Genomic DNA, 72,089 nt, shown 5'->3' with positions numbered 1-72,089 from the left:
AAAAATTCTAAGACGGTCCATGTTACAGATCCCTCTTTCATTTCAAGGGGACACTGATCTCCCCGTGGCGTCACATGGGGATCCACTTTAGAAGGAAAATGTAGCAAAACCCCTTAACAGCAGCCGTCATCGTTGTTCTTTCCATGGATCAATATTAACAATTTTACGAATTGATCTTTGGAAACCTCTGATAACACACAATACAAAATTACAGAAGACTAAATACCAAATTTCAGATATTTCAGTGGTATGGTATGGTGGTAAGGCTAAAACCGTTTTATGAGTGCTACATTTCTGGTTAAATGTTTCTTACCACCATCGAAGACTAAATACCAAATTCTATGGGTGCAATATGAAGACATGGACCTATGCCGAAAAATTTCTGGTTGAATGTTTCTTACCACTAGCAAAGACAAAATATCATATTTCAGCTTTTTCGGTGGAATAATGAGGCCACAACCTTAAAAATACCGAAAATGGAAGGTACCGTTCTATAGGGGCTATATCAAACCGTGGACCTATCTTGATTTCAACAGACGGACGGACAGACGTATATGGTTATATCAACTTACAATTTTATGCTGATCAAGAATTTATGGCAAAAACCAAATTTCCTTTGCAATTCCATTTGAAAAAAATTAAAAAAATTTTTTGCGACCACATCTAAAATTTTTGGCATAGAGGTTAAGGAAAAAATTCTGGTTTCAAATCTGTTCGCGTTCACAAAATTGGCCGATGCCCGCAAAAGTTATAGTGCATAAATCGTTAACAGAACTCCATATCTAGTCGTAGATGTTTAAATACATACTAAATCTATATATATATAAAAGAGTAGTGAGGTGAGTGACTGACTGACTGATTCATCAACACCCAGACGAAACGGCTGAAGCTAGAAACTTGAAATTTTTAGTGTGGGTTGCTGTTGGTGTGTAGGGGTGAGATAAGGATGGGTTTTTGGAAATTCGACCTAGAAGTGTACGAAAAGTACTAAAAGGTACTAAATATGTTACCCTTTGGAGAGTTAGAAAGATGTACGAAAGGGTTTTTGGAAATTCAAACTATAAGTGTACGAAAAGTACAAAAATTTACAAAATTTAGTACCAATTGTATATTTTGAACGGATATAGCTAGAACCATGGAATTTGGTATGGAAATCAGGGTTGGGAAGTGGTGTTGATGTAATTAAATGGTTTTGGAAAATCGTACTAATGTGTACGAAAAGTACTAAATGGTACTAAATTAAGTACAACTTGGATTTGGGTGAACGGATAGAGCTGGAATCCTGAAATTTGTAATTAGGGTCATTGGTGGAGAGTAACAAAGAAAGGTTTTTGGAATTCGAACTATAAGTGTACGAAAAGTGCTAAATGATACAAAATATGGTACCTTTTGGTATTTTGTATATGGTATAGAATTTTGTACAATTTGTGAATTTGTAAAGCGAAGAACTGGAATTTTGAAATTCGGTATTAGATTGGTGTTTAGAGTGAAGGTAGGGAGGAGGTTTTGAAAAATCGTACTTATTTATACAAAAAGTACTAAATAGTCCTCAAATGGGTTTCAGAGGAACTGATAAAGCTGGAAAAGTGAATTGGGGTTAGGAAGATCACTCTAAAATTTGAGACAAAGTTCTGAGTTTGAAAAATTGTACTGAATATTGTTCCATTGATGTCAACGCCAATGAAGTGAAGTATTTTTTTTAAAAAAATATGTTTTTCGTTCTGACCGCTTTGGTATGTTAATTTGAAAACGTGGTCCAATGCGACAATTTTGTTAACTAAAAGGTATTTACCCCCTGATAATAAAAAAGCCTAAATTGAAATGCCTACAACAAATGTTCCGTTATATAAGGTTGACATACCCGTGCACATTCAGTAAAATTTTTTGTAAAAAAGTTTTTCTAACCTTTCATGCCACAAATTCCGAATTTCCGTTGGAAAATGTGCAGAAGATCTTCAAAATACTCTAAATCGTCAAAATATCTCTTCTAATAAACATGAATTGAAGTGGACATTTTTTAAATTAAACTTTTATATCCTCTGAGGTGCAAATTTAAAGAGAATTGGACAATATAGATTTGTTCTTCTTTTAAAATACACTAAGTCGAAAGGTACCGTTATATGGGGATATACGAAAACGTGGATTTTTATGGTCATTTTGAATGCCGAAACGTTAAATTTTCGGCATTCAAAATGACCATAAAAATTCGGGTTCTGGGCGAAACCGCTACAACTAGAACCTTGAATTTTGAATGTGCGTTTTTGTTGTTGTGAAGGGGTGAGATAAAGTTTAGTGTTTGGAAATTCGTACTGGAAGGGAATGCAGTGTTAGTGAAGCGGTAAAACCAGGAGTCAAATCTGAAATTGGGAATATGATACGTAGTTTTGGAAATAAAAAATATGGTAGCAGTGTAGGGATGCGATACGACAGATTTTTTTTTTTTAATTGTGACTACAATCGAAAAAATATTGGTCATAAAAATAGGTCTTGTTGTTACTTACTAGGAAAACTAATGAAAATGGTATTGGAAGGAATAGCTTTGTTCGTTATATATGTAGGTAGTTGCTTATAACCGTTGTTCGTTATATCCGAATTTATCTGTAGAACTTTTTGTTTTTTCTCACTATTACACTTAAATAATTTAAAAAGTTAAAAAATTCCTTAATTCTGTCGTTATTAATTTTTGTCCCAAAAACAGGACAAATTACCTATAGTGTAATATGAATGTAATATTGAAAAATTGATTTCTGGAATAGACAAATGAGTCGTCTTTGGAAATAAAAAGCTTCAATTTGAAATTCACAAATGCAAATTTGCAATCTTGGATGTATAAATAGGGGCTCCACATGGCGAAATTGTTTAGCAACAACAACATCTAATATGCCTGAGGATGTTAGCCTAACCAGCTAACGAAACGATCGTCGCATAGCGGTTGATGTGTGTGTAGGACTTCGCTAGATATCAATTTTTCAATGTAATCTCCTTAGGTCATAAAGCTCGATTATTTAAATTAATTAACATTTCACAAATAATGGTCTTCGCCCCTAAAAAGGCAAAAACTTAAAAAAAAATAAAAAAATGTAATACCCAGAGTCTGTCAACTGTAACGGTTTCTATGACATGTAATGGAAATAACCCTTATTTTATTTACTGGCTCATAAAGTTCCTTTTAAAACATTTCCCCAAAACTCTTATCTCATTGCGGCAATTAAATCTTCCATTAGCAACTCGTTATGAGCACAAATTAAAGAAAAAATAAAAAAGGTGATTGAACTTACGTGTGGATTTATGGGATGTACTTGAGATTTATGGCCCTCAGCGTCCAATGTGTAAAAGGCTTTGGGTATGAAATGGGCAGAATCTATTAAAAAGAAAGAAATAGAAAAAGTTACTTTTTTTCTCATTTTAGTTGTGGATTCCAGGAAGTTGTTAAGACTCCGTGACCAATGATTAGATGAACGTTGTGTTTATTTTTAGAATTCTTATTTATTCACAATTTTAACATTTTAATTGTTTATTGATTCTTGATTTTTTACTTCCCATATCTTTTTTTGTTAGTATTTTTTGTTGATACCTTAGAGATGAGGTAATTCTTTAGAATTTTTTACAAATTATATTTAATTAGTTATTTAAATCTTGAAGGTGATAATCAAAACACAACAACAACAATAGTAATAAACATGACAAAAAAACACACACAACAACAACTAATCAAAGGTGGTCTTTAAAGATGATTCATGCCATACCAGCATCAGCAGAAACAGCCAATAAAACGGCCAACAAGCACAAGGCACTCAAAATGAATTTCATGTTTACAACAAAAATAGGCTTCGCTATTAAAACCTATGGAAGATAACAAGAAAAAGAACAACAACAATAATGGTATTTGTATTTAACACGTCACAATGAAAACAACAAACAAAACAAAATTCTTAAGAATTTTCACGGCTTCCACTGAAGCAATCGACCACCAAACGAAAGACTTAAGAAATAAACTTTATTTTTACAGCTAGTATTGCACGCACGCCTAACCACAACACAAACTTACACTGACAACCGGCAAATAGTAACTAAACCTCATCAAAGGTGGCTAAGAATTTTTATACATTTTCAAGTTGAAGTTTATGGCCGGCCGTTGAGTAGAAAACAAATCAACGTCAAGAGAAACAAACAAAATAGCAAACGAAACCAAAAAGAATTAAAGAAGAATTAAAGTGGAGGTTCACAAAAAAATAACAGGAAAAAATAAACTCAAGATCTTGACTTATGTTCTGATAATTTGTTATACCACTGACGTGTGTGTATGTATGTTTGTTTTTCTACAAAATAGTGAATACAACAAACAAAAAACTCTATTGTTTGCAAAATTAAAAAACTACATTTTTACGGATATCTATTTAAGTCCCAAAAATACAACACAAAAATCGAAAACCGGTTTGGAGAAATTAAGCCATTTGTTATGTTTCTTCTTTCTTTCTAATGGAGCACCGATGTCGTTCACACTGAAGTTCCAAAAAAAAAAAAAATAATAATAATAATAAAGAAAGTTTAACATGACCTGCAATTGTAACAGATTGCCACTATCACTTCTGCAGGTAGGTAGTTCACGCTTTCAGAGCTCGTCTAGATTTTGGAAACAAATTTTTATTTAGTTTGATTAATATGCGAAACTTGTTCGACTTTTAATAAATGTTCTAATTAATTATTAAATAACCTTAGAGAATAAAAAACAAATATTTAAACAATCTTATGAAAATAAGACAATATTCTATTTGGGTTAAAACTAACAAGTGATTGATGATTTTAAATAGAAATGAGACTTCCAAATTCCCTGCTATTGGTCTAGCTCGCAATTATACAAAAATAAACAAGTAAACAAGCGTTAAGTTCGACCGGGCCCTCCACCATAAAATAGAATTATTATTTTCTAAAGAATTATTATTTTCTATCCTGTCCCAATTTATATAGAAATGTCTTCAATCGGCTGACAACCTTATATGGGGATAAATCAATGTGTGGACCTATGTTGATAATTGTTGGTGGAGAAGTTTTGTGACCACTGGGACCCTCAAATGTCGAATTGCAAATAGTTCGGTTAAACATTGTTGTTTAAATCCTCAAAACACCGAAAATCGGGCGGTGCCGTTATATGGGGGCTATAGCAAAACGTGGACCTATGTTGACAGTTTTCCGTGGAGATGTTTTTTGACCACTGGAACCTCGAACGTCAAATTACAGGTAGTTCGGTTAAAAATTGTAGCTAAAATCCCCAAAATACCGCCAAGCGGGAGGTACCGTTATATGGGGGCTGTACCAAAACATAAACCTACGTTGACGGTTTTTGGTGGAGATGTTTTGTAATCCCTGGAACCCAAAGCGTGAAATTAAAAGTAGTTTGGTCAAAAAATGTTGCTAAAACCACCAAAATGACGAAAATCGGGAGGTACCTTTATATGGGGGCTATACCAAAACATGGACCTATGTTGACGGTATTTTATGGATATGGTTTGTGACCACTGGAATCCCCGAACGTGAAATTATAAGTAGTTTGGTCAAAAGTGTAGCTAAAATCCCGCTATATGGGGGCTATACCAAAACATGGACCAATCTAGAAAATTTTTGTTGGAGATATTTTGTGACCACTAGGAACATCAACTGTCAAATTACAGGCAGTTCGGTTTAAAATTTTTCTAAAATCCTCAAAATACCGAAAATCGGGAGGTACCGCTATAAGGGGGCTATACCAAAACATGGACCTTTTTTGACAATTGTTGGTGGAGATATTTTGTGACCACTAGGAACCTTAACTGCCAAATTACAGGCAGTTCGGTCAAAAATGTAGCTAAAATACCGAATATGGAAAAAATATACTCGGGTGCAAAAATGTAGCGCTCTAGCTCAATTATTGCGAACGCTAGAGTGATTACAACAGACGAACAGACGGATATGGCTAGATCGTCTTAGAATTTTATTCTGATCAAGAATATATATTCTTTATATGATCGCAAATGATTAGTTCGATGTGTTACAATCAGAAAAACCAACTTAATATACCCTACATACTATGGTGGAGGGTATAAAAAGATAATGATGAACAAGTACCATGTTAGGGTAATTCCGGGTATATTGAGACAAGGTGTCTTAGCGTCCGGCTAACTACGTATGTCGCATTCCCCATTCCGTTGCACTCCCTGCAAGGCCGCAATATCCCTTTTACATTCTAGTGGTTAAACTGTACTTTGTTGATAAGCCTTAATAACATTATAAATGTACATTCGCAGATCATCGTCCTTAAAATGTTTTGGGTGGCCGCTACATACTAGAGTGGGGTAGAATTTCAAATACTTTATATATAAAAAAATTCTACATTTCATTAATAATTATTAATTAATTATTATTCCGATTATAATCGTACAAAGTGAAAATATGATGTGGTTTTTGTACCATTTTATCTAATTTGGGGGAATAACCGAATCGAATAATATTTGTTTATGTATAAAAATATTAATAGCAAGATTATTAGTAAATTTTGTTCTTTCCGAAAAATGTTTTAATAACCCAATAATTCCAAAAAACTTGTTTTGTTTTACATAATTTAAAAACAAAACGGTTGCTTTTTGTATAAAACAATCTTTAGATTTAGATTCGTGACCTCCTAATTTATTTAATATATTAATTTATGTACATATGTACATATGCAAAAAATTGTTGATTTGGTTTGTTGATTTTTCTGAAATAAAGTTCTTTTGAAAAACACGAACCGCAGAGCAATTTTAATAGTTTATTATTTTTTAGGCAACACTGTTAGGTTAGCTCGAAAAGCGGTGAGTCCCGACAACATTTCCAGCACAATTCAATACAAAATGTGTAACCAATAAGTAAAAAAAGTATCAATCGGCTCTGCCGACAAAGATATACCCTCAACTTTTGTGAATTGAAAGGTTAATCTATAGACAGATCGAACATCGGCTAAACAACAAAAATCCCTTTCACCAAAATTTTTTATTTAGGGGGTTTCCAGAATTTTGTAGCCCATTTTGGGCGTACGAACAAAAATATGGATTTGGATTAAAGCACAAAAGTGTTGCGGAGGAGGTACCTGAAGGAATGTACCGACGTAGTCCATTTTGGAAGTGGATCTTAATTTGGAAGACATTGCTTTCGATTTATATAGCACCCTCCAGCACGGACTTGCTCACGAAAAACATAATATCGCTGTAGTATATTCGGTACTCTAACAGACTTTAAACAGCACCACGGTGCACTTGAACCAATTTTAAAAGGAAGATGCTTACACCTGGGAAGTTTTTGCAAATTCTGAAACTACAATGTTCATAGATGAGAAAAATTAAGGAAAAAAATAATCAAATAATTCGCAGACAAAGTTCACATGTCCTGAATTTTTTAGGTTTTCACGATTTTGCTTGGAAACAGCAAGTCCTGCTGGAATGGAACAAAATATTGTAGCAGTGAAAATTCTCTACAAGATTGGTCTTTATAATATTTTGGTAGGTTTTACCATTTTTGAGATATAGAAGTTCAAAGTGGGACAATGCACTGACTGTATCGCCTCCATATGCACAGTGCGCCTTAACTAAATTGACAATGAAAACCGCTTAAACCTGGAAGGTTTTGCGGATTCTGTAACAGAAATGTTCATTAGCATTATGATATTTCTCAAAAATGATTTCCTGTAGTGAGAATGAATGAACTTTTGCCTAATTATACCTAAAATAACATTCTTTCCACTTTACTATAAAAAAGGTTCAGCACAAACCATTTTGAAAAAAAAATGAAAAAATTCTATGAAATGAAAAAAATTTGTTCTCAAAAAATTTTTTCCTGTTGCACGAATGGATGGTATTCTACCTACTAATGACTAAAATAACTTTTATTCCACTTAAATTTTAAAAAAGGTCCCGCACGAACCTATTTTAGTTTTTTATGATATATGAAATAAAGTTATCTATATATATAAAATTGAAATTGTTTGTACGTTTGTGCCTTATAGACTCGAAAACCGCTGAACAGATGTTACTGAAATTTTTAGGGTACATTGCTACATGGCCTGGAATGAAAATAGGCTATATAATTTTTTGAAATTTCGCATTGATCTGGAGATATAACATCAAAACCGGAGGTACCTCCAAAAAATTTAGATTTTGTATGCAAATATCTGTAGAACTGTTACAGATACAATCTCCAAATTTTGTTTGTGTGACGGAATTTGATGCAGAAATAAATTTACCAAATAATATTCAAATCGGTTCAGATTTGGATATACCCGCCACATAATATATTTTCGGCCGATTTCCTTATTTGATGCACCAAACACGCTATATATGTCGAATTTCGCTGAAATTTGGAATTTCTGACGGAATTTATTCCAGAAATAAATGTGCCAAATTATATGAAAATCGGTTCAGATTTGGATATAGTTCCCATACACATATATTTTCGGCCGACTTCCTAATTTTATGCACCAAACACTCTATATATGTCCAATATCGCTGAAATTTGGAGGGTCTGACGGAATTTGTTCTAGAAATAAATGTGCTGAGCTATATCGAGATCGGTTCAGATTTTAATATAGGTCCTATATATATTTTCGGCCGATTTCCTGTATTTTACGCACCAAGCAAGCTACATATGTCCAATTTCGCTGAAATTTGGAATGTGTTACAAAACTTGGTCTCGAAATAAATGTGCCAAATCGGTTCAGATTTGATATAGCTCCCATAAATATTTTCGGGCGATTTTCCGCATTTGATGCACCAAACACTGTATATATGTCCACTTTCGCTGAAATTTGGAATGTGTAACGGAATTTGGTCTAGACATAAATGTGCCGAATTATATCGAAATCTGTTCAGATTTGGATATAGCTCCAATATATATTTTCGGCCGATTTTCCACATCTGATGCACCAAACACGCTATATATGTCAAATTTCGCTGAAATTTGGATGGTCTGACGGAATTTGTTCTAGAAATAAATGTGCTAAATTATATAGTGATCGGTTCAGATTTGAATATAGCTCCCATATATATTTTCGGCCGATTTTCTGTATTTTATGCACCAAGCACGCTATATATGTCCAATTTCGGTGAAATTTGGAATGCGTAACGGGATTTGGTCTAGACATAAATGGGCCAAATCATATCGAAATCGGTTCAGATTTGGATATTGCTCCTACATGTATTTTCGGCCGATTTTCTATATTTGATGCTTCAAACACGCTATATGTGTCCAATGTCGCTGAAATTTGAGATGTCTGACGGAATTTGTTCCAAAAATAAATGTGCAAAATTATATCGAGGCCGGTTCAGATTTGGACACACTACATATGTCCAATTTCACTGAAATTTTTAAAGCGTGAGGGAATTCGCTCTAAAAATAAATGGGACAAATTATATCGAAATCGGTTCAGATTTGAATATATCTCCCATATATATTTTCGTCTGATTTTCTGTATTTTATGCACAAAACACGCTATGTATGTTCAATTTCAATGAAATATGGAATGTGAGACGGGATTTGGCTAAAAATAAATTTGACAAATTATATCGAGATAGGTTCATATAGGAATATAGGTTCCATATGTATTTTCGGTCGATTTTATGTTTTTGTTACGTATGTTCAATTTCAATGAAATTTTGAAGACTTAGCAGTAAGTAAAATTCATCATTATTTACAGAAGTACTTATAGTCAGGAAGGAATTGACCAAGGCTACATGTCTTTGAGAGACTTCTTAAGATTTATGGTTTATTATGATATACATATATTAGGAATACATATAGGCGGAAAGGCTTTCTGAGGAGTGTTACCTTCTGAAACATACAAAAATACCATAGTAGCTCCATAACAACCCTGAAGAGGTATATAACGCCTTCATATCTCCTATATTTATTCATTAAAATATTAAAAACGTTAATATAATTATGCATTCCATTATATTTTATCGTAGTCGGATCGAATCACTTTATAATTAAGATTTTATGTAATCTTTGGTAAAAACTCATCAAAATATCATACAGGGATATGAAGTTGTAAAAAAGTCATAACCCTAATGTTCATAAGTGAGAAAAATCCAAAAACAAGAAAATCGCGGGAGTGTTGTTTTAATAAATCGCGGTCAAAGTTTACATTTTTAGGGTTTTTAGGTTTTCAGGATTTTGCTTGGAAACAGCAAGTCCTATCGAAACGGGACTAAAGACAATGTTGCAGAGAATTGTCACTGCTTTTATTGAAAGTTAGTTCAGACGCACCGTGGCACTTAAAGAAAATTGGTGAACATTTGTGAGGAAGGCACCCCAATAAGTGGACTGATATGACCCATTTTCGAATTTAAACTAAATTTGGAAAAAATATAACCAGATCCAAAGTTTGGACAAAATCATCTGCTCTGTTTAAGAGATATCGCACGTAACGTCTTAGGAAAAAAATTGGCAGTATTATTACTTGGACCAACGCAGTATCCACTTCGAATGTCGTTCTGTGCCCCAGCCAATATACATGGTGGCCGTAGGGGGTTTTACAGCTGTAGTGCCATTTTCTCAAGATGTATGTATGTCTGGAGGAAATATTACGACGTGCATAGTTTGTACCCAATCGGTGACCCACTTTGAGAGTTACCGTGTGCACCATTATAGTGAAAAATGTTGAACATTTGTGGAGGAGGTAACCGAAGAAGTGGACCGAAATGACCAATCTTCGAATTTGATCTAAATTTGGACAAAATATTACGAGAACTAAATTTTGGACCAAATCTACTTTTAATTTGTCTGAAGCGGGTTTCATCCAAAAATATTATTTGGATAAGGCACATTTCGATAAAGTGCAGTATACATTCTCAGTTTTGAATGTCGATTTTTCGCAATTATCAATAACTGTCCAACCGTCCAGCAACCACACTAGCAAGCAACCGCAAAGCTGTCATTTAAAACTGACAATGTGTACCCAGCTTAAGGCACATTTTCATCCTATCAAAGTGTTTATTCCCTCTTAGCCTAAAGACTGACTGTATAAAGATGATAACTGTCCATCCGCAAACATTTGGTCTTCTCCAATTCTATAATCATTCCAATTATTGTATTGACCATAGGTTTTATTCACGCATATCTTATTAACATTGGGGAGCAGGCTATAATTTGAGCACACAGTCTTATCTTCATTCATATGAACGAGACATAGGATGCTCGAGTTTCAATCAGTCCAGATGGTGCTGTCGAACTAATGCATATACCTGGCTGATGGCTGCAGAGCACGATAATTCTCGGTTTGGTCCAAAGTTTAGTTAGTTTTGTCCAAACTTATATCACATTAAAAAATTGGCCATATCGGTCCACTACCTCGGGTACCTCTCCCACAAAAGTTTAAAATTGTTTGCTAAAATGGCGCGCACGATAACTCTCGAAGGGTGTAACCGATTGTATCCAAGCTTTGAATGTGGTAATATTTCCCTCAGACATAGATCAGCTTCGAATATGGGCTATATCAGACCACGCCTTAAGAACTTTTATATAAGGGACATAAAATCTCTGCAACAGGTTGTGCTTGGGGCCTCTATTACAATATCCTAAAGCCGAGATAATGTCTAAAAGCTCTAAATGATGCCCTGTCGGCGACTGATGAACACTAAAACATTTGAATTGAATATCCGATTAAGCCAAAACTTTCCACATCGTAAACTTTCTTCCAAACGTACATCAAGTTCTAAGAAGGGTTATATTGGAAGACGTCCTCACAAAAGCTCAAAATTGTGTACGAAATAGTTTGTACATTTTTACATTTTTGTGGTCTTTTTTACAACGGTTCAATTTTTTCGTGGGCAAGACAATGCATCCCGTCATGAAGGCCCAAAGGCTCTAAAAAAATTCAACATCTTCGTTGGGGGTATAAAACTTTCCACTTGAAATTTGTAGGTATATGTCCCCATAGAACGCTACCTGCAGATTTTCGATATTTTGAAGATTGTGGCCTCAATATCCAATAGAAATGGCCTAAATTTAGCATTTTGTCTTCGTTGCGGTATAAACTTCCACCAGAAATTTGTCGATATAGGTTCACGGTTTCATATAGCCCCCATAGAAGGGTACCTCTTGTTGATCGGTATTTTGAAGACAGAAATTTGTTATTTAGCCTTCGTTGGGGGTATAAATGTTTTCATCTGAAATTTGTCTGTATAGGTCCACGCATTCATATAGCCCCTATACCTCCCAATTCTCCCGATTTTGCGTATTTTGAAGATAGTGGTCTCAATATCCCACCGAAATGGCTGAAATTTGGTATTTAGTCTTCGTTGGAGTTACAAAATTTTCCTCTAGAAATTTCTCGGTATAGATCAGCGTTTTATTCGACCTCTTTAGAACCGTACTCCCGATTTTCGTTATTTTGAAAGTTTTATCCACATAATTAAACGAAATAACTGAAATTTTTTGGTACGTATTTAGTCTTCGCTAAGGCTATAAAACATTATTACAGGTACAAAATATCCCTTGCAAAAAATGAGACGGTATGGGTCAGCGTTCTCCGTTTTACTACAGCGACCGTATATGGGTAGCAAGTTTTACGTATTTGCTGTAATTTAATATTGAGAGTGGACAGAGGAAAGAAAAAAGTTCAGTTCGGAAAATCGTAAATATTGGTACATGTTTTCGACGCCCCATAAGAGCTCAGTATTATCAGTCAAGATATTCTGCTCCTACAAGGAATAAGAGGAAAAGCTTAGTACTTATCGGAGACCCTATAAATTCTAAGTCTATATAACCATGTCCGTCCGTCCGTCAGTCTGTTGAAATCAATCAAATCAATTTTAAAGAAAGAGCTTTATAATTTGGTATAGACGTTTCTATTACTCATAGGATTTTTGGTATTGCTGATTTTCGGTATTTTGAAGGGTTTAGCTTCATTATCACACCGAAATGGCTGAACTTCTGTACTTAGTCTTCGTTGGGCGTATAAAATTTTTCCCAGAATTTTGTCAGTATAGGCCCACGCCTTCTTCGTTTGGGGTATTAAACGTTCCATATGAAATTGGTCGGTATATGTCCACGCCTTCATATAGCCCCCATAGAACGGTACCTCCTGATTTTCGGTATTTTAAAGGTTATGACCTCAATATTCCTCCAAAATGGCTGACAATTTTTATTTATTCTTCGTTGGTGGTATAAAATTTCTCCCAGAAATGTATCGCTACAGGTCCATGCCTTAATATACACCCCATAGAACGGTAATAATCCATCGAAATGGCTGAAATTTGGTATTTAGTCATCATTGGGGGTATTCTACTTTCCCCTCTAAATTTGTCGGTATAGTACGCGCCTTCATATATAGAACGGTACATTTCAAATTTCTGTAATTTAAAGGTTGTGGCCTCACTATTCCACTGAAATGGCTGGAATTTGGTATTTAGTTTTCGTTGGGGGTGCAGAACTTTCACCCTGAAATTCACCCGTTCTTACTGGTTTTTTTCTCAACATTTGCATCCCGTATAACCTTTTCCAGCAAGATGTTTTGGTACTAAACTATTATATGAGCTCTGCGGGAATACCAAATTCAAACATGACTTCGAATGCCTTTGGAGTTATAGGGCATCCGAAGGCTGCTTTGTAATCAACAATAAGATCGTAACTGTCGACGTACATCTCTTAGGTCATATATGTGTAAATTATGGATATTCACGTTACAATTATTGGGTTTCTGGTTTTTTGATCTGATGACAGTCAGATATGATTGAATCTGATGCTGCTAACTACTAGTTTTATGCCACTACGAAGTCTATCAGCCTCATTCAATTGTCGGATGTTTTATTCTGGTAGAATCCTTTTTTTCACCCAGGTACGAACTCTGTTGAAAGTTCTGATCAGATTTTGATATGATTCCGATCGAGCTGTGACTTCATACATTCAGATACATCCAGATTTACATAGTTTGCTATAATCAAATATCATTCTTATATCCACTTACCACCATTCGTCATGTACATATAAGGTTTCTCATTGAAAAAAGTATACAAAATAATTTTTAATTTTATGGTACTTTTATTATTTTATCCATTCGTTTTAAGTAAAAAAACTCAAAACTAAAAATACAAATTCATGAAATACATTTTATTGTTTCTTTTGGTTTGTTGTTATTTAAGTTATTGATTATTTTACATTAGATGTACTGCGGTTTCTTACTAGTACTAGTATCTTCTTAGTTCGTCTAAGTCTAACAATGTTTTAAATATAAACGCAAAACGTAAAGGAACACTGCTTACTATTTGTATATAAAATATATAGTATATAAAAATAATAACTTTTTACAACTATAAGGTTTGAGGACACATAAGTGCAGATGACCATGCTTCAGTTCCTTCGGATAAATCCTTATTATTATTAAAGATTCCCTGTGCTTAATTATTTTCATTTTTCATAGAATATCTGTAAAGAAACCTTTTTAAACTAAATAAAAAATATTTGCCATTTCAAATTTTTATAGAACAATAATCCTGCACCAAGCAAGAATTTCGCCTGTATGGCTTTTAATTAAAAAATCCCGTTAAATCATTTCCGAAGTGAAGCATTTGACTTGCATTGCACCTCCACCTTAGTTCACATATTCACACATACATACAATATTTTCAAATAATTTGCCTTGTGAGAGAATAGAAAAGAAACCACCTTCCTAAACATAGATTTATATAAATAGTCAAACTACAAAATAATTGTTGTTGTTTTATTATTTTTTAAAAAAAATTTGGCATGATAAACGGGTAGGATATTTTAGTGTGTCTTCCTTTCTTTTGTTGTTCTCATTATTTATTATTCGGTAGTTAATCTTAAAATAATTATTTAATTTTGTGCATAATTTCTTTGGTAAAATCACAGAAATTATTTTTTAAAAAATATTCTATTGAGTTGATATTACAATAATAACAATATTATTATTACATACATATGTATTAGTTATTAGGCTGTGTTAATATGTATATATTTATTCATTTATTTTAATCATTCAATAGGATACGATAATTCGTTCTTCAATTTCTTAATTTTTCACAGTTATGATTAAAATTTTAGCTGGTCGTGTGCTTACTCTTCTCCTGTAATTTATCCATTCATTCAGGACTACCAGAAGTACCATCGGAAAAAAATTCAAATGATGTTACGTTGTCTTAATTTTGAACCAAACCATTTAATCAATTCGAAAGTTGTCATCCTTATCAGTCATTGCAGGTGGTGGCTGCAGGTAAGTAGTGGAATCTGAATTTTAGTATGTTCAACAACTAATCACCAGCGGCTCCACAGGATAACCACTGTTTTGTTTCCTATATGTTGAAATTAGTGATGCTCTAAAAGGTGATGTTCAGTATGTTCAACTAGTGATCACTACACGCACAGAAAAAATATTTTTCGCTTTTGTTGGAACAAAAATATATGTTTTGGTTCCAAAAATGTATTTGTTTTGTTCAAACATTGTAATCCAAATCCAAAAATACCATCTTTTGTTCCAAACATAGAAAACAAAAACAACTTTCGAATTTCCGCAATATTGTTACAATCGTTAACAATACCGATTGTAGGAACTATCATAATCTAATTTTGTTTACAAAAAGTATTGTCAATACAGAAAACCAGCCCAGAAATTTTTGATTTGAGTGCATACACTTCTCATATACACTTTTCGCATAACTTGGATATAAATGTCGCGTATAATATTGCAATCATTGATGAACACAATACATGGTTTGCTGCATTGGCTGACAACAAAGACAAACAAAAAGCCACAACAACAACCACAACATAAGGAATAATTAAACACCATAACAAACATGAAAAGGAAAGAAGAATGAAACAAAACAGAAACAAATAAAAACAAGAGTCCCACAAGTACATACACACAAAAACAAAGGTAAAGGCAGCATGTCATACAAACACACCACAACTCACCAAAATTGTTTTTTCAACACGGCATCGAATAGCGAGAGAAGAGAAACAAATTTTCGAAGAAAAGAGAGAAATATTGTTCAGTTGACACAAACTATTTTTGGATTTACAATACTACATGAGGAATCCAACAATATGTTAACAATACATATTTTGCTCTTGGAATATTGTTGGATCAAACATATTTTTTCTCTGCGTGTAGGTGATACGTAGTAGGATGGTGTTACCATTAGTTGTTGAACATACTAAAATTCGGATTCCATACATCGGTGGTTTGGAATCTGTTTTGCCCCCCTTTTGTTAACTACGCAGGGTGGATAATAAAAAAAAAACAAAGAAAAGAAGTACCTACAGCCAGGGTGAATTGAAATTTTTATCTATGAGAGATCGAATTCCGGCTATACAGTCAAATCCCTTTTCTATAAAAATTATGTTTTATGTAATTTTGTGGTGCCTGTTGGACGTATGAATCAGCCAACAAAAATATATATTTGGATTATAGTTCAAACGTGTTGGGGAGGAGGTACCTGAAGGAACGTATCGGCATAATCAATTTTGAAAATGGATGTTATTTGGATAGTCATTCCTTCAGTTGGTCACCGTATACTTTAGAGCTTTTGGACCATTATATCAGGAACCATGGACTTGCCCACGCTTTTATCGCATAAACTAGGACCACCAGGAATACATTCCAAGGAGGGGGGTAACTTCCCCACTTCCTTTGTTTTAATTGCTATATGTATAAGCCAAACTTATGATTATATCGGTTTCAGCATAAATTTTGGGAGTGGGGTTATGTGTGTCCTAGGTACCTATTTGGAACGAACCAGACCACGCCCACTTTTTTAAATATATTATATCCTGTAAACGGATGACCACGCCAACTCCTTTCAATACATTATGTTTCCAAAACTACTTAAGCTAATCTCATGCAATTTTCAGAAAATGTTCAGGAATGTCCCGAGGTCTAAAATTCTATATGTATGTTTGTAGACGGATTTCGGGAACCTATTATTTAATAAGAATAGAATTTGGACCATTATATTTGACCACAGTCCATAACCTACATGGTACTAATTTAAAGGTCTGCTGATGTTCTTAATTACCAGGTGACCCATCAACACCAACATATTTAAAGCTCAGGCCAGGTCTACATTCATTATCATGTTCTTCCCTTGGAATGAGTTTAACAGAATCACAGATATTCGCCAAAGGAATAAAATTCTACAAATTTGAAATGGGTATAGCTGAGCATCTTTTTCTACATCGCTAATATTTAACCACTTTTGGTAGCACAATTAGGAACAATTTCAAGAAAACAGTTTAAAACATTCGAAAATTTAAAATTTGATTATTGTTTTCGATTAAACATACATCCCCATTTCAACAGTGAAAACAATGTTCCAAGCTAAAATTTCAATCATTTCAGCTTATCTCTTACCTTTGAGCTTACTATTAGAGTACATTTACACAATAGCTTATTATTATGATAAACTGTCTATCTCGATTTATAAGAAAATTATAAAAAATAACAAGAAATTAAATTAATCAAGGTAGCACCATTATCATGTTAACAAGCACTAGTATATATCTGATCTTAATCTTTTTTTCCTATTGAGAGATTATATTTTGCGGTAGGATATTGTATGTGTATTTTTTACATTAAGGACCTTTAGTTTTTTATCTTTTTCTTGGGAGATATGTTTATATAACTATTGTAGATGTATATCATAAGGTAATATAAATGCTAAATATAAAGAATTCAGAAATAAATATAAATGGGAATTGTAGGTTGTCAACCGGCCGCTCCCTCTAAGATTCGAAACCAAATTCGTTCGAACTGGTAGAAAGCATCTGTTATTACGGATTATTAATGGATCTAAGAAAACCAAATATTAAAAAATATTTTTCAACATATTTTGTAGTTTTTTTCAACAAATTTGCTTTCGAATGGTCCTAGAAAAATTTGCCTCTAGTTTTTTTAATTCAATTTATTTCATTTGATTTAGCTTTTTAGGCACAAATCGAATGTTCTTCTTGCACACTTATTTAGCATGAATTGTATAGTTTTTGTTTGATTTGTTTTGTTGTTTTCTTTTATTTTAGGAAAAACTGTAGCTTAAGTACAAAAATATAATAGATCTTGGAAGAATAGTTTCTTGTTGGTTTGAAAGTATAGTAATCTAAGATACAAATCAGTTTTGGGTGCACAATAAACGGTTTTTGTTGCTTGAACTTAAAGTTAGTAGACCACACTTTTTATATTTTTATTACATTGGTAATGTGATGCGAACTACAGAAACCCATTTCGTAAAAACCTACTTTTTTAATTTATATTATTTAGTTCGAAACACATCTTGCTATCTTTGTCACCAAAAATCCAAAATAATTAATTTCTATGTTTTATTAAAAAAGTCTTTCATTCCTCATCGAAAAAGTCACCATCGTAGTAGTAATCTACACTTACAGCCTGTTTCACTATGTCAAACGAAAATGAAAACGAACGAAAAACAACTAAACTTGTGTATGATTTTTAAATTTTGTAGTTGTTTTAAAGCAAGCACAAAGTCAATATTGTCAGGAAAACCAAAGTTTATGTGTTTTTCGTTCGCAATCATTTTCTATCGACATAGTGAAACAGGCCCTTAAAATTATACAGAACTTAAACTAATAGTGAAATAACCTCATAGGAACCCCAGAGGGGTTAACTTAGAGAAGTTCAATTGCTTGTCTTCATTACCGCTAAGAGAATGTGAAGAACTTCATACAGCGAAGGATATCGAAAAGAAAGAGAGTAGTCTCTCTAATTCTCTACTACTCTACGCTAACTTCTCGAAGAACGTCTTGTCAATCCGACGAAGGCCCATACATCAATACGGGATTGATCATACAAAACCCTTGTTCCGACCAGCGGCTACCACCTCAGTGTACACATGTTTGTGTCGTTTTTTCTGTGTTGGGAGCAACATGTCCTTTGGTCAGAGCCGGAACGAAGAAAAACCCAGGACCAATATGTATGTACATGCTCAGTTTGCCACATCCGCATCCAAAACACTGAAACTTTTGTGAGATCCAATAAATGCCGGCAGTGGGTGAATTTCAGGGGTTGCTGTGGACTCAACAGGGACTATGTTGCTGCGTGAACATCGCCCACAGTGAAACGTCGTCGTCACCATCAGAACACGAGACTTTCCCGCAGCACCCCCAAAATCAGCCGCACAACCAGCATTTAACACCAGCCGTTGTTGTTCCAATCCCTGAAAATGTATCCTTTTTGGAATTTAATTGCAGTGGAGTCGGAAGAATATCAAGGTCGATGTGGTGCAGGAAACCAAGCTCAACAACAATTGCAGCTTGCAGCGTTGAGATGGTTACAACTTACTAAAAAAGGATCGCACCAGATGTGGAGGATTACCTTTTCTATTGCACCAGTCTGTTCAATACGGATCTATCTCGCTTGAGCCTGGCTCTAATCCGTACCTATACATGGGATGTTTGGGGGTTACAGGGTAACGTATACATCTTGCCGATAAATAGCTATACTTCAGGTTATAGCCCCAAACATTAGCCCCCTTTTTGAAAAACATAACCATCTGGTCTTGGGGCTGAGCAGATTGATAGCACGGTCAATGAGGACGCCCCAACCAGAATAAGCGGAGAGTGTAACAGTTCGCCAGATATAACCATGTCACCTGGCCAGATAAATGACGTCACCTGGCGACCCATCGTTTCTCTTGGGTTAGAATATCTCCCGTAATTGTCTCCATTAGCAGAACGCCCAAAACGCTTCAAAAAGATCTCTCCACCCTTCTGATGTTTGGCTAGCAGAAAGGACGTTCCGAGACATCATCATTACTGCCGCCAGTCGCTATATACATTCCTTCTGGTCAAATACCCGAGGTGAGACCAAATTTCCCAGCAGAGGTGATTTGATTAGCAAATGATCATGATGAGCTTTCCCTTGCCTCTGTGACACCAAATTCAGGGAGCTGACGCTTGTAGTCAACAGGTTGGTCGGTGAGCATAGCGGCTGAACAAGTGGTTAATCACCTGATGAGTTCCAGTTTTGGAGCAGGAATAAGTAACTCGTGGATAACGGTTAAGTCACTCTCGAACAAGCTAATGTTAATGGTATACAACGATTTCGCAAAGATTCTTAAGGCTTTACTCCTCCCCAACGTCAGCAATTACTATCCAGTTGCCGATCATCAGCATTGATTCCGTAGGCAGCACAGCACAACAACAGCGCTGCACGCCTTCTCCACACATATTTGCCGAGGACTCAACCAGAGAAAGTCGTATGATAAAACAGGGATGGTGGCGCATGACTTATTAAAAGTCTTTGATGCTGACAAGCACTCCACGATGTCTGAGGACATAAAGCAGACAACCCTCCGGCCAAGTTTGAAACGTTGGATGATCAATTATATGTGTGGTGCGTGTAATTCTGGAACAAGAAATCCAATACACGTAGAGAGAAACAGAGTGTTCCCCAAGATGGAGTGATATCTCCGGAACTGTTTAACCTCTACATCGAATGCAAAAGATTGGACGAAATTGACCCCAAAATTCTAGAGGTCGCATTCGATAGGATGTTCAAGTCGTCTGCGCATGCCATACCTATTGACGACAAGCTGAAATGTAGGAACAGGGTCCTCATGTCCCTAGTCGGCAGGACTTGGTGTGCATATAAAGAAACGCGATATGTCGGTATGTGGTAAGCTATGCGGCGACTGTTTGCTCCGCGAATATAAGTGCAACATGATGGAAAAATATTCAAACCTGTCAGAACGCCGATCTGAGAACTGCAACAGGATACCTTTTCATCTCTTCAGTGGACCATCTACATGGGGAGACAAAGATTCTAAAGCACACACAATGGTATCCTAATCACCATATGGTGGAGAGATCTTCATGATCTAGAAAGAGAGGTCCAACGTTGCAACAGAGAGCCCCTAGATCTGCAAGCCTATCAAGCAAATTTCAATAGCATTCACACAGATGCAGACGCAGATGACATATACAGCTATCCTGTGAATGCAGTCCTCGGAGAACATCCCGCTTCTTTCTCAGCTGAGGAGCGTCAGCTGCCACGACAAACCAGAGTACGCTCGGGATGGTGCAACCGTCTGAATACCTATAGGGCAAGAATTGATGACACCGCGCAAAACATCTGCCCAGCATGCTGCACAGGCCGCGAGGTTTACGAGGTTCCTATGAGAAGTTTTGCCCATTAATTTTGAATGGTAGGGAATCTATGCCAATTTGGAGGAACTAAGAACTAATCAATCTCAGAAAGGTTAACAGGAGAGCTTATAACGAGGTCAGTCGAATTGGAACTTTTAAAGACCTAGTTTCGTATAAAAGTCAGGACCGGAAGGCATAAACAAATTCTTGGATTAACTTCAGCAGTGGACTCTAGGTGACTTCATAGCTTGCGAAATTTCGTAGCCAGTTACTTTTGTGTAAATAAAATAATAGTTTCTTACATATACATACATATTCTATTTTTAATATTAATTGTTTATCAGTTTTTAATTTAATTCCATTTTTGTTCATCTGTTTCATTTCAAATTTGATTTATGACTTAATATTTGTTCTTTTTCATCTTTTTTGTTAATTATTTATTAATTAACTTATTATTTGATGGTTTTTTTATAAAAAATTATCAATTTATTTGGAATTACTTAATATTAAAAATCACACACACATTCATTATATTTTTATTTATTTCTTTCATTAGTTTTTTTTTTTTTTAACATTAGAATCGTTAAGAATTTCGATAAAAAAACTAAAACACGTTTTAAAAAAAAATCTATACGCTGACATTTACGCACATTCATATACATATACATACCTTTGGTTGTTTACCACATAGTATTGTGGTTGTTGTTTTTGGTATTTAGCAGAAGTAGAAGAAAATTAACAGTCAATCGCGGAGTTACGCTTAACTTTACCATACTGCACACTTTTTCTCAGGATTCATTTTTGAGCCCGGCTTACACTGAAAGACTTCAGCAAATTCGGGCATATTTGAGAGAGTCCCAATGACCCGCAGTCGTGACGGTGAATGTGTATCTTTTTCCAGTTGTAGCATTATTGTTTCTTCAGTGTCTGAGGAACACCATACCTGGAATAAGAAAAATAAAGGGAAGGAGTTAAAACGATACTATTTATGAAATTAGTGATAGCTAGATTTGAACTCATATTCAATTTAAAGTACACCAACAAAAAACCTGAGTCAACTAGCATCTGAAAAAATAGAACAGAACAACTAAAGCCAAACCAATGTTCAGGCCTGACCTTCCTGATGGAGCACAGCAAAAAGGATTATATTGATTTTTGATTCTTGAGATCACGAAAGAGCCCTACAGTTATCCGCGGATAAAATACTATGTTCCGCATTATTTATTATGTCACCATGAAGTATGACACTCCATCGTATGCAATGACCAGAGAGCCAAAGAGATGGCGAAGAAAATAAATATCTCTACGTTTTGCAAAGTGAACGAGGGCGCTTCTACCAGAATTTAAGGAATTGCACTGGCATGAGCGTTTATTTTTTTTTAAAAAATTTTTGAGAGTCTCGTTTTCAGGGTCTGGGCAAAGGTGGAATTTTTTATTAATAATTTTTTTGGGTCTCGACAAGCGTGGATTTATCTCGCGGTCTCGACAAGGTTGGGTTTTTTAAATATTTTTTGAGTATCTCGACAAGTCTGGATTTTTTTAAATATTTTTTGAGGGTCTCGTCGAGCGTGGATTTCTTTTAAAAATATTTTTGAGGGTCTCGTCGAGCGTGGATTTTTTTAAATATTTTTAAGGGTTTCGTCGAGCGTGGATTTTTTAAATAATATTTTTAAGGGTTTCGTCGAGCGTGGATTTTTTAAAAAATATTTTTTGAGGTTCTCGACAAACGTGGATTTTTTTAAAAAATATTTTTTGAGGTTCTCGACAAACGTGGATTTTTTAACATATTTTTTGAGAGTCTCGTCGAGCTTGAATTTTTTTAACAATATTTTTGAGGGTCTCGTCGAGCGTGGATTTTTTATAAATATTTTTGACGGTCTCGTATTGCGTGGATTTTTTAAAAATATTTTTGACGGTCTCGTATTGCGTGGATTTTTTAAAAATATTTTTGAAGTTCTCGACAAACGTGGGTTTATTTTTTAATATTTTTTGAGGGTCTCGGCAAGCGTGGATTTTTTAAAAATATTTTTGAGGGTCTCGACAAGCGTCGATTTCATTAAAAATATTTTTGAGGGTCTCGACAAGCGTCGATTTCATTAAAAATATTTCTTGATAATCCCGGCTAGTGTCGTTTCTTTTATTTGAATTTTTTTAAAAATAATTTTTGAGGTTCCCGTCGAGCGTGGATTTTTTTAAAAATATTTTTGAGGGTCTCGTTGAACTAAAAATATTTTTTGAAGGTCTCGAGAAGTGTGGATTTTTTTAAAATATTTTTTGAGGTTCTCGACAAACGTGGATTTTTGTAAATATTTTTGAGGGTCTCGTTGAACTAAAAATATTTTTTGAAGGTCTCGAGAAGTGTGGATTTTTTTTAAATATTTTTTGAGGTTCTCGACAAACGTTAATTTTTGTAAATATTTTTGAGGGTCTCGGCAAGCGTGGATTTTTTAAAACTATTTTTTGAAGTTCTCGACAAGCGTGGATTTTTTAAAACTATTTTTTGAAGTTCTCGACAAGCGTGGATTTTTTAAAACTATTTTTTGAAGTTCTCGACAAGCGTGGATTTTTTAAAACTATTTTTTGAAGTTCTCGACAAGCGTGGATTTTTTAAAACTATTTTTTGAAGTTCTCGACAAGCGTGGATTTTTTAAAACTATTTTTTGAAGTTCTCGACAAGCGTGGATTTTTTAAAACTATTTTTTGAAGTTCTCGACAAGCGTGGATTTTTTAAAACTATTTTTTGAAGTTCTCGACAAGCGTGGATTTTTTAAAACTATTTTTTGAAGTTCTCGACAAGCGTGGATTTTTTAAAACTATTTTTTGAAGTTCTCGACAAGCGTGGATTTTTTAAAACTATTTTTTGAAGTTCTCGACAAGCGTGGATTTTTTAAAACTATTTTTTGAAGTTCTCGACAAGCGTGGATTTTTTAAAACTATTTTTTGAAGTTCTCGACAAGCGTGGATTTTTTAAAACTATTTTTTGAAGTTCTCGACAAGCGTGGATTTTTTAAAACTATTTTTTGAAGTTCTCGACAAGCGTGGATTTTTTAAAACTATTTTTTGAAGTTCTCGACAAGCGTGGATTTTTTAAAACTATTTTTTGAAGTTCTCGACAAGCGTGGATTTTTTAAAACTATTTTTTGAAGTTCTCGACAAGCGTGGATTTTTTAAAACTATTTTTTGAAGTTCTCGACAAGCGTGGATTTTTTAAAACTATTTTTTGAAGTTCTCGACAAGCGTGGATTTTTTAAAACTATTTTTTGAAGTTCTCGACAAGCGTGGATTTTTTAAAACTATTTTTTGAAGTTCTCGACAAGCGTGGATTTTTTAAAACTATTTTTTGAAGTTCTCGACAAGCGTGGATTTTTTAAAACTATTTTTTGAAGTTCTCGACAAGCGTGGATTTTTTAAAACTATTTTTTGAAGTTCTCGACAAGCGTGGATTTTTTAAAACTATTTTTTGAAGTTCTCGACAAGCGTGGATTTTTTAAAACTATTTTTTGAAGTTCTCGACAAGCGTGGATTTTTTAAAACTATTTTTTGAAGTTCTCGACAAGCGTGGATTTTTTAAAACTATTTTTTGAAGTTCTCGACAAGCGTGGATTTTTTAAAACTATTTTTTGAAGTTCTCGACAAGCGTGGATTTTTTAAAACTATTTTTTGAAGTTCTCGACAAGCGTGGATTTTTTAAAACTATTTTTTGAAGTTCTCGACAAGCGTGGATTTTTTAAAACTATTTTTTGAAGTTCTCGACAAGCGTGGATTTTTTAAAACTATTTTTTGAAGTTCTCGACAAGCGTGGATTTTTTAAAACTATTTTTTGAAGTTCTCGACAAGCGTGGATTTTTTAAAACTATTTTTTGAAGTTCTCGACAAGCGTGGATTTTTTAAAACTATTTTTTGAAGTTCTCGACAAGCGTGGATTTTTTAAAACTATTTTTTGAAGTTCTCGACAAGCGTGGATTTTTTAAAACTATTTTTTGAAGTTCTCGACAAGCGTGGATTTTTTAAAACTATTTTTTGAAGTTCTCGACAAGCGTGGATTTTTTAAAACTATTTTTTGAAGTTCTCGACAAGCGTGGATTTTTTAAAACTATTTTTTGAAGTTCTCGACAAGCGTGGATTTTTTAAAACTATTTTTTGAAGTTCTCGACAAGCGTGGATTTTTTAAAACTATTTTTTGAAGTTCTCGACAAGCGTGGATTTTTTAAAACTATTTTTTGAAGTTCTCGACAAGCGTGGATTTTTTAAAACTATTTTTTGAAGTTCTCGACAAGCGTGGATTTTTTAAAACTATTTTTTGAAGTTCTCGACAAGCGTGGATTTTTTAAAACTATTTTTTGAAGTTCTCGACAAGCGTGGATTTTTTAAAACTATTTTTTGAAGTTCTCGACAAGCGTGGATTTTTTAAAACTATTTTTTGAAGTTCTCGACAAGCGTGGATTTTTTAAAACTATTTTTTGAAGTTCTCGACAAGCGTGGATTTTTTAAAACTATTTTTTGAAGTTCTCGACAAGCGTGGATTTTTTAAAACTATTTTTTGAAGTTCTCGACAAGCGTGGATTTTTTAAAACTATTTTTTGAAGTTCTCGACAAGCGTGGATTTTTTAAAACTATTTTTTGAAGTTCTCGACAAGCGTGGATTTTTTAAAACTATTTTTTGAAGTTCTCGACAAGCGTGGATTTTTTAAAACTATTTTTTGAAGTTCTCGACAAGCGTGGATTTTTTAAAACTATTTTTTGAAGTTCTCGACAAGCGTGGATTTTTTAAAACTATTTTTTGAAGTTCTCGACAAGCGTGGATTTTTTAAAACTATTTTTTGAAGTTCTCGACAAGCGTGGATTTTTTAAAACTATTTTTTGAAGTTCTCGACAAGCGTGGATTTTTTAAAACTATTTTTTGAAGTTCTCGACAAGCGTGGATTTTTTAAAACTATTTTTTGAAGTTCTCGACAAGCGTGGATTTTTTAAAACTATTTTTTGAAGTTCTCGACAAGCGTGGATTTTTTAAAACTATTTTTTGAAGTTCTCGACAAGCGTGGATTTTTTAAAACTATTTTTTGAAGTTCTCGACAAGCGTGGATTTTTTAAAACTATTTTTTGAAGTTCTCGACAAGCGTGGATTTTTTAAAACTATTTTTTGAAGTTCTCGACAAGCGTGGATTTTTTAAAACTATTTTTTGAAGTTCTCGACAAGCGTGGATTTTTTAAAACTATTTTTTGAAGTTCTCGACAAGCGTGGATTTTTTAAAACTATTTTTTGAAGTTCTCGACAAGCGTGGATTTTTTAAAACTATTTTTTGAAGTTCTCGACAAGCGTGGATTTTTTAAAACTATTTTTTGAAGTTCTCGACAAGCGTGGATTTTTTAAAACTATTTTTTGAAGTTCTCGACAAGCGTGGATTTTTTAAAACTATTTTTTGAAGTTCTCGACAAGCGTGGATTTTTTAAAACTATTTTTTGAAGTTCTCGACAAGCGTGGATTTTTTAAAACTATTTTTTGAAGTTCTCGACAAGCGTGGATTTTTTAAAACTATTTTTTGAAGTTCTCGACAAGCGTGGATTTTTTAAAACTATTTTTTGAAGTTCTCGACAAGCGTGGATTTTTTAAAACTATTTTTTGAAGTTCTCGACAAGCGTGGATTTTTTAAAACTATTTTTTGAAGTTCTCGACAAGCGTGGATTTTTTAAAACTATTTTTTGAAGTTCTCGACAAGCGTGGATTTTTTAAAACTATTTTTTGAAGTTCTCGACAAGCGTGGATTTTTTAAAACTATTTTTTGAAGTTCTCGACAAGCGTGGATTTTTTAAAACTATTTTTTGAAGTTCTCGACAAGCGTGGATTTTTTAAAACTATTTTTTGAAGTTCTCGACAAGCGTGGATTTTTTAAAACTATTTTTTGAAGTTCTCGACAAGCGTGGATTTTTTAAAACTATTTTTTGAAGTTCTCGACAAGCGTGGATTTTTTAAAACTATTTTTTGAAGTTCTCGACAAGCGTGGATTTTTTAAAACTATTTTTTGAAGTTCTCGACAAGCGTGGATTTTTTAAAACTATTTTTTGAAGTTCTCGACAAGCGTGGATTTTTTAAAACTATTTTTTGAAGTTCTCGACAAGCGTGGATTTTTTAAAACTATTTTTTGAAGTTCTCGACAAGCGTGGATTTTTTAAAACTATTTTTTGAAGTTCTCGACAAGCGTGGATTTTTTAAAACTATTTTTTGAAGTTCTCGACAAGCGTGGATTTTTTAAAACTATTTTTTGAAGTTCTCGACAAGCGTGGATTTTTTAAAACTATTTTTTGAAGTTCTCGACAAGCGTGGATTTTTTAAAACTATTTTTTGAAGTTCTCGACAAGCGTGGATTTTTTAAAACTATTTTTTGAAGTTCTCGACAAGCGTGGATTTTTTAAAACTATTTTTTGAAGTTCTCGACAAGCGTGGATTTTTTAAAACTATTTTTTGAAGTTCTCGACAAGCGTGGATTTTTTAAAACTATTTTTTGAAGTTCTCGACAAGCGTGGATTTTTTAAAACTATTTTTTGAAGTTCTCGACAAGCGTGGATTTTTTAAAACTATTTTTTGAAGTTCTCGACAAGCGTGGATTTTTTAAAACTATTTTTTGAAGTTCTCGACAAGCGTGGATTTTTTAAAACTATTTTTTGAAGTTCTCGACAAGCGTGGATTTTTTAAAACTATTTTTTGAAGTTCTCGACAAGCGTGGATTTTTTAAAACTATTTTTTGAAGTTCTCGACAAGCGTGGATTTTTTAAAACTATTTTTTGAAGTTCTCGACAAGCGTGGATTTTTTAAAACTATTTTTTGAAGTTCTCGACAAGCGTGGATTTTTTAAAACTATTTTTTGAAGTTCTCGACAAGCGTGGATTTTTTAAAACTATTTTTTGAAGTTCTCGACAAGCGTGGATTTTTTAAAACTATTTTTTGAAGTTCTCGACAAGCGTGGATTTTTTAAAACTATTTTTTGAAGTTCTCGACAAGCGTGGATTTTTTAAAACTATTTTTTGAAGTTCTCGACAAGCGTGGATTTTTTAAAACTATTTTTTGAAGTTCTCGACAAGCGTGGATTTTTTAAAACTATTTTTTGAAGTTCTCGACAAGCGTGGATTTTTTAAAACTATTTTTTGAAGTTCTCGACAAGCGTGGATTTTTTAAAACTATTTTTTGAAGTTCTCGACAAGCGTGGATTTTTTAAAACTATTTTTTGAAGTTCTCGACAAGCGTGGATTTTTTAAAACTATTTTTTGAAGTTCTCGACAAGCGTGGATTTTTTAAAACTATTTTTTGAAGTTCTCGACAAGCGTGGATTTTTTAAAACTATTTTTTGAAGTTCTCGACAAGCGTGGATTTTTTAAAACTATTTTTTGAAGTTCTCGACAAGCGTGGATTTTTTAAAACTATTTTTTGAAGTTCTCGACAAGCGTGGATTTTTTAAAACTATTTTTTGAAGTTCTCGACAAGCGTGGATTTTTTAAAACTATTTTTTGAAGTTCTCGACAAGCGTGGATTTTTTAAAACTATTTTTTGAAGTTCTCGACAAGCGTGGATTTTTTAAAACTATTTTTTGAAGTTCTCGACAAGCGTGGATTTTTTAAAACTATTTTTTGAAGTTCTCGACAAGCGTGGATTTTTTAAAACTATTTTTTGAAGTTCTCGACAAGCGTGGATTTTTTAAAACTATTTTTTGAAGTTCTCGACAAGCGTGGATTTTTTAAAACTATTTTTTGAAGTTCTCGACAAGCGTGGATTTTTTAAAACTATTTTTTGAAGTTCTCGACAAGCGTGGATTTTTTAAAACTATTTTTTGAAGTTCTCGACAAGCGTGGATTTTTTAAAACTATTTTTTGAAGTTCTCGACAAGCGTGGATTTTTTAAAACTATTTTTTGAAGTTCTCGACAAGCGTGGATTTTTTAAAACTATTTTTTGAAGTTCTCGACAAGCGTGGATTTTTTAAAACTATTTTTTGAAGTTCTCGACAAGCGTGGATTTTTTAAAACTATTTTTTGAAGTTCTCGACAAGCGTGGATTTTTTAAAACTATTTTTTGAAGTTCTCGACAAGCGTGGATTTTTTAAAACTATTTTTTGAAGTTCTCGACAAGCGTGGATTTTTTAAAACTATTTTTTGAAGTTCTCGACAAGCGTGGATTTTTTAAAACTATTTTTTGAAGTTCTCGACAAGCGTGGATTTTTTAAAACTATTTTTTGAAGTTCTCGACAAGCGTGGATTTTTTAAAACTATTTTTTGAAGTTCTCGACAAGCGTGGATTTTTTAAAACTATTTTTTGAAGTTCTCGACAAGCGTGGATTTTTTAAAACTATTTTTTGAAGTTCTCGACAAGCGTGGATTTTTTAAAACTATTTTTTGAAGTTCTCGACAAGCGTGGATTTTTTAAAACTATTTTTTGAAGTTCTCGACAAGCGTGGATTTTTTAAAACTATTTTTTGAAGTTCTCGACAAGCGTGGATTTTTTAAAACTATTTTTTGAAGTTCTCGACAAGCGTGGATTTTTTAAAACTATTTTTTGAAGTTCTCGACAAGCGTGGATTTTTTAAAACTATTTTTTGACGTTCTCGACAAGCGTGGATTTTTTAAAACTATTTTTTGAAGTTCTCGACAAGCGTGGATTTTTTAAAACTATTTTTTGAAGTTCTCGACAAGCGTGGATTTTTTAAAACTATTTTTTGAAGTTCTCGACAAGCGTGGATTTTTTAAAACTATTTTTTGAAGTTCTCGACAAGCGTGGATTTTTTAAAACTATTTTTTGAAGTTCTCGACAAGCGTGGATTTTTTAAAACTATTTTTTGAAGTTCTCGACAAGCGTGGATTTTTTAAAACTATTTTTTGAAGTTCTCGACAAGCGTGGATTTTTTAAAACTATTTTTTGAAGTTCTCGACAAGCGTGGATTTTTTAAAACTATTTTTTGAAGTTCTCGACAAGCGTGGATTTTTTAAAACTATTTTTTGAAGTTCTCGACAAGCGTGGATTTTTTAAAACTATTTTTTGAAGTTCTCGACAAGCGTGGATTTTTTAAAACTATTTTTTGAAGTTCTCGACAAGCGTGGATTTTTTAAAACTATTTTTTGAAGTTCTCGACAAGCGTGGATTTTTTAAAACTATTTTTTGAAGTTCTCGACAAGCGTGGATTTTTTAAAACTATTTTTTGAAGTTCTCGACAAGCGTGGATTTTTTAAAACTATTTTTTGAAGTTCTCGACAAGCGTGGATTTTTTAAAACTATTTTTTGAAGTTCTCGACAAGCGTGGATTTTTTAAAACTATTTTTTGAAGTTCTCGACAAGCGTGGATTTTTTAAAACTATTTTTTGAAGTTCTCGACAAGCGTGGATTTTTTAAAACTATTTTTTGAAGTTCTCGACAAGCGTGGATTTTTTAAAACTATTTTTTGAAGTTCTCGACAAGCGTGGATTTTTTAAAACTATTTTTTGAAGTTCTCGACAAGCGTGGATTTATCTCGTGGTCTCGAAAAGGTTGGATTTTTAAAATATTTTTTGATAGTCTCGACATGCCTGGATTTTTTTTAATTTTTTGAGGGTCTCGACACGCCTGGATTTTTTAAAATAGTTTTTGAGTGTCTTTGCAAGCGTGGATTTTTTAAATATATTTTTTGAGGATCTCGTCGAGCGTGGATTTTTTAAACATATTTTTTGAGGGTCTCGACTAACGTCGATTTCATTAAAGATATTTTTTGATGATCTCGACGGTGCCCGGACATAACTCCCACGGACATAACTCCCAAAATGATTTTGGGCGTTATGTCCGCTGCGCTTTGCGGACATAACTCCCAAAATTCTTTGGGAGTTATGTCCGTGAAGCAAACCGGACATAACACCCAAAAAATCGCGGACATAACTCCCAACGATTTTTTTTCTTAATTTATCAATTATTTTTTTGCTTAATTTTGAAATTTATAGTTATACATTCTTTTAAATTTTAGAGTAGGAGTTAGAATGTAAGCGGAATTATACATTTGAGAAGTCCTAAGTGCCAACCAATACCGAAGTATCCACAAAATCCTCCTGAATTCATAAAATTATTTAAAAACGAAATAATGCCCGAAATTATGTAAGTAGCAGTAAGGAGAAGTTTTAAATTGTAAAAATATTTGTTAAGAAAATCGCGCTATTTATTCAAAAATATTTTCGTTTTTCAGAAAGTATTTGAATATTTGTACAAACACTTTTTGTCTTCTTAAATTATGAACATATGTAAAAATTCGCCCGTTTTTTTTTTTTCAAAAATATCTTTAAATCTTTAAATTGTGAAAATATTTAAAATATTGTGAAAATATCGTTTTGGGAGTTATGTCCGTTGGGAGTTATGTAACGCCCCGATCTCGACAACGTCGATTTCATTTAAAATATTTATGATGGTCTCGACAAGCGGGGATTTTCTTAAAAAATATGTATGAGGGTCTCCACAAACGTCGATGTCATTAAAAATATTTCTTGAGGTTCTTAGAAAACGTCGATGTCATTAAAAATATTTCTTGAGGGTCTTAGAAAACGTCAATTTCTTTAAAAAAATTGTTTGATGATCTCGACTAGCGTGGATTTTTTTAAATATTTTTTGAGTGTGTCCACAAACGTGGACTTTTTTATTAATATTTTTGAAGGCTATGGACGTAACTTGGCAACCCGTAATTTTCTTGGGTCGGCCCATATCAGCGTGTGATATGTTAGTATGTTCGTTTTCCTGGTTAATCTGACTCTGGCTCTAGGTCTGTCCCCAGGTCTAGGAATGTGACTGCTTGGATAGGTTTATAACCAAAAAGTTACTGGAGTTAGTTAAGTAGATGAGGCAGGATGGTTGAAAAGATACAGTGTTTTGTTGGGGCTGTAAAGAATGCTGAGCACTGTTCTGGTTTGTCGTGGCAGCTTACGCTCCTCAGCTGCGATATATGGGGGATGTTCTCCGAGGACTCCTTATGCCATCTTCGACTGCTATTTAAACCTGCTTGATGGGTTGTTGATCTAGGGGTTCCCTCTGTAACGTTGGCCCTCTCTTTCTAAAGATCCCTCCTGACATGCTTCTGTGGTGGAGTCCTATCCATCATATGGTGATTAGGATGACTCACACGGTAACACCTGAGCAAGTACTGCAACGACAACATGTCATTGTGTTGCTGTACTGGAAGAATCTTTGTCTCCTTATGTCGATGGTGCACTGAACACATAAGGCACACTGTTGCAAATCTCAGGGCGGCATTCCGACAGGTTTGAATATTTTTCCATCACGTTGCACCATGCTGGCGCCGCATACCTTACCATACCTTGGGTAATGAAGTTTCTTTATCTTTATCTATCACACGCCTTGCTCTGGTTGAGCCTTCTACTAATATGTGTGGAGGTGGCGTGCAGCCTGTTGTCGTGCTGTGTTGTTTACGGAACCCACGCTGATGATCGGTAACTGGATAGCTATTTCTGACGCTAAAGCCTCAAGGGTCTTTGCAACGGGCGACAAAAGCGAAATCGGTCTGCACGATTGACCTTTGCTGGCATTCTTCCCTGGCTTCAGTAACGGGACCACCTGGCCCATTTTCCGGACTTCGGCTACGATGTGGGTTACTAGCGACAGGTTTAGAACTTTGGTGAAGATACTCGACTCCCGGCCGTCCTGCTGGTTCAGCATTCCCATGAAAATTCCATTAGGGCCCAAGGTTTTCAATGATTTAGCGTTCCTGATGAAATTCGTAACATCATCCATTGTAAATTGTGATGTCTACTCCTCGGCGGGAAGACATCTAATGCGACGTAGTACTCTTCTCTTCGCCCTGTCACTCTCGGGGTGCTCGACAAACTGTCGATTAAAATAACTTGCGCACCTCTTTGAATCAGTAAGCGTAACGTCGTCAAATGTGACTGAACTCCTATCTTCCCTTTTTCCAGGGTTCGGAAGTGACTTAACCGTTCCACAACATTTCGCTAATTCCAGCTCCAATGTTGCAACTCTTCAGATGATTTAACCACAGTTTGATCTCACTTCGGATATTCGACCAGCAGGTATATAGAGAGTGGCTGCTGCAGTGTTGATGAATCGTAACGTCCTTTCTAATAGAAGAACTTAAGAAGGGTTGGAGGTCTTGAAGTGGTGATTAGTGAACTCTCTGAAACCCGACCAATTAGCTTTCCCATGATTGATGAAATTGGACAGGCTGCTGAAGAAGACAATTATGGGGAGATTGTTCGACCCAAGAGAATCGAAGGGTTGCCATGTGACGTAATTTTTCAGACCAGGCGACACGATGGTTATGTCTGGCGAACTGTGACACTCTCCGCTCTTTCTTGACTGTGCAAAACGTAGTGCTATCAATGTAATCGGCCAGCTGGGGTATAGTTCGCTTCCGACGTTCGATTGCCACAACTTAGGCTTATTTTGGGCCCTATGTATACGTTTAGCAAATCTACCTCGCCAGTTTCAAATTTGTCTGCAACCCCCCATATATAACATGTACGGGTAATTAGAGCAAGACTCAAACGATATATGCCTGTATTGGACAGACTGCAGCTGTTGTTGAGCTTAGTTTCCTACTCCTTCGCCATAATACTCTTCCAAAAAGTAAGCATTTTTAGGGATTGTAACAGCAATGACTGTGTTATGTGCTGCGTGTGCGGATGTTGCGGGGGACTCTTGTTTTCCGATGACGATGACTCACTGGGTCCCTCATATGGACGAGTCCAGAGCAACCGCTGAGATGTACCCACTCCTGGCATCTAACTTGTGAACACTAGTGACCCTGGAGTCAGGGAACTGACAATTGAACCGAATAGAATAGTCGTTGAAAAAAAAGCGGTGAGCACACCGATAGCGACCCCGGATAGAAAAGAGTTTTGCGTCTTTTGAACACTAAAAGACAACAACATGGGTAGAGCAGACAACAAAAGATGGATAACAAATTAATTTAACTCAAGAAGACCTAAGTTTACCCGCCCAAAGCCAGGCTCTTGCAGTATCTTAACAGCTATGAAAAAGAGGAAAGAGTGAGAGAGAGATGCAATCTCAGGGGCACAAAACAGCCGGAGCAATTTATTTATCAAACTTGAACACCGGCAAAGAAGGTGCTCGAATATTTCAGTCACTTCCTCGTCTTGGTAGAGCCTGCAGTATTCAATGTTGTTGTCCTCACACCTGCTTGTCATAGGTCTTTTACAGCAGTGGCCAGTTATGACCCCCACAGCAGGTCCTGCCCACCTTCAGGAGTTAAGATGGTTTCCTATGCCGATGACTGCACCATTATGGTATCCTACTTTAACGTATAGGAAATATGTGCCAAAATTCCACCCTTCCTTATCATATTGACATTTTGGATGCGTGTATTAAGAACTGAATTAGAGACCAATGTCGAAGATCGTCGGTGTTTTGTTCTAAAGCCTTCTTAATTTCACGAGACTCGTCGCTTGCACCAAAGGGAAAACCCAGTCAACAAACAAGTTCCATATATCACTTGCGGTAAGGCAAGGAAACACTCATAGCCACATAAAATCAATCCGTGTTAAGCTAAGCAGCCCCAGGCTGGACATCCCTGTCAGTAACATAATGTGTTGCTTGGCAGACAGTTCATATTGACCTGCCACCTGCCTAGCCATTCCGAAAAGACACTTCGGCCCGCCCATCAAACACCAAAACTTCGACCTTAAAACCCCTGCAGTTTGTATGGGCGTCGGATGTTCAGTTCTTTCCGTTCCTTCTCTAACTTCGACACATCGGTGAAGGATGACTACGTCATCTATATCAAAATTCAGAGTTGGCGAAACCTATTGCTTTTCACCCCCTCCCTCAATGGACTGGATAAAATTCTGCTCCGCTTATAAATAAATCGGCCTAAGATAAGCGCTTTATCTTGACTTGAATTTTAAATTAAACATCAACTTACCCTTGCAAATGAAACGAAAAACAATTGCCTATGAGTCAAATTCAATCCCGGCAGTTTTAAGACATCCGCCTCCTTGTCCATCGATGTCTTGAGGAACGCATGATAGGCTGCCTTGAGGCCACCATTATCGGCAATATTCTCACCCAAAGTTTGTTTACCATTCAAATGGCGTCCGGATATGGCATACGAGCCATACTGTTTCTCAATACACTCCGTTTTCTCATTAAAGCGATCGATACTTTTATTATCCCACCAACGATTGATATTGCCATATTTATCAAATTCCCGTCCTTGATCGTCGAAGGCATGGGTCAGCTCATGACCCATTACAACACCCATAGCACCAAAATTTAAACTTTTCGGATGATGTCTATCGAAGAAAGGCGATTGCAGAATGCCGGCTGGAAAAACTATTTGATTTTTTGAAGGTGTATAGTAGGCATTGACCATGTGCGGAACCATGCCCCAATTTGTTTTATTTACCGGTTGATCTAACTTTTCAAGATTTTTCTTTAGATTGAAAATATTTGATTGTATGTTATTTTCGAAATAGGCATTTGCCGTCACGTTGAGGTCGGCATACTTCTTATCCAACTCGGCTTGATTTAGAATATAATCGGGGAATCCGATCATATCGGATATGGCATCTGCCTTTTCTATGGCCCGGGCCCGGGTTCGATTATCCATCCATGGCAGGTTTTGTATGCTGACTTTAAATGCTTCACGTATCTCGTTGATCATTTGTTCAGCTTCAGGTTTTGAATCGCCATGGAAAGCTTGCCGCACAAAAATGGCACCCACGGCAAAGCCCACAACATTGCCGGTGTCGGCAACACAAAAACGCCAAACCTCCTCACCACCATCAGAACCCATTAAAGCTTTGCGCACTCCCTTATAGGCATCGCGAAATGATCTTGATAGGCAAGGGGTAAGGACACGTACCGCCTGCCAAACCAAATAGTTATTGAGGGTGCTAAAAGAGAGAGAATCATAAAAACCATTATTTGCCTGAAATATATAAGACTTACTTTTTCCCCTCCACGGTTTTCTCCATTTCCGCAATGATCACCGAAAGTTTCTTTAGAAACTCCGGGGCATAAACAACAACCACCTCTCGCTGGGTAACACGTCTACCCACCAATTGCATGGCATGATCCAAATGTTCCGTCCAATTAATGAATGGTGCCAATTTATCCAACTCCGACAATTTCATGGGATGATACATGGCCTCTTCGTTACGCCTTTCCTCCAAGGGAATGGTAATATTGGCTATTTTTGTTTCAAAATCCATAACTTCTTGCATTTGGCGACGGGCATCTGTCTCATTGGCGCCCAATAGAACACAAACTTTGGTCATATATTCAATGTACTCCTTGAGAACTTTACGATGAATTTCTGTGCGGTTTTCATAATATTCTGGTGTCGGCAACGTAAGGCCACCCTGATCGATTTGTATAATGTGGCGGGTAGAATTTTTATCATCCTCACCTATGGCCCAGCCAAATAGGCAATTGATGTTATATCTAAAGATTGAAATTACATTAAAATGAACCATAACTGAGTCCGGAAATTCCAAGATGCCTTACCTATTTTGCAATATCTTCAAGGTGTTGGCCAATGTCCATTGACCCATATTGAAGCCCGTGTGTGAAACATTCCAACCACCAATTTTCCACAAAAATGAAACCATTGGTTTGGCGCCCAACTTCTCCAGCTCATCATTGCGATCCAAACAGGATTCATAATAGATTTTGGCCTTTTTCTCAGCCTCGGAGGTAAAGGATTTCATTGGTTTTTCCAAAATATTCTTAATAATCAACTGATTACGTTGTTCTATATTGCTAAAGGTACCCCAGGAACTTTTGCCATCCGGTATGGGATTATTTTTGACCCACTGATTGCTAGAATAAAATAAAAACTCACCATCAAACTCTTATTTAGATATCTAACGCTCTTTCCACCACCTACCATGCATAACCATAGAAATCATCACAGGGATTAACACTACGATCTATGGAATTTAGGATATCATTCGAGGCAAATATACAGTGTTCATTTAGACATGGCATTTCAGCATCTGCAATGAAAATTAATGTAGGTTTTTTGTACAATCGGAACATCTTCTTTCGCCTATACTACCTTTATGCGGTTCCACATGAAGAATTCTTGTTGTTTTCTCTGCTTCCCTTTGAAAGATCACTATTAGCAGGGTTACTATAATAAAGGATAGAACTATTGTCGTTGCCATTAGCCATTTTTCTACACGATTCCTTGAGCGCCAATTTAAAGTTGCCTGAAAAATAAGAAAACGGACAGAAGAATGATGAGAAATTTTATTTTTCTTAAAATAAGGCCCGTAGGTCTAACCATAATCCGGATTAGGAATTGTATATACGTATAAGAGTAAGATCAGGAAAGCTAATAAAAATTATTTAATAACCTCCAGTGAGGCAATAGAGGGAATTACCACGCAGCACTTAACACCATACGTTGCTGTTAAAATCCCAAAAAAATGCTTCTTTTTTGCAATTGAATTGCAAAGGACTGCGAGATAAGATTGAGGAAATATGGGATTTCATGTCGGTAGAATAAAATTGTCGCGGCGGTGCAGAAAAGCAAGCACAACAACAACTGCAGCTTACTGTGTTGTGATGGTTACAACGTACTGTGGAAGGATTGCACCAGAAGTGCCTAGCTTTAATGACGCGTACATATAATGAAAGGGGGTAGCAGTCAGGTGTGGAACTGCCGAGGTAGAGCTGCTGAACGTACACATCCCACCGATAAATAGAGGTACTCCAGGTTTATAACCCCAACATTATTCCGCTTTTGGAAGGTCTTGGGACACTTTAATAATCACCATGTATTGTTGCATTCAGTCTTCGGAAACGACCTGCTGGCTGAGCAGATTGATAGCTCTACGTTTTGCACGGTCAATGAGGATGCCCCTACCAGAATTAACGGAGAGTGTCATAGTTCAGACCAGACATAACCATCGTGTTACTTGATTTGATAAATGACGTCACCCGGTAACCCGTCTCCCCTTTAATTGTCTCCATTAGCAGATCAGCGCTTCAAAGCACTGCCCAGGCCTTTTGATGATCGGGACATCATCACAGCTGCAGCCGCTCGCCATATACTTGCTGGTCGAATACCCGAAGTGATACCAAATTTGCCTGCAGAGGCGATGGGATTGGCAAATGAGCGTGATGAACTTCGTCGTGCCAACCCCAGTGACCCCAGAGTCAGGGAGCTGACACTGGAAGTTATTAAATTGATCGGTGAGCATAAGCGGAAAAAGTGGCTAAATCATCCGAAGAGATGCAACATTGGAGCCGGAATAAGTGAATTGTGGGCAACTCTCGAAACCTGGAAAGAAGAAAGATGGGTATTTTAATCAACAGTTTGTCGAGCACCCGGGAGTAACAGGGCGACTAGAAGAGTACTGCATCACATTAGATCTCTTCCCAACGCTGAATCATTTAAAGCGTTGGGCTCTGATGGTATGCTGAAACACATGTATGTGCCGGGAGTCAAGTATATCAATAAAGTTCTCAACCTGTCGTTATCCAAACACACCGTTCCAGAACTTTGGAAAATGGGCAGGGTCTTCCCGCTACTGAACTCAGGAAAGGATGCCAGCAAAGGTGAATCATATAGATCGATTTCGATTTTTTCGCCCGTAGCAAAGACCTTTGAGGCTTTAATTCTCCCCAGCGTCAGGAATAGCTATCCAGTTGTCGATCATCAGCATGGGTTCCGCAAACACCATCGCAACAGCGCGACACACCATCTCCACATACATTAATCGAGGACTCAACCAGAGCAAGATAAGTGATAGAACTGTGATAGTGGTGCTTGACTTATTAAATGCCTTTAACACTGGCAAGAACTCAGCGCTATTTGAGGATATCGAGCAGACAAACCTCCAGCTGTGTTTGAAACATTGGATAATAAATTATATGTAAGTAGTCAAAGTCCCGTAAAGTAAAAGTGGGTGTTCCACAAAGTAGGGTGATATCTTCGGAACTTTTTAACCTCTATCTCTCCTGTATTCCATCCCCTCCAGGCTTTGAGATCGTAACGTATGCGGATGATTATACTATATTGGCATCATTTGTGAAAGGCTAAACTTCTATCTGAATGCAAATATCAGCCACTAAATCTACGGCTACTCTGTTCACCACATGGACGGCCGAGGTGAGTACTGCGTTGAATGTAATGGTCGATGGCTGTAGAATTTCGACATCCAACTACTCCAAGATTCTAGGAGTCACATTCGATAGCATGATTACGTCGTCCACGCATGCCACAGCTTTCTGTGGCAAGCAGAAATGTAGGAACATGGTCCTCAAGTCCCTAACCAGCAGTACTTGGGTTACAGATAAAGAAACATTGTTGGGCACATATAATGCGATAGGTCGGCTTGTCGAAATCCATGCGGAGCCAGTGTGGTTCCCGAATATATATGTAACGCGATGAACAAAATATTTAAGCGTGTCAAAATGCCGCGACAGTGTGCCTCCTCATGTCTTCAGTGGACCATCTACATGAGGACAAAGATTCTTCCAGTACAACAACATTATGGCATGCTTTCGTTGCAATACTTGCTCGGGTCTTACCATATGGTGGATAGGACCTTCCCACCCAGGCATGTCAGGAGGGATCTTTATGATCTAGAAACAGAGATGCAACGGTACAAGACCTAGATCACCAAGCTGGTTTAAATAGCATTCACACGGATGCAGTCGCAGATGGCATAAACAACTATCGTGTGAATGGGATCCTCGCACCTAAAAGGTGTCTGCTGCCACGACAAAACAGAGTAGTTTTGGCTCATGTAGGCTCAGGATGGTGCAGCCGTCGAAATTCCTATGGGGCAAGGATCGAAAACACGAAACAGGCCGTCACGACCCACTACACCTTTACTCAACTAACTCCAGTAGCTTTGTGGCTACAACCCATCGAAGCAGGCAAATTTCTGGAACTGGAGATATACCCAGAGCAATATTAAGCAAAAGAAACGAACCTAAAAACATTAAATATACTGTTACTACAACCACAAGTAACATGTGTCCCGATAAAACTTCGGTTGATGTATTGGACTAGTAACCAACCCTTGCGATGAAGATAATAACGATTAAACCCAAACTGAACACCGGGTAATGTACAAAAAAAGTGTTGATTGTATTTAATCCCTGAAAGAACCCTACAGGCTAAAGAATTGGTCTCAGACAACATGCAATACACTGGTGAGCAGTGGGCTGTCCAATCTTAACTTACAGACGTCTTGTCTGGTGGCATGCCATGAGCAATTATTGCAACCCGTACAAGCTATTTACCTTACTGCTAACTGTATCAGTTCTCATTACTGAAACAGTAAAAAGCAATACTCAGGCTGCCTTAAATGATGTACTGAATGTTCAAAGCCCGGTATATTCAGTTCAAGGGTATATTCAGTTTGAGGCTCAGAAATCTACATGTGTTGTGATGCTCACGGATTTGAAATGCTAGCATTCTGCAACTAGGTTTGTCTAAGCGAAAGATGAGTGGAAACAGACTACTTTTTGCCTACTCTGGACTTCGTACAGTCGACATTATCATTCCAATCACGGACATCTTAGCAATTTCCACCGATGAGTCGAAAATGGAGGAGGGTATGGGAGCCGATATGTACTGTGAGAAACTGGACTTCAGACGCCCTTACAAACTGTAGTGTCTTCAGGTAGAAGTTGTTGCAGTGCTGAAAGTCTAAAGGCCTCGGTACATAAGAGGCATGGCATTTTTGCTTAAGTCATTTTTGACAAAAAATAAAGAACGACCTCGCCAAATTCAAACTAAGTTGCCCTTTGCTTTTTAGTCTTTTACCAGAAATAACTTTCGAGTTGCTAGTGGAAATGACCGACTCCGTAGATTGGGTAGTTACAGTATATGTGAATATTCAAGCTGATCTAAACGCACTACTCGTAAAGTCCTTCTCTATTAAATCAAAACCTGTTCAAAATTGTAGATCTATCTCAAAAACTTGTGGAATGGTTGTTAAATTTGTTGCGTACCAGGGCATTGTAATGTTGATGAATTAGCAAGGAGGGGTTCCCAGTAACCAGTTTCTATCCACAGCTTTGCTTTTTCCTCGACAAACTGAATAAGTTCTGCTTTAAGAAAACTGTAAACATCTGGCAGGACAGGCCTGGGTGCAAGGTAGTGGAATCAATCTGTCCGGTAATATCCGGACGTAGAACTGCGTCCCTTCTCTCACTTCACAAGTCAGAGATCATTATTGCATAAGATCTATGACAAGTAAGTGGGAGGACAACAACATTTAGTAATGCAGGCTATATGAACATGTAGAACATGCACTCTGCCGGTGTTCTAGTCTGACATACAAAAGACACAGTCTGTTAAGATACTGCAGGAGCCTTAATTCCTTTATACATCCTTCCTCTGCTTATCCTTTTTCCTGCCACTTCGTTTTTATACCCTCCACCATACTAAGGGGATATATTAAGTTTGTCACTCCGTTTGTAACTACTAGAAATAATAATTTTAGACCCCACAAACTATATATATTCTTGATCAGCGTGCAATTCTATATCGATATAGCCATGTCCGTTCGTCTGTCCCTCTATGGAAATCACTCTATAAATCACATATAGTACGCGTCACTTTAAGATATTTTTAATGTATTAGTTCAATTTTACCACAGAATCTGTTGTAGTGTGGTATTTTGTGTTTCCAGAGGCTAAGAAACATTTCTAACCAAAAAGTGTTTTTATAGGTCCATGTTTCGCTATAGCCCCCATAGGACCATATCTCCCGATTTTCGGTATTTTGCTATATATAAGCTATATTATCCTACCAAAATGGCTGACATTTAATATTTAGTCCTCCTTTGGGACACAACATTTTCTCCCAGATGTTTTGATGTACACCCCATAGAACGGTACATCCCAATTTTCGCTATTTTGAAGGGTTTAGCCTCATTATAACACCGAAATGGCTGAAAATAGGTACTTAGTCTTCGTTGAGGATATTAAACTTTCCACCTGAAATTGGCCGGTATAGGTCAACGTCTTCATATAACCCCCATAGAACGGTACCGCCCAATTTTCGGTATTTTGAAGGTTTTAGCCTCATTATTCCACCGAAGTGGTTGAAATTTGGTATTTAGTTTTTTCCTGGGCTACAAAAATGTCCCTTAGAAATTCGTCGGTATTGGTCAACGTTTTCGGTATTTGGATGGTCGTAGCCTCATTATTTTACCGAAGTGGCTGAAATTTGGTATTTAGTCTTTTTCTGGGCTGCAAAAATTTCCCTCAGAAATTTGTCGGTATATGTCCACGTTTTGAGGTACCCCCCATAGAACGGTACATCCCAATTTACGGTTTATTGAAATTTTCAGCCTCATTATAACATCGAAATGGCCTCATTATAACATCGAAAGTTTGTACTTAGTCTTCGATGAGGTTATAAAACTTTCCTCCTGAAATTTGTCGGTAGAGGTTTACGTCTCCATATAGCCCCCATAGAACGATACCTCCCCTCCCGAAATTGTTAAAATTTGGTATTCAGTGTTAACTGAGGGTGAAAATTTTCCACCTGAAATTGTCGGTATAGGTCCATGTCTACATATGTATATCCCCCATAGAACGGTACCTCCCGATTTTCGGTATGTTGAAGGTTGTGTGCTCAATATCCCATCGAAATAACTAACATTTGATAGTTAGTCTTCGTTGGGGTATAAAACATTCCACTTTAAATTTGTCGGTATAGGACCACGCCTTCTGTATTTTGAATTCCCCACCGAAATAGCTGATATTTGGTATATTTTGATTTTCGGTATTTTAAAAGTTTTGGCGTCAATATACCACCGATATGACTGAAATTTAGCATTTAAACTGTCATAGGTGTATAACATCTTGCAGAAGAGAATTATCAGTATATATAGCCCCCATAGAAGCGTAATTCCCGATTTTCGGTATTTTGAAGGTTGTGCCATCAATATCCCATCGAAACGGATGAAATTTAATATTTAGTCTCCGTTGGTGTTATACAACTTTCAACCTGAATTTTTGCGGTATTGTTCCATGTTTTTATATAGCCCCCATAAAAGGTCCACATTATTCAACAAGAATAACTGAAATTTGGTATTTAGTCTTCGCTGGAGTTACGAAACTTTCCTCCAGAAATTTATCGGTACATCGGTACTGCTGATTAACTATCCAAATCCAGAATATCCAGGTTATGTATGTATTAAAATTTAGGTATTGCCCAATTTTAATACATACATAAAATTGTCAATTGTTAATTTGGAAAATTGTAAATATTGGTCCATGTTTTGGAAAAAACAACGATGTCGCCCCATATGACCTGTTTTGAAAAGAGTATTATTAGTTGGGATATATGTACTACTCCTGGAAGAGTTTAGTACTTTCATATACGAAATTAAACTTATTGTTCCTATCCACTTCAATACAGTTGGTGGTGAAGGGTATAAAACGTCGAGCCCGGCCGAACTTAACGCCGTCCTTACTTGTTCCCCCTCCCCTTTTCTCCAATTATTGGCATAAACCAAACCCGTTCGTGGGTATTGATTTGGTTACGAAGTTTTTCGGCAAATCACACACACGCGACCCGAACGCAAAGTAAGAGAGCAAATGTTTTGATTTTTTTACTTCAGTCTTGTACTGAATTTCATGCAAGCAGGTTGATGCCGCTTTATTTGTTTATTTTTGGGTACACAGAAAAGATTTTGCAGTTGTACAGCAAATATGTGGAGGGAAGAATTTGAAAATGATTTTTGTTTTGTATTAATATTTTTGCCTCGTCTGCAATGCAACAATAAAAAATGTATGTATGCTTAGAAAGTCTTAAAAAATCATTTTTATATACAATTTGTTTTTTCTCTCAAAAAAATTAACATATGAAGAAAAATACTTTTCAAATTATGAAGTTATTTATATTATTTTTAATTTAAGTCATACAAAGCGAACGCGCCAACAATATATTTTTCATTTCACACTCAATATGAAAATCATCACCCTGTTCTGTCAGTGTAATTTTACCCACACATAAACAATTTAAGCGCTCGCTCTTCTTGGTCGGCTATGATATAAATGTACGTACATATGGTGTCCTAATAAATTATTGAGATTGAATTATTGCAACAATAAACTAATTACTAAACACAACATTGGCATTACACTGAATGGTAAATGCAAGCAATAGAATAATTAAATTTATACAAACAACAAAAACACAAACAAAGCCATAAACATATAAAGATGGGACATTGTATTGTTATGAGGAAAATATTAATGAGAGCGTAGAGAGATTTAGAGTTTCGAAGTCGAGGAATAAACTACAGTCAAAATCGCGTATAACGGCGGTTAATGGACCGACGGAATTGGTCGGTATAGCCGATATGTCGTTATAAGCGATATTTGCTTTGTGTGGGCAATTATAGGTCACAGAAATTTGGCACTTTTGGATTTGAAAATTCTCTACAAGATTGACCTTTATGATATTTTCGTAGGTTTTACCGTTTTTGAGAAATAGAAGTTCAAATTGGGACAACTCACTGACAGTATCGCCTCTTTATAAAACAATGTCATGTACGGTGCGCCTCAACTAACTTTATATGAAAATCGCTTACACCTGGGAAGTTTTTGTGGATTCTGAAACAGCAATGTTCATAGATGAGAAAAATCCAAAAATAAAAAAAAAACGCTGGAGGGATCTTTAAATAAATCGCGGTCAATGTTCACATTTTTAGGTTTACTTTAGATTATTGCGATTTTACTTGGAAACCGCAAGTTCTGTGAAAATGGGGCTAAAGAAAATGTTGTAGCTGTAAAAATTCTCTATAAAATTGACCTTTATGATATTTTCCATTTTTGAGATATAGAAGTTCAGGTCACAGTTTGGGTTTTTTTTTGTTAGAGTTTCACGATTTTCTTGAAAACGGTAAGTCTCATCGAGGTAGGACTAAATAATTTTCACAGCTACAACATTTTCTCTATTCCCATTTCGTGAGGGGTTTCGGTTTCCAATCAAAATCGTGAAAACCTAAAGAAACCCTAAAAATGTGAACATTGACCGCATTTAGTTAAAAAGCGCTCCGTTGATTTTTTTGTTTTTTGATTTTTCTCATCGATGGACATTGTAGTTTCAGAATCCGCAAAAACTTCCCAGGTGTAAGCAACTTTCATGTAAAGCTGGTTCAAGAGCACCGTGATCGACATAATAGGTTGGTCAAAAAGTATCGCAACAATCACCCTTGGAAAAATTGAAAATGTGGGTCTGGCAGTAAACGGTATTTGGTCTTCTTTGAGGCTACAAAACTTTCCCTTGGAAATTTGTCAGCATAGGTCCACGATTTGATATTAAATATTCCTTAAGACTGCGAAACTTTCTCCCAGAAATTTGTCAGTAAAGGTCCATGTTTTGATATGGTCCACGATAACTTCCGATTTTCGGTATTTTGATAGTTTCAGGGTCATTATGAAACAAAAATGGATGAAATTTGGTATTCGGTGTGACTACAAAATATTCCAGAACAGAATTATTAGATGTCCACCATTTCATATAGCCCTCATAGAAGGGTACCTCCCGATTTCCAGTATTTTGAAGGTTGTGGCCTCAATATCAAAACGAAATGGCTGATACTTGGTGTTTAGTCTTCTTTGTGGCTACGAAACTTTCCACCAGAAATTTGTTGATATAGGTCCACCTCTTCATATAGGCTAAAGTTCAAAATACCGAAAATCGGGAGGTACCGTTCCATGGGGGCTATATCAAAACGTCACACTATACAAATTTCTGGAGAAAATTTTTTAGACTCAAAGAAGACTAAATACCAAATTTCCGATCTTTTGGTAAAACCTTCATAATACTGCAAATCAAGAGGTACGCTACTATAGGGGATATAGGAACCCGCGGACCTATACTGATAATTCTCTTCTGGAATGGACCAATATAGCCCATTTGCAATACCAAACATCCTAGGAGTAATAGAAACTTCTATACCAAATTACAAAGATCTATTTTAAAAATTGCGAGCTGTATCTTGATTTCAAAAGTCGGACAGACGGGCATGGTTATATCGACTTAGAATTTTGCCCTGATCAAGAATATATATACTTTATAGGGCCTCCGATGAATATTTGGATGTGTTACAAACGGAATGACAAATTTAATTAGACCCTCCATATTATGGTGAAGGGTATAAAAATATGTTGTATGTAGTAGGTATCACAAGAGCTACATTGGGTGACAATTTCCAAACGGTTCTCGAACACTTAAGTGAAAATTTTGAACATTTGTGAGGGAGATATCCGAAGGAGTTTTCCATATAGAACGGCTTCTTCTTCTCAATCTAATTTTGCACTGCTTTATTTCCAAATAGATCATGTGCTTTAAAACGTGACTAAAGTTAAACAGGTTGGACAGACCGTATTTTTTTGATAGTCTTTGCTAATGCATGTGAATAATATTTGCTCTTTAAAATTCTTGTTTGCATTTTTAATTACAAAATTAGGGTTTAACAATATGGCCTTTGGCTCGTTGGCTGGCTGGCAATTCACAGTGTTTATTAGTATGTTTGTTTGTGTGCTACTTACCCGGGCGGTATGATAACGTATCTGCATTCCAGTACTAATGCCTGGCTCATTCAGTTGTACCCCACCCATTGAACTGCTATCTTCCTCCGAGAATTCTGTCTGCTTGTAGCGCGTCATCTGTAAAAAAGTAAGAAAAAAACGCACATTGTGTGTGAGGAGTGTACGCACAAAATGATTATTAATTTGAATTCCAAATTCAATTACAGTTATGTGTGTCTGTTTGTATGTATGTTATGCATTGCATATCTACTAGGCATGAAATGGAAAAAACTGACGTTTATTTGAATGGACAGAGGAGCCAGATAAATGGTTGAATGCATCATCTTCCATGCCACTCGGACTGACGTACATTCTCATACATAGTACGGACATTCATACATACGTACATCAAAGCGCCGTTGAAAGAAATTGTAAACAAACATGACAACTGTGTCATTAAGAACAAAACACCACACACAACAACCGGCCTCCTCTATCCAACTTCGAAGGCCTGCTGTAAACAATATTTTTGCTGTCAACAACAACTACAATGCCGTCGTACCGAGGAAAGAGAATCTAGTGGTTTCAAAATTTGATTATATCGAAATTGAAAAGTATTCCATGCAAAATGACTTTGACTGGCTGGTTAGATGTCTGGCTGTCCCTGCTGCTGGCACACCGAAAGAGCGAGAGAGTGATCAACAAAACGAGCGATGCTTTCAATAAGAACAAACGCTGGGGTTATACTGACTGAAACAGTTTACATCATGAAAAACTCGTGCCGTTCGTAACCACCAACCACCACCGTCATCGCCATCATTCATAAAATCTTACGGGCAAATACCCTCAAGAATATGTGCATCCTAAGAACACAACCACCGACATATTTACGTTGTCATTCGACGGAAGAAATATAAGTGGAAATAAAGCAAAGGAACAGATATCGGGCATAAAGTAGACACTTCCTCACTTCCCCACCAACATCAACAACAACAACCTCCTATCTTCAACCACCACCAACCGGAATAAAACAAAATTTTATTGTGTATTACTAATAAACGGGGTAGACCCATCTTTCGCATGATAGGTGGGCCAACATTTAACTATAGAATTAGTGCCAAACCAAATTTTTGACGAAGACGTTCGTACCTAGAAGTTCTGTTCTGGCAGGTTGTGAATCTTTTTCTAATTCGTGTCACATAATCCCGGGGACCAAACTGGCGCCGCATAACTTACCACAGACCGACCTATCGCGTTATATGTGGTCAACAAGTTTTCTTTATCTGCACCCCAGGTGCTGCAGGCTAGGGACTTGAGGACCTTGTTCCTACTTTTCAGTGTGTCGCAGGTAGTTGTGGCGTGCGCGCACAGCTTGAAAGTAGTGTCGAATGTGACACCTAAAATTTTGGGGCAGTTTGTGGTCGGAATTCTGCTACCTGGCTGTTGATTTTGTGGCGGAAATCTGCATATTCCTCGAATGGGAAAAGGTGGTAAGATCGGTTAAATAGTTGTTTAGTCTTTCACAGATGTCATCAGGATAGGTACCTGACGCCAGGATCGTGCAATCATGCGCATACGTTACGATCTCGATGCCGTGTGGAGGGGGCGGAATACAGGAGAGGTAGAGGTTAAACAGTTCCGGAGATATCACCCCACCTTGGGGAATTCCCCCTTTGCACCTTCGGGGATGTCGTGGGATTATATGTATGTATGTAATCATATCAAAGGCAGAGACCCGCAGTCCACCAAGGATTTATTTTCAGAATACCTTTCAGAAAGCAGCCGAGACACAAAGTCGATGGTGTGCACCATTACACAAGAGCTTTAACACAAGACATGGATCAGCGCAGCACTAGAATAACTTAAAAGGTTCTTAGAGAGTGTTTCTTCCTCAGAGTACTTAGGTCTATTCAGCAGGCACCAATTTTATCCATTTTATAGCTTTCACATCCTATCGTTAATGGGGTTGCGTCTATCATTTTCTAGAAAAACATCCGTAGTCGGGACTGGTCACCCAAGGCGTGACAAATTAGTCACGATCGGGTAATAGCAACGAATGCAATTCTGGTAGAGCAATCACCACGTCTAAATGGACCTTTTCTCACTGTGAAATGCGAAGTCCATTCACCTCTTCCGCTCTGAAACAATATGTTTATATGTGAAAGTAAAGAAATGTCATGGAGCGGAGAGTAGAGATTATTCCAGTTTCAGTCCCAAGTGTCGGGACCACACGTAACCCCTACAATTTCTGACTACTAACAGCCCCAAGATGCTAGGGGTCACATTGGCATGTTTAAGTCATTTACGCCCGTCACAGCACTCTGGGACAAAGACCTTAAGTCTCTAGCCAGCAAAAAACCCATAGGTGTGCGATAAGTTGTACAGGACCAGTTTAGTCAGAGGATAAAATTGCAACGGAATGGCAGACTATATAGACCTTTCAAAACTCCGCCCTGTTGTCTGAAAGAGACTCCTAGTGCCTCCGGTGCACAACAAGGACTACCTTCGCTAAAAACGTCAAAATGATTCTCGCGCAGAACTTAAACAGCAATAATGTGAATATATCGACCGTTCTATGGAACCTATATCAAAACTTGGGCCTTTATCTACAATTTTGTGCAGAAATATTTTTTACCCACAACTAAGACCAAATACAAAAATTCAGATATTTCGGTATTTCGATAATGCGGCTTATTTCTTGAAAATACCAAAAATCTGGTGATATATTCAAACGTGTACCTGCACCGACAATTTCTGGAGAAATGTTTTGTAGCCCCAAAGAGACTAAATATAAAATTTGAACCATTTCGATGGAATAATGTGGCTAAAACCTTCAAAATACCAAAAATCGGGAGATATATATACTGACAAATTTTTGGGGGAAAGTTTTGTAGCCCTACAGAAGACTGGCTAAACACGGACAATTCCCTGGGAAAAAGTTTTTTAGTCCCAAAGAAGATTAAATGTCAAATTTCAGCGATTTCGGTGAGATAATGGGGCTAGAACAAAAAAAGACGAAAATTGGAAGGGGGATACATTTCTGGGACAAAGTTTTTTAGTCCCAACGAAGATTATACTCCAATTTTCAGCCTTTTTCTATGGGATAATACGGCTAAACCCTTAAAATAGCGAAAACCGGTAGGTACTGTTCTGTGGGGTCTACACCAAAACGTGGACGCATATAGGTGGACACATATAGGACTTGGCCGAAAAAATATACCGTCGTAACTAGGACCACACACACAACATGTTGCCAAAAACTTAAAAACGATGCCAGACGAGTCCATAACTGAACTCTTTCCAAAACTTGCAGGGGAGGTACCCGAAAGAGGGATCCGATGTAGTCAATAGTCAAGCATAATGTGAGTCTGTAAGAACTAATACGATGTACAACGTTTGGACCACATCGGTTTCTCCCTCCGAGGGTTATCTTACCTACTACCCAGTTTAGTTAGTGCCGGAAAGCTCTTTGGAACTTTTGGGCCATTATCTCAGAAAGTATGAACTTGCCCCAGCAAGAAGAACTTGTTGCAAACAATTTCAAAACGATCCGAGATGTGCTGTTAGGGTGTATGGGGGAGGTACCGGATGGAATGGACCGAACTTAAACTAAGTTTGGTCTAAATATTACTATATCCAAGAGTTATCGTACGCACCAGCTAGACAGACAGAAGACGGGCATGGCTAAGTCAACTGCAAATTGTCTGAAACGGATTTCGTCCAAACATATTTGGGGTCTAAAACCATTATTTCGGTGAGGCACAATTTTGGTCATATCAAAGTGTATATACCCTCTTTAGCCTTAACGCTGAGGGTATAAAATAGTGCATACGATAACTCTCGAAGGTAGTAACCGAATTGATCCAAACTTTGCACATCGTAAAATTTCTACCAGACCTACATAGATCAAGTTCGAATATGGGCTATATCATTACACTCCTTCGTGTAGCTCCCACACACAATTTTAAAATTGTTGGCACAAATGCAGTTTAGGAACTCTTCTCGGATCGGCATGAATTTCTTTTTTAGCAAGTTGGGTTCTCGCCGCCTTCTACGACGGCAAGTTCATACTTCCCAAAGACTCTAAATAACCCTGCCGGCATAAACATAAGTGGAACAAAAGGTTAACTAATCTAAGGAGTTGCAAGATTGGAGCCGGAATAAGTGAATTGTGGGCAACGGTTAAGTCAGTCTCGAAACCTGGAAAGAAGGAAGATTGGACCTCAGTCACGTTTGGCGACGTTACGCTGATTGATTCAAAGAGGTGCACAAGTTATTTCAATCGACTGTTTTTGTGCACCCCGGGAGTGACAGGAGTACTGCGTCGCATCAGATCTCTTCCTACCTAGGATGAACCACTACAATTTACAATGGATGATGTTGCGAATGTCATCAGGAAGCTGTCATCCAAAACGTTGGGCCCTGGTGGAATCTCCATGGTAATGCTAAAAAAGCTGGATTAGCCGGAAGTGGAGTATCTCACTAAAGTTCTCAACCTGTCGCTAGCCACTCTAATTGTCCCCGAAGTCTGGAAAATGGGCAGAGTGGTCCCGCTACTGAAGCCAGACAAGGATGCCAGCAAAAGTGAATCGTACAGGCCGATTTCGCTTTTGTCGCCTGTAGCAAAGACCCTTGAGGCCTTAGTCCTCCCCAGTGCAAGAAATAACTATCTAGTTGCCGATCATCAGCATGGATTCCGCAAGGAGTACAGCACGACATCTCCACACATATTTGTCGACGACTCAACCAGAGACCGCCGTGTGACAGAAATGTAATGATGGCGGTTGACTTATCAAAACCCTTTGATACAGTCAGATACTCCACGCTATTTGAGGACATAGAGCAGACAACCCTCCGACCTTGAAACGTTGGATAATCAATTGTATGTGTGGACGCCAGTCGTACGTGGAATTCAGGAACAAGAAGTCCAAACCCCGTAGAGTGAAACAGGGAGTTTCCCATGGATGTCTCCGGGACTGTATTCAACCCACGTCCAAACGTTATTGAGATCGTAACGTATGCGGATGATTGTACGATCTTGGCGTTACCTACCCTGATGACATCTGCGAGGGGCTGAACTCCTATTTAACTGATATTACCACCTTTTTCCACACGAGGAATATGCAGATATCCGTAACTAAATCTTCGACCACTCTGTTCACCACAAGGACGGCGCAGTATAGAAGTGAGTTGAATGTCGTGGTCGATGGTAGCAGAATTCCGACCACAAGCTGCCCCAAAATTCTAGGGGTCACATTTGACATTTCGTTCACGTCGTCCTCGCATGCCGCAGGTATCTGCGACAAACTGAAATGTAGGAACAAGGTCCTCAAGTCCCTAGCCGGCAACACTTGAGGTGCAGATAAAGAAATATGTCGGTCTGTGGTAAGCTATACGACGCCAGATTGGTCCCCGAATTTATGTGATACGCATTGGAAAAAGATTCAATCTTGTCAGAATGCCGACCTGAAAACTGCAACAGGGTGCCTCCTCAAGTCTTCAAGGCAAATATTTGTCCAATACAGCAACACAATTGGATGATGTCGTTGCAGTACTTGCTCGGGTGTTACCGTGAGAGCCATCCCAATCACCATCTGGGGAGTAGGCCCGACACATTCAGGCAAATAAAGGAGAATATCCACGATCTGGAGAAAAAGGTCCAACGATACAGAAGAGAATCCCTAGATCAACAGACATATCAAGCAAGTTTAAATAGCATTCAGACGGACCCAGTTGCTAAGGCCGTAAGCAAATGTAGGGTGCATAAAGTCCTCGGAGTACATCCCCCATCTATCGCAGCTGAGGAGCGTCAGCTGCCACGACAAACCAGAGTAGTTTTTGCTCAGCTACGCTCAGGATATTGCAGTCGCTTAAATTCCTATAGGGCAAGTATTGATAGGACCGTGCAAAACATCTGCCCAGTATGCGTCATGGGCCCGCACAACACACAGCATCTTTTCAACTGACCTGCCAAACATACTCGTCGAACTCCAGTAGATCTGTGGTTACATCCCATCGAAGCAGCCACTTTCTTGAAACTGGAGCCAAATTAAGCAGAAGAACAAACACACAAACATATAATAATAAACACTGTCACAGCAACGACAACTAGTGATGGTGGATATAAAAATTTCGGTCGGGACGAACTGAATGCAGATCTTACTTGGTTTGGTAAAAAAGGTCGTTTGAACCACTACTAGTTGGTTTCCTCAGGGAATAATCAGTTGACCTATCTGATGTTGGTTTAGAAAGATGAGTATTTAAGTTTTCGCTGTGGAATTGCAGTATTTAGAGATTTCGATGCATTATAGAAAGATTTTTTTGTCGTCGTTATCGCTTTTTCCGCAGTTTTCGTTTGGATGGAGTTTTGCCCTTGATAAGGGACATGGTGCAATAAGAAGGTCAACAGTAGTATACGAAATGTTAACAAAAGTAGTCGATTGGTCTGAATTTGAGCAACTGATGCATGATTCACTAACAAGGTGGTGTAAAATGACCAGCGTATTTTGCATGAAATCAAGAATACGAATTGGAACATGGAATGTCAGGACGCTTTTGGAAACATCAAAGCTAAATCAGGTGTGTAAGGAATGTCCACTATACAGAATAGAGGCCAGAGGAAGGTGAATCCCCAACAAACAACAACTTTACACTTTTATTCTCCGGAAGACCGAAAAGCCATGCTAGAGCCAGTGGTGTTGGCCTCACAGGTATGCACAAAAAAACGATGTTAGATTGAAAGCCTCATACAGATCGCATTATTGAAGCGCGGTTCAGTACGAAGGCCAGAAACTTGACTATAATAAAATGATATGTGCCCACAGAAGCCTTTGAACTTGTGGCAAAAGAAGAATTTTAATTTTATACGGCGAGGCGATATACATAGTTATGCTTATCTCCAAAATGTAATGGGTACCCACGGAGTCGGACGTTTAACTGAGATGGTAAACTTCTTGCAGAAACAGGTTCTACCCACAATCTTCTGATTGGAGGTACGCTCTTTCCGCATAAAAGAATACATAAAGTAACTTGGTCATCTCCGGACTACCACACGTAAAACCAAATCGATCATATTTTGATAAGCTGGAAATAGAGAGGCTCTTTACTCGACGTACAAACCAAAAGGGGAGCGGATGTAGGAAGTGATCATCATCTTCTTATTGCTACCGTCCGTTTAAAATTAGCTGCAATAAAAAACGACGACAAGCACTCACGGAAATTCGATATTGAACGTCTAAAAATCAGGGAAGTTGCTACAGCATTTGAGAAGAGAAGCCCTCAACAACATCCTCGTTGAACAAAGAACCTCATGGAGCACTGTCAGAGATCTATATCTAACATCTGCCAAGAACTATCTTGGATATGCCAACAGTAAAAGGAAGCCATGGATTTCGGATGAAACTTGGACTATAATTCAAGACAGACAACTTGCTAAAGAAACGATAAATGTTGCAAAAACGATGGAGAAAACTAATGAATACAATAGATTAAAACGCGAGGTAAAGAAAATTGCCAGCACAGATAAACGGAAACGAATTGATTGTATTGCAACAGAAGCCCAGCGAGCAAGAGAAACAAATCGCAGCCGTGACTTATATAAAGCCACAAAGCTTTTATCAAACCTACCTTTCACAGCTGTCAAACCTAACAGGGATGATGATGGCACACTGATCACGCAAAAAACAAACAAATTGAGGTCTGGAAAAGCTTTTAAACCGAACTGTTATCAAATGATACGACCAATGATACCGAACTCCAGTGTAACTGCGACACACACTGTGAAAACCAAAACATGGAAACCGACATCCCCTCCATAAACGAGATAGTTGGCGCTATATATGCATTAAAATATAACAAAACAGCTGGAGTTGATAATATAGCTGCAGAGCTGATGAAAGTTGACCCTTTAGTCAGCGCAAATCTCCTATACCCCATCATTACAAACTTCTGGGAAAATGGTACTCTAGACGGGGAAAGAAAAGAAGGCGTAATAATTAAGCTCCCAAAAAAGGGAGCTTTGCCTAGATGCACAAATTGGCGAGGTATAACAATACTGTGCACCATCAACAAGGATCAACAAAGTATACCCTGAGCTGTGTCGAGCCGAACAAGCATGCGTAGATCACATCAACAGCCTTCGCGTAATAATCGAACAAAGTGTCGAATATCGTTCACCACTATATCTTATATTTAAACTCAACTCCACATCTAAAGTTGCCGCCAATGCCGGATTATTTATCAACATAAAAAAACAAACGTAATGCGAGTAAATACATCAAACAATCGCCTATTTCATATAAATGGCAAATCGCTGGAAGACGCGCAATCCTTTATATACCTAGGTAGCACTATCACAAACAACGGTGGAAGCGCAGACGATATCGAGAATCGTATAAAAAAGGCACAGCAAGCTTTTGGACAACTAAAGAACATTTGGACATCTTCATCTATCTCAAGTCGAACCAAGATACACATTTATAACTCAAACGTAACCTGAGTTCTTCTATTCTTCATCTCATACAGCGACTTCAAAGATTCAGAAATCGCTGCCTAAGACGCTTGCTAAGAATTGACTGGCCCAACACAATATCAAATAACAGGCTATGGGTGCTGACGAATCAAACATCAATCTATGTGAATATTACACGGTGCTCTTGAACCAATTTTAAATTGAAGTGGCTTACACCTGGGAAGTTTTTGCGAATTCTGAAACTACAATGTTCATAGATGAGAAAAATCAAAACAAAAAAATCGCAGGAGCGCTTTTTAAATAAATCGCGATTCTAATTGACATTTGTAGGTTTTCACGATTTTGCTTGGAAACCACAAGTCCTATCGAAATGGGACTAAGGAAAATGTTGTGGCTATGAAAATTCTCTACAAGATTGACCTTAATGTATTGTCACAATTTGAACTTCTATTTCTCAATAACGGTAAATCCTACGAAAATGTCATAAAGGCCAATCATGTAGAGAATTTTAATAGCCACAACATTTTCTTTAGTCCCATTTCGATAGGACTTGTGCTTTCCAAGCAAAATCGTAAAAACCAAAAACCCCTAAAAATGTCAATTAGAATCGCGATTTATTTAAAAAGCGCTCCGACGATTTTTTTTTAATTTTTCTTATCTATAAACATTGTAGTTTTAGAATCAGCAAAAACTTCACTTCAAAAACTTCAGCACCTTCTATTTAAGATTGGTTCAAGAGCACCGTGCTTTAGATAGAAATAGGTTTAATAACTTTGTTGTGGCCCTATGCTCCTTATAGGAGTTTAAAGGAATAAATATATATGATATTTCCCCCAATATGTCAAATTCTTCGTTATTGTGAATTAATTAATTGTATACGCAACCCATGGCGCAATGACGCGACCTTATAAATATACCTTGAACTGATAAATAATCGTTTTAATCCCCCATTGGAAGAGAACTTATTAAAAATTGTGATGGTCTTATATTATTGTGTGTGTATGTATGTTAGCATCTATTTACATTCCATTGTGAACGACAACATATCATAAAATGTTAATTAACGACAAAGTTGACAAAACTAAGCCGCTGCAAAACGAATTTTCCCACCTCTGTTTGACGTCAGAATGCGGGCCAAAGTTAGCTCTCCACACGAAAATAGATATGTATGTAAATAAATAATAAGCAAGGCGCGATAAACGCAAAACGATGAAACTGTTGAATAAGTCAAAATGGCTTTCTAAGTGTGTCTAGGTAAACAAAAAATAAATAAACAAAATGTATACGCCACCCCGTATGAACCCAAAACAAAAAAACACTCGAAAAACACTGCGAAAGCTTCTCCGTGCACGGCTATATTCGTTGATGTGTTGTTGTTTGTCTTTTTTTCTTGTCCATTGTCTCCATACTGTGTTTTATGGGCGCTTTTCTTTTCTTTCTAAATGGTAATTTTTCAATTGAAATAAATTACAATTCTCAAAAGAATAACAATAAACAAACATACACACATACATACATATGTAAGAATTCATATGAAAAGCGCGCTCTTTGGTGACAGAATTAAATTTTCAAAATACACAACAGTGGGGCATACACGAGTGCACATGTTTTCTATTGGGGGCGGGGGAGGGCTCCAAGATGAGAGAGAGAGTCAAAAGAAGAAAAAATCATTTAATTGAGTTAATCTTTTTATGGGTGGTGAGAAGGCAAGGAAGGCATTATCTGAGAGTGCTCCCCAGATGATAATCTCCCTCTTACACTCTCTTTCTCAACAAAATTTGATTGTCACACGAAAATGTTTTGCATATATTAAAATTACAAAACCATCCCCAAACAAAAAAGAAAAACAGACAGATTACAAAAACAACAACAAAAATGTCAACATATGTTAACGGAAAAATCTCTTTTTCGGAAGGATTTTAAAGCGCCAACTTTTCAATTGCTGCTGCTTCTACATTCAATGGGGGGAAATTAGAAAAATGCCATTAATTTGTTTGTGACACACACATTTTATGAATATTTAATTATGTTGTGTGTTTTGGGGGTGGGGGATAAGACAAATTATAACAACGAGACCCTTGGGATCTGTGTAGACTGCCAGACGACGCGCGGTTTACTTGCGATGCTAATCGTTATATACACTTTTTCCAGTCACTAAAAGTAGGTGATAGTTACAAGTTTTTTGTTTTTCATATCAACCTCCTCTCAACCACCTCACCTTTGCCGACATAATTTTCTCGTATACTTTTTTTGGTTAGTTGGTTAGCCTTAGAGATTCACTACTACTACTACTATTGCTTGGTTAGTTAGTTATTTTCAATACGTTTTTTATGAAGTTAGGAAAATTGTTTTGCTTTACTTTTTTATGGTTTGTTGTTTGAGCGTTTTGTTACAGACTTTTTGCCAAAAGAACTTTTTATGTTTTTTTTTTACTTTTCACTTTGTTTTCATGGAAAACGGGTTTTGCACTTTTCTGTTTAGTTTTCGTTGTTTTTATTATCCGTTTTGTTTTCTTTTTATTTAATTTCAATTAAAATCCGAAAACAATTTTCTTAACACTTCTACTAACTGCAAAAAAAATGTATTACTTTTCTTTTCGTTTTCCTTTTTTTTTTGGTTTTTTTGTATGGTGTGCGAATTGTGTGAATTGTGCGAGAGGAAAAATACTTGTGATTACCGCATTTATCTATTCAACAATTACAATTGATTTCCTACCACCAACCAAATTGGCAAAACAAAAACATCAGTTCCGTTATGCTCTCGCTCTCACGCAATGCCAATAGTAGCCCTGTTGTACGCATGACCCTTTTCCGGTATATGGTGTTGCCAATGCAGCGCAAAATTTCTGTTGACGTTAAATTTGAAAATATTTAAGGGTGTTAAACATAAAGACGTTTTTCCAAAAGGATATAGGTATTAAGAAAATAAAGTGAAAGTAAAATGTAACAGTTTAGTGTGATGCTCGTTGGAGCCATTTCAAAACTTTAGAAAACATAAGCAGACTTTTTGGTTCAGTTTCACAGAAGGTTGAGAAAGATTGGATCGTGTGTTCACTAGGGTTATGACTTTTAGACATTTTTTCTCAAAAATAATTTCCTGGGGCTGGATTCTCGTTCTATGAAAATTTGAAATGAAAAATATTTGCCTTATAAAATTTTTCATTTGACATTTATTTCCTTTATAAAACTTTTCATTTCAAATTTTCATAAAACAAGAATTGACCCCCTGTAGTGAGAATGAACTTTTGCCTACTAATGCCCATGGTAGAACAATACAAGGTAACAGCAATACCCAGCTGACTGAACTGGGCTGTAATGTTAGTGTCAAATTCCGTACGAAACTTTGCATATTTATTTAAAAGGCATATTTATGTTATGTAGATACATGAATTACAACAACTAACTAATTTACATAAACAACATTGTTGTTATTGAAAATTAAATGTCAAAGAAAATATTGAATAATAGTGTCGTTCTAAAAATTTTCTCAGGAAAAACATAAATACACTTTGAAAATCCTCTAAAAATAACAAATTTGAATCAAAATGTAAATATAAAGAATTCAGAACTGTCCTAGGTCATTTTTATTACACGTTTAGGGTGAAAAGAATTATTTTATGGTAGCAAATTTCTAAGTTCCAAATTTCATTTGCAAAAAACATTCGAATACAGCTGTCACTTCTACCTTATATAAATGTGCCTTGTTTACTTCTATTTTCGATGTATATTAGGGATATACGTTTTTCAGAAAAAAAAAACTATTTCCCATAAAGACTTCTTCATATCGATGACATATAACCTCCTCCAAGTCCGAACGACGTGCCGCACACTACATATAACACCGCATATAGAGGCGGTCCAATATTTGTAATGTGTGTGGTATTTTGTTAAATTTAAAAAGGTAAAGCCCTAAGTCCATATTTACATTAGGTTATTTTCCTTGCAGCAATTGTCAGTTTGTAGGTGAGAGAGGGTGTTGAGAGGCAAAGGGTTACCAAATGCCTCACCCCTCCCTCCATCAAACTGACAATTGCCGCAAGGAAAATTTTCTAATGTAAATATGGACTAATAAACATGTGCTTTTTTGATTTCAAAATAAAAATATTGAAACAGCTTCTCCTTTTTCAATGAATTTTTAGCGACCCCGCACATTTTTGCAAGAATTCTACTTTCTGCAAGAAATTATGTATTTAGTGGAATGAAAGGAAACATCCATATTGAAAATAGAGTTGTGCCAAAGGAACTATATGGAACTATCTAGTTCACTTCGCAGTTCCAATGGCCCACATTTTTTCTTTGAACAGACTGCGTATACTTACTATCACACGTTATATTTCATGATGTTACTCATACGTATTGGAACTAGTACAAGGAACTAGGAACTAGATTACCCAACTCTAATTGAAAATGTAACGAATTTTCATTCTTGTTTTTCAAAATATTCAATCAAATGTGTGTGGCACAATTACCCAGGTAGTGGCATCGTACAATTTTGAATATGTTATGTCAAAACTTTCTTTATGTTGTTGGGTAAATTACAACAAAAATACTTTTTTATAAAGGGATTTAACTTTTCATATTCGATCAGCTGGTGTGATAACACTACCTGGTAGTTCTGCCATGATTAAAAAAGGTTCCGCACAAACCACCTTGAAATTTTTTTTTGGAAAAATGCTATGAAATGAAAAAAATCTCAAAAAATTATTTCCTGTTGCACGAAAAAATTTCCTTTTGCCTATTAATGACTAAAATAAATTTTATTCCATTTAAACATTGAAAATGGTCCCGCACAAACCACTTTTAATTTGTATGTTATATTAAATAAAGTTATATATAATATAAAATGATATATATAATACGATGACAAAATTAGTGAGAAAAAAACTGTTATATCATTCTGGTTATGTCGTGTGCCGCTCATGGTAGAACAAGAAAAGGTAGCAGCAATACCCAGCTGACTGAACTGGGTTGTAGTGTTAGTGTCAAATTTCATATGACATTTTATACATTCATTTCTATTTCGATGTACATTAGGGACATATATTTTTTGAGAAAAAAAATATATCATTCGGAAAAAACCATTTCCCAGAAAGACTTCTTCATATCAATGATATGTAACCTCCTCCAAGTTCGAACGATAAGCCGCGCAGTAAATCACCGCTTGTAGAGGCGATACAACGTTTGTTAATATGTGAGGTATTTTGTTAAAATTTACAAAAATAAAGCCCTAATAAACATGTGCTTCTTTGATTTCTAAAACAAAACATTGAAACAGCTTCTCCTTTTTCTATGAATTTCCAGCGACCCCAAACTTTTCTGCAAGAATTCTACTTTCTGCGAGAATTTATGCATTTAGTGGAATGATGTGGAACCATAAAAATTGAAAATGTATCGAATTGTCATTCATGTTTTCCAAAATATTCAACCAAATGTGAAAAGTTATTAGTTTTTTAAATTCCAATAATTTATAGACATTTCCTTGTTTTGTTTACAAATACAACTGGCAGTAACGTTACAAACAAAAACAAATTCCTTTGTGGTTGTTGTTCGAGTTGTATTTGTTGTAGTATTAACTTTACCTTGTATTTGTTCTACCATGTGTGCCGCTATACCTTTCTGAAAAATAAAAACTTTAAAAACTTTTTGTGCGGAAGCTTTTTTTATCGAATCACTTTATAATTACGATTTTATGTAATCTTAGGTAAAAACTCATCAAAATATCATACAAGAATATAAATCTCTATACCGTGCAAAAGTGGAGTGTTGTGGGGAATGTCTACAATTGTTTGCTCGAAGTTCATTTGAGGTGATATGTAAACACTTAATCTCTCCGTGGTAATTGGCATTTTTGTTCGGCTAACAATCGCAGCGTTCCCATGTCGGGAGCCGCGCCGCAGATTAATTTCCTTGAGACGGAAAGCGACCTTAGATGCATGCTCCTCTACAACAATATCTAACGGAGTACGATCCAGTAGCACGTTAAGGGCAGCCTGTGGATTGCTCGTTGTGAGCATTGATGTGATAGGCATTGATGACGCGACCTTTGGGCTCTATTTAGTTCGTGAAGATACGATTTCTTGCCTAGAGCATTCCACCAAACCAAAGATCCATAGTTGAGAATTGGGAGTACTATGGTCATAAACAGCCAGTGCATGATTTGTGATCTGTCCCCAACACACTCTAGCCGGTAGAGACCACATTTAAGCTTGATCGAGTCTGATCTACTTTTGTCGGGTTCTCTCTATATTCACAGTTTTGAACCCAATCGCAGTCTCCGCTATGATAGTGAGTGATCTTTGGTCTCTCCCCCAAAGAAAACAACGACATTTTCCACTGGCCTTCCTGCCTTGGCCGCGTGTTGCCTAGGGAGAATGAGTCTGTCTCCGCTATTGGATCAGTGATGTCAGAAGTCACGCCTTTGCTTCCTGACGACTCATGCTCATTTGATGTCGTTGTCACATCCATTTCATCTTCAGATGAGGATGCGTAGTCGATGTTATTGTCATGATCATCCTGACTATTGAAATATGTGTGTGTTGTAGAGATGATGATATTGTTGTGATGTGATCAGGTGTATGATGGGCTATTTGTTTCTAAATGAAGAATGTGGCTATGTATAGAGATGGACAGTGGGTAAATACCCGGTAAATTGGGTAAATACACATTTGTGGGTGTTTATTTTGGTATTTACTATATTGAATCGCCGATACAACATCCTACACCCTATTTCTGGGTTTAGGCTGTGAAATCGTTTCAAAATGTATATTTTTACAATACTTTAAACAAGTGGGTAAATACTTGGGTAAATACCCGAGTATTTACCCAAATGTTGGGTAAAACCTTTTAACTGCTGAACAACTTGACGTAGGCTGACGAAATTTGGCTCAAATCTTACTTATGGTAACATGGGGCGCCTTCGCCACTGGGGCGGCTACGCCATCGCCGATTTTCTCGCAAACTACAAATGATAGAAAAAATCCGTTAAAGGAAAAATTGTGAGTTTAATGTAGGTCTACCATATCCCAAAAGTTGGCAGTTGTGTCATAGGTATGATAGCGGACGCACGCGGTTTTGTGTTTTCAGGGTATTGGGAAAAATAATTATGGTAGTTATGTTATCTGATATCTTCTTTACCTTTTGTGACAAAAGGTTAAAAGACAACTACTGAAGATTATAAACTCAAATAATTCACATGAAAAAATCAATTACAAATGTCAATATAGTAATATTTTGAAATATGTAAGGGGTGGGGCGCCTACGCCATGATAGGGGTGTGGTGGCTTAATGTTAGAAATTTGTAATGTTTAATTTAAATTCTTTATGCCATAGATATACCACATATAATGTGAAGTTAATTCAATTATTATCCTAAACGTATCTTGTTTTAGTAATATTATGATTTTTGTACCTAAATTCAAGGTACCTACTTCAATTAAGTACTGACTCTGTTTTTTTTTGTGAATTTTAAAATTATTTTTGATTATTCAATAGAAAACATGTTCCTTTTTCGCATAATGTTGATATTTAAGGAAGAAGTATGGTATTTGCAGTTTTAGAGCCCGTTGGTGAATGTCCCATATCGATGGCGAAGCTGCCCCATGGTTGGGGAGGCTTCGCCACTTTTTAGACATTTTGTAAATTCTCAAAAATAATATTTTAAAAACAAAATTATAACCATTCATATATCAGAACATATATGCTCTGTTCCAGAACCTGCAAAAAGCTACTACTTTTTACTACGATAACAATTTTTCCTTTATGTTATCGAAAAAACTAGTAAAAATTAGTAGATTCTTGCAGTACTGGAACAGACCAAAAGTCAAGATATGCAAATATTTTTACCAAAAATAATATTTGAAAAAACTTTAACGGTGTCGATATGAGTTCATTTTGAACAAAAAGGTGGCGAAGGCGCCCCATGTTACCATATATCAAGAGAATATCTAGTATTGGGTCCATGTTTTGATATAGCCCCCATATATCCGTACCTCCCGATTTAAGGTATTTTTTACTATTAGCCACATTTTACAATCATATTGGCTGAAAATTGGCACAGTGAGTTTTCAAAATGTAGAAAATATCCTTGCAAAATTTTGTCAACGTAGGTCCACCACTAGACGTAGACTGACAAAATTTGGCTCAAAACTTTCTTATATCAATAGTATTAAAGGTATTGCAAATGAAATCCCTGGATCCATGTTTTGGTATAGCCACGATATAGCCGTACCTCCCGATTTAAGGTATTTTTCATCTATTAGCCACATTTTACAACCAAATTGGCTGTAATTTGGCACAGTGAGTCCTCAAAGAGTATAATACATCTTTGCACAAATTTGTGAACGTACTTCCACGCTTTCTTATAGCCCCCATATAGGGGTACCCCGATTTCGAGAAATTACCCAAACCTTGGGTAAAAATTCTTTAACTGCCAAACCACTTAACGTAGCCTGACGTAATTTGGCTCAAATCTTACTTATATCAAGAGAACATCTGATATTGAAAATGGGGTCTCTGGGTCCATGTTTTTATATAGCCCCCATATAACCGTACCTTCCGATTTAAGGTATTTTTCACCATCTAGCCACATTTTACAATCATATTGGCTGAAATTTGGCACAGTGAGTTTTCAATATGTAGAAAATATCCTTGCGAAAATTTGTCAACATAGATCCACGTTTTCTAATAGCTCCCATATAAGGGTACCCCGATTTCGAGTATTTACCCAAAAGTTGGGTAAAAATTATTTATTTTTCGAACCAATTGACGTAGGTTGCAAAAATTGGACTGAAATCTTTGTTTTATCAAATAACTTCTGGTACTGAAAATGAGATCTTTGGGTCCACGTTTTGATATAGCTCCATTTAACCGTACCTCGCGATTTCAGAAACCCATATTGGGGCTACAAGAAAACGTGGACCTACGTCGACAATTTTTTGCAAGGATATTTTATACATATTGGGAACTCACTGTACCAAATTACAGTCAGTATGATTGTAAAATGTGGCTAATATAACATAATAAACATTTGAGCCAAATTTTGTTAGCCTACGTCAAGTGGTTCGACAGTTAAAGAGTTTTTACCCACTTTTGGGTAAATACTCGAAATCGGGTACCCTTATATGGGGGCTACAAGAAATCATGGACCTACGTTGACAGGTTTGTGCAAGGATATATTATACTCCTTGAGGACTCACTGTGCCAAATTATAGCCAATTTGGTTTAACATGTGGCTAATAGATGAAAAATACCTTAAATCAGGAGGTACGGCTATATGGGGGCTATACCAAAACATGGACCCAGGGACTCCATTTTCAATACCTTTAATACTATTGATATAAGAAAGTTTTGAGCTGAATTTCGTCAGCTTACGTCAAGTTGTTCGACAGTTAAAGAGTTTTTACCCAACATTTGGGTAAATACTCGGGTATTTACCCAAGTATTTTCCCACTTGTTTAAAGTATTGTAAAACTGTCCATGTTGAAACGATTTCACATCCTATACCCAAGAATTGGGTGTAAGATGTTGTATTAGCGATTCAATATAGTAAATACACGGTAAATACCATCTCTATACAAAGCAGAAGTTCATGTGTTCAAATCCAGCAGATGGCGAAATAAAAAAATAAAATAAAAAATATGAAGTATGTTGAAATTGAAAACAAATTCCACCTCAACTGTTCTAAAAATAGAAAATATATGGTCTGTTCCAGATCTGCAAGAATCTGCTAATTTTTAGTATTTTTTCCGATAACTTAAAGGAAAAAATGTTATTAATAGTAGCTTCTTGCAGGTTCTGGAACAGAGCAATAATTTTTTAATTTGTAGCTTATTTTCCAACTTCCAGTGGCCATAAAATAACTAGTTATTCTAGTGGTTATATTGGTCATAGAATAACTAGTAATTCACTGCGACATGCCCTTGTTAAAATAATGGGTTAGTAGGGGGTTTTGTAAGTAGTTACGACTACCAAAAAGTACTATAAAACCCCATTATTTTGGAAGGTCTTTTTGCTGGGCATTTCGTCTTTAATTAAATCATTCATTTTGTAAATAAATATTTGAGTTCATCATTTTCAACAAGTCGGTTTTAATTAATGTGTCATAACAATTTGTTTGGTAATCCTTATTGAGGGAATTTCGACATTTCGTTTTATTAAGATCATGGCACAATTACCCAGGTAGTGGTATCACATCAGCTGTTCGAATATGAAAAGTCAAATCCCTTTATAAAAAAATTATATTTGTTTTCCCCAACAACATAAAGAAAGTTTTGAAATAACATATTCAAAATTTTACGATGCCACTACCTGGGTAATTGTGCCATGATTAAGATGTACTTGACTGAAAACACGCACAACATTAGCTGAGGAATGGGCTAATACCATTATCTTCTATACAAATTTAGTTATTATAGGAAAACCATATGAAACATCAACACGTTTCAAATCAAATATTGCATTCCAAAAACGATATAAATCCGTTTCATTATTTTCACAAATTTGATCAAAATAAAAAAAACCTTAGTTCACAAAATTCTGAACCCAATTTGTGCTTTTCATGGCATGTAAGAGTACACCTATATTACCCTTCAAAGTTTCCGGGACTTTAAAATGAAGGCCCGATTGCAGGAAAACTATACGTTTATTTAAAAAGTCTCAAAAATATCAAATAAAAAAATTCTCGGTGCTAAGTGGGTTAAGCGGGGTACACACTATCAGTTTTTATTGCCGATTTTTCGGTTGTCTGATGATTGACAAAAATGAACGGCCACAATGGCAAGCAACCGATTATTTGAGCAAAACTGACAGTCAAACCTGATCGTGTGTACCCCACTTTAGAACAATTTTCTGGCAAATAAAAACTTATCTTTAGCGAAAAACGTTTGAAATTAAATATACATACATATACATGCTCTGTTCCAGAACCTGCAAGAAGCTACTACTTTTTACTACGATAACATTTTTCCCTTTATGTTATCGAAAAAAATAGTAAAAATTAGTAGATTCTTGCAGTACGGGAACAGACCAATAGTATGTCCCAATTTACATTAGGCGAGTTTACTTGCGGCAAGTCCCAGTTTGCTGAAGAGACACGTAAGGGGAATGGAAATGGAAAAAAATTGCTCGTAAGGCAATTCTCAGGCAATTCATTTTATATTTTTCGTATTTGACATTATTTTCATTGTTTTGAAAACAAAACTTGTCGGAACAGAATTGCCTTTTATGAACGCAAGAAGCAAGTTTAAAAAGGAACGAGAAAAATTGCCGCAAGTAAACTCGCCTAATGTAAATTGGGACTATTATTTAGAGACATGGTAGAACAAATACAAGGTAAAGTTAATACTACAACAAATACAACTCGAACAACAACCACAAAGGAATTTGTTTTTAATTTAATTAATCGAGCTTTTTTATGACCTAAGGAGATTACATTGAAAAATTGATATCTAGCGAAGTCCTACACACACACACATCAACCACTATGCGACGATCGTTTCGTTAGCTGGTTAGGCTAACATCATCAGGCATATTAATGTGTTGTTGTTGCTAGACAATTTTCGCCATTTGGAGCTCCTATTTATACATCCAAGATTGCAAATTTTGCATTTGTGAAGTTCAAATTGCAGCTTTTTATTTCCAAAGACGACTCATTTGTCCCCCTTCTATTCCAGAAATCAATTTTTTCAATGTTACATTCATATTACAGTCGATAGCTTTTTTCCATCGTAGACTGTATATATGTCTTTCAAATCGAAAGATTTTTTAAGTGGATTGTGGTTTAGAACGCTAAGACGTCAGGAATTTGTTTTTGTTTGTAACGTTACTGCCAGTTGTATTTGTAAACAAAACAAGGAAATGTCTATAAATTATTGGAATTTAAAAAACTAATAACTTTTCACATTTGGTTGAATATTTTGGAAAACATGAATGACAATTCGTTACATTTTCAATTTTTATGGTTCCACATCATTCCACTAAATGCATAAATTCTCGCAGAAAGTAGAATTCTTGCAGAAAAGTTTGGGGTCGCTGGAAATTCATAGAAAAAGGAGAAGCTGTTTCAATGTTTTGTTTTAGAAATCAAAGAAGCACATGTTTATTAGGGCTTTATTTTTGTAAATTTTAACAAAATACCTCACATATTAACAAACGTTGTATCGCCTCTACAAGCGGTGATTTACTGCGCGGCTTATCGTTCGAACTTGGAGGAGGTTACATATCATTGATATGAAGAAGTCTTTCTGGGAAATGGTTTTTTCCGAATGATATATTTTTTTTCTCAAAAAATATATGTCCCTAATGTACATCGAAATAGAAATGAATGTATAAAATGTCATATGAAATTTGACACTAACACTACAACCCAGTTCAGTCAGCTGGGTATTGCTGCTACCTTTTCTTGTTCTACCATGATTTAGAGATTAGGAATGTAATTTTTCAGCTCGACTTTGATAGTAACGAAATAGACCTCGATGACTGTCAGTTTTGAACGATGGTGTGTACCCCGCTTTACACTTTTGGCGGTTTTACAGCTTCAAAGGAAAAATCGGAAAAACGTCGAAAGTAGAGTTTTAAGACAACTGAAATAATCGCCAGACCGAAAAATCGCATTTTTAGTTTTATACCAAAATCGAAAAATCGATTATTGTTTTCCATTACCTATCCCTAGTCTTATGCCAGACTATGAAAATTTTCATTAACATGAAAATGAGTTTATAGGCAAGAGGTGTGAAGGGGGTGAAACTGTGTACACAAGGTTCTGTAATCTGAAATTATTCTTTGTGTTTAAATTCGTAACTCTCAAACCAATGCAAAGCAATGAAAATATCAAAATTTTCATATGATTTCATATATGTATGTGTGTAGACTAGAGCTGGCAAATCATCGATATTCCCAATATTAGATATTTTCGATATAATGTTTTAAAATATCGATTGCTATCGATATTATCGTTAAGTTGTCATCGCCATTAATTTGGAGATGAAAATGGCGGAAATGTTAATGATTTTCTTGAAAAGCAGCAAAATTTCTATTTATTTCAATGGATTTCAGGTTAGGGGTTTTTATTCCGATAATATCGATAGGCAAAACTATCTATCGATATTGAATTTTTAAATAATAATCGATATTATCGATAGTGCTATCGATTTTTTGCCAGCTCTAGTGTAGACGTCAATGAAAATTTGGAAGAAAATGGCAATACGTTTTAAATGAAAATTTTGATAGTCTGGCATAAGACCTACTCTGCACTGCAGAGGGGAAAATTTACATACGCTCTGTTCCATAACCGTGTACTTGGAATTCCAGAAAAATCATTACTTACACTAAAACCCGAGATTTATGTGGTGTATGTAAACTATTTTCTCTAACTGTATATAGATATTTTAAAAATGTTTTACTTGACCTAAAGGCCTGCGTACATAAGCTGCTCTGCCTGATTTCCTTGCTTTCCTGCTTCATTTTTGACATAATAAAAATAAAAGAATAAAGAAGACCGAGGAAATTTCGAACTGGGTTGCCCTTTTCTTTTTTATTCTTTTATCAGAAGTAAGCAAGGTAAGCAGGCAAGGCAGCTTATGTACGCAGGCCTTAATTAATGTTTTAAATTCGAAGTTCATCACTGTTCATTAACCCTGCGTTTACACATGACAGGACAGTTGAGTTCATGTATTGATTGTCTAAAAACCCAAAACTTGCCTGTGTGACGTAGGCGTCCAGACAGCTGCAAAAACAGTTGTAAAACTATGAATTAAAATCGTCGATTTCTTTTTGTTTCCTTTCTCATAATTTGTTTTTGTTCATGTTCTTTTGTTTCCAACACATTTCAATTATTATCTTACATTTCAATTATTATCTCACTTATTGCCTGACATCAAAATTGGACAGAATTTGCGTGTTTGGTGCACAAATATATGTAAATGGGATCTATACCCATTCTTCCTACGGATAAAAAATGATCGTTCTCAATTTTCAGATGAATCTGATAATAAATGCGACCTGTACTTTGATCACAAAAATAAATGCACAGATGGGCTGACATTTTATAAAAGAAACTATATGTCTATCTAGCTTCCTTTTGCATGTTACACACAAATACATAATACCCCTTACCACAACGTAGTGTAGGATAAAACAACGCTCTCATCATGGATACTTGATTCGCGTTGTTGTTCTACATGTTTCCAGGATTAATACTCCTATAATACAATTATACGGAAACTGTTTATAATATACAATCTCCAGGGCTTACGGGTTCAAAAGGGATGGTCCACAGCAAATTTTATTTGGCATATTTTACTCAATTTTGCCCTCATATTCTCATGCTTGGGAGCAGAAAAAAAGGTTTAAAATCTTTCCAGGCCTTTCCTTTTTTCGGCATATCCTAAAAAATTCTTATTATTTTAAAATACACAAAACGCAACAAAGAACAAAAACGTGTTTTTTCACCAAATTTAGAATTTCAATTGTTTACAAATTTATTTTTGAAATAACTGACATGTACAGTGACTGTCACTGAAAATGATGCAACATGCAGAATGATGAGATTTTTAACAATTCAAAATATAATTTTGTAGGGTGTAAAGTTGTCTTTATGATGGCATAGAAAAATATTTCGTTTATGCACCGTTATACTAAAATGTTACAGGAACACAACAAGTGGACATTTTTAAATTGAGCATTGAAAACGATGCACCACAATAATCGATTAATAATTTTCAAATTGTTGAGCTTTTTATGCCATTTTAGTAACCAAAATCGTGGAATAATTGGTTCCCAATCGTTTTCAGCAGTTTTGTCATTGATTCCGACAGAAAGAATTGTGTTCCTGGCGTAATTTTGGCATGATCGTCCCTTCGTAGGCAATTTGGCTAGAAATTTCTAGTTTTTGAAGTTATTTTCTAAAAAATTACTATGAAAAATCGTTAACGGTTATGTCCAGATTACGTACAAAGAATTTAACGATATATGGAAAGTCATGTATCAGTCAAGCTTGCCCCATATTAGACTAGTCTTTGACGGTACTGCGCTGATAGAGGAAAAAATCAGGGCATAGAACCTACATTTTTGCACTTTTGTAAGGCGAGAAATAGGGCAAAGTCGATGATTAGAAAAGTAAGAATGGAGGTCCACTCTAGTTATTTAAAAATATTTCTAATTCTAGGGATTTTTGGGGGTTTGTAAAATCTAAGGGGTTGTTGGACACCGATTCTTATCATTGTGACCTTAATGCCGATGATTTGAATCAAATGTTTTTTCGTAATCACCTACCTGTGTCTGATAGAGTGCGTCAATTTCCGACTTTTGGTAGGAAAGGGTTTTTTTTTCGTTGTATTGACATTTTGGAATTAGATAAAGCGTTTTTTATGGTTAAATCCAATGCATCGGGGTTAGATGGGTTTTCTTTGAAATTCCTTAGAAAAGTTTACCCGTTTCTCTCCTGCCATTTTTTGCACATTGTGAATACAATTTTGATAACTTCAGTTTATCCAGAAGATTGGAAGATATCGAAAATTGTTCCAATCAGGAAGAAAGGATCATGTTCTAATGATTTTCGCCCTATCTCAATGCTTCCAATCCATGGTAGAACAAGAAAAGGTAGCAGAAATACCCAGCTGACTGAACTGGGTTGTAGTGTTAGTGTCAAATTTCATATGACATTTTATACATTCATTTCTATTTCGATGTACATTAGGGACATATATTTTTTGAGAAAAAAAATATTTCATTCGGAAAAAACCATGCTTCCAATCTTATCTAAAGTAGTAGAACATATCATAAAAATGCAGATTCTGTTGTATTTGGACACTAATAAGTTGTTGGATGATGCTCAATGTGGTTTTCGGAAAAATAGGAGTACGACCTCATTACTTTTAGGTTTGACGGATTCTACTCGTGGCAATTGTTCTAGTACCAAGTTCTCTGTTTTACTCTCATTGGACCTAGAAAAGTCGTTTGATAGAGTAGACCATACATTGTTGTTGAGTAAAATTGGTTCCATCTATAAGTTCTCTGATAGTGCGTGTTCTCTGCTTCGGTCATATTTGATGGATCGGAGCCAAATTGTTTGCGTTGGTGGCAGATACAGTGGCATGTTGCCAGTTGTGAGTGGAGTCCCACAAGGCTCTTTCTTGGGTCCACTACTTTTCATCATTTTTATGGATGATCTTTTTCCTAAGCTAAGTGGTTGGTGCTCGCTCTATGCATATGCTGATGATATACAGATGCTTTTCAAAGGTGACACTCGGTATTCTCAAGTTGCTCAATCCAAAATAGACCTTGTGATGGATATGTTAGTGTCTTGGATGTTGAGGAATAACCTTAGAGTTAATCCCAGCAAAACTAAAGCATTATATTTTTCAAGTAATAATCATACTGATATTAGTATTTCTTATGATGGTACGAATGTTCAGTTTGTAAATGATTTGGAATGTCTGGGTGTTGTTTTGGATAGCCGGATTTCTTTTGTTAAACATGTTTGTTCCTTGGTGTCGAAAGTTAATTTCAGTTTGAGGTGTATTTACAATACTGATATGCACTTGCCTTTGGAAGTTAGGATGAGACTTGTACGTGCTATTATTTTGCCAACAATTATGTATGGTTTGGAGCTTTATTCTGGGACCACGCAAGAAATATTGGATTTTATTCAACTGGCGGTCAATAGATCCGTTCGTTATGTTTACAAGTTGAATCGTCGTACGCATATTACACCCTATGTTGTTCAATTCCTTGGCCTTTCTTTTAATAATTTTGTCAAAACACGTTTGTTGTTGTTGCTTTTCAAGTGTATTTGCTTGCCTACTTTTTTGATTTTTTAGAAAGTGCACTTAGATTTTATATATATATATATATATATATATATATATATATATATATATATATATATATATATATTTATTTATTTATTTATTTATTATTATGTATTACTTTTGCTTATGTGATGTTATGTCATGTGAGATTTGGATGTTGCATATTGAATGAAATTGTTTTGGAGTA

General features: G+C 36.1%; 2 protein-coding genes across 7 annotated transcripts in view; both read right to left on the bottom strand.

Moving 5' to 3' along the window:
* The window catches only part of hui (hase und igel), an 8,221-nt gene extending 4,125 nt beyond the window's left edge, over positions 1 to 4,096 (bottom strand). Inside the window, exons 1-3 of the mRNA XM_073972068.1 lie at positions 4,049 to 4,096; positions 3,747 to 3,843; positions 3,279 to 3,361 (exon numbers count right to left, since the gene is read on the bottom strand). Coding sequence (XP_073828169.1) covers positions 3,279 to 3,361; positions 3,747 to 3,843; positions 4,049 to 4,081 — 213 coding nt within the window. The 5' untranslated portion in view covers positions 4,082 to 4,096. The remainder of the gene's footprint in view (positions 1 to 3,278; positions 3,362 to 3,746; positions 3,844 to 4,048) is intronic.
* A 17,385-nt stretch (positions 4,097 to 21,481) lies between these two features.
* Nep3 (M13 family metallopeptidase neprilysin 3) lies at positions 21,482 to 57,873 on the bottom strand. 6 transcript variants are annotated; one of them, XM_073972056.1, is made up of 8 exons: positions 57,458 to 57,873; positions 46,650 to 46,766; positions 37,168 to 37,321; positions 36,997 to 37,105; positions 36,615 to 36,929; positions 36,057 to 36,551; positions 35,029 to 36,001; positions 21,482 to 22,063 (listed from the first exon to the last, which is right to left on the bottom strand). In XM_073972056.1, exons 2-8 carry the CDS (start codon positions 46,764 to 46,766, stop codon positions 21,887 to 21,889), a joined length of 2,340 nt encoding a protein of 779 aa, XP_073828157.1. In that variant the 5' UTR covers positions 57,458 to 57,873; the 3' UTR covers positions 21,482 to 21,886. The 6 variants fall into 6 exon arrangements, with proteins under 6 accessions (XP_073828157.1, XP_073828156.1, XP_073828159.1 ...); XM_073972055.1 differs by having other exon boundaries at positions 57,317 to 57,821; XM_073972058.1 differs by having other exon boundaries at positions 57,776 to 57,821.
* Positions 57,874 to 72,089: the final 14,216 nt, after the last annotated feature.

The sequence above is a fragment of the Musca autumnalis genome, unplaced genomic scaffold (genome assembly GCF_047663935.1).
Source record: "Musca autumnalis isolate F117 unplaced genomic scaffold, ASM4766393v1 scaffold_3, whole genome shotgun sequence".
In the NCBI taxonomy this organism is placed as follows: Eukaryota; Metazoa; Arthropoda; class Insecta; order Diptera; family Muscidae; genus Musca; species Musca autumnalis.
This window is presented reverse-complemented; position numbering and strand designations above follow the sequence as displayed.

Bases quoted from the DNA above. Each gene is read 5' to 3' on its own strand.
- Nep3 (XM_073972054.1), bottom strand. From the start codon at position 47,071: ATGTTTGTTTACAATTTCTTTCAACGGCGCTTTGAT. The intron at 37,106-37,167 runs GTAGTATAGGCG...TTTTCATTGCAG, and splicing joins TCATGTGGAACCGCATAAAG to ATGCTGAAATGCCATGTCTA. The intron at 36,552-36,614 runs GTAAGGCATCTT...TTCAATCTTTAG, and splicing joins TTGAAGATATTGCAAAATAG to ATATAACATCAATTGCCTAT.